At 37.6% G+C, this 72,089-nt stretch overlaps 1 protein-coding gene across 1 annotated transcript; it reads left to right on the top strand.

Moving 5' to 3' along the window:
- The first annotated feature begins 19,241 nt into the window (after positions 1 to 19,241).
- hs3st3b1a (heparan sulfate (glucosamine) 3-O-sulfotransferase 3B1a) lies at positions 19,242 to 64,460 on the top strand. Its single transcript, XM_062037149.1, has 2 exons — positions 19,242 to 19,943; positions 57,550 to 64,460. Exons 1-2 carry the CDS (start codon positions 19,465 to 19,467, stop codon positions 58,163 to 58,165), a joined length of 1,095 nt encoding a protein of 364 aa, XP_061893133.1. The 5' UTR covers positions 19,242 to 19,464; the 3' UTR covers positions 58,166 to 64,460.
- Positions 64,461 to 72,089: the final 7,629 nt, after the last annotated feature.

Raw genomic sequence — 72,089 nt, 5'->3', positions numbered from 1 at the left:
CTGCTGCTTCCTCGCTTCCTGGATGTTTATTCTAGATCATAAATCATGTATCTCACCTGGAAATGTGATGTCTGAGTAGGTATTCCGTCATGTTGGTACACTTTGACCACCGTTAAGGATCCCAAACTGGCGAGAAGGACACGGAAAGACACTTGCTGCCCGCCCCCATCCCTTTTCTTTGCGAGGATTACGAGACATTTTTCATCTTAATGGGAATACATGAACATCCCAGCAGTCGGCATCCTAATGACAGCAGACTTTGTACAGTAAGTGATGTTTTATTATGTGTGTGGGCTCTCATAAAGTCTGCAGTGATGAAGACAAAGCACATCACCACATGGGCTCAGTGTCATCATTATTATTATTATTATTATTATTAAAAGGTCCAGAGAATCTGGAGAAATCACTGGCAATGATATTACGGACCTTGGATCCCTCTGGTGGTACTGCATCAAAAAGTGACATCAGTGTGTAAAGGATATCACCACATGGGCTCAGGATTACTTGAGAAAACCACTGTCAGTAACTACAGTTCGTCGCTACATCTGTAAGTGCAAGAAGTTAAAACTCTACTATGCAAAGCCAAAGCCATTTATCAACAACACCCAGAAACGCAGCCGGCTGCTTCCTCGCTTCCTTGCTACCTGGAAGTTTATTCTAGATCATAAATCATATGTCTCACCTGGACATGAGATGTCTGAGTAGGTATTCCGACAAGTTGGTACACTTTGACAACCGTTTAGGACCCCACACAGGCGAGAAGGACACGGAAAGACACATGTTGCCCCACCCCTTTTCTTTGCGAGGATTAGACATTTTTCATCTAAATGGGAATATATGAACATCCCAGCAGTCGGCATCCTAATGACAGCAGACTTTGTACAGTAAGTGATGTTTTATTATGTGTGTGGGCTCTCATAAAGTCTGCAGTGATGAAGACAAAGCACATCACCACATGGGCTCAGTGTCATCATTATTATTATTATTAAAAGGTCCAGAGAATCTGGAGAAATCACTGGCAATGATATTACGGACCTTAGATCCCCCTGCATCAAAAAGCGACATCAGTGTGTAAAGGATATCACCACATGGGCTCAGGAACTCTTCAGAAAACCACTGTCAGTAACTGCAGTTCGTCGCTGCATCTGTAAGTGCAAGTTAAAACTCTACTATGCAAAGCCAAAGTCATTTATCAACAACACCCAGAACGCCGCCGGCTTCGCTGGGCCCGAGCTCATCTAAGATGTTTTACAAAGTGTAAAAGTGTTGTGTGGTCTGACGAGTCCACATTTCAAATTGTTTTTGGAAACTGTGGATGTCTTGTAACGCCTTATAATCCGGTGCGCCCTATGGTCCGGAAAATACGCTATATGAACTGCGTGTATGGTCATCTTTACAGTGCTGTTTGTGGAGTTTGTCCATCTTTGTCTGCCCTTTTCTCTGCATATGCCTTTTTTAGGGCAAACTCTAGTGGCCGTGCAAATGTAACATGACCAACTAAACAAAATTAAAGTGATTCTGTTAGAACTCTAACAATTAAATTGATTATTTAATAAGAAAATTCATCAATTTGTATGTTGTTGCTTCGATTATTGGTTTAATGGATAAAATATGCGGACATTGTATTGGTCCAGCGACCATAAGGTTAGTGTACCTACGGGGTGTCAAACTCATTTTAGATGGGGGGCCACATGGAGAAAAATCTACTCCCAAGTGGCTGGACTGGTAAAATCGCGGCACGATAACTTAAAAATAAAGACAACTTCACATTGTTTTCTTTGTTCAAAAAACAAGCACATTCTGAAAATGAACAAATCATAATGTTAGTATTCTATCTTTATTTGTTGTAATTTATACTTTCTGAATAAAGCATGTGATAATGTTCACCAGTCAACTCATTGGTGTACATTTCCAATCATTTAAGATAAAAAAATAATATAAAAATCAAATAACAGGATGTTACTTATGTAGTTAGCTCATTTTACTCGACCGCACTGCAAAAACTGAAATCTAAGTAAGATTAAATATCTCAAATAAGGGTGATATTTGCTTATTTTCTGTCTGATAAGATAATTCTTCTCACTCAGCAGATTTTATGTTAGAGTGTTTTACTTGTTTTAAGGGTTTTGGTCCTAAATGATCTCAGTAAGATATTACAGCTTGTTGCTGAGATTGTATGACCTATATTGAGTAAAACATGCTTGAAACTAGAATATCAACTGTTGCAAAGCTGTGTCATCAACACTCACAAGTATAAAACTAATTTTTTAAAGTAATAATTTCTTATTTCAAGCATGTAAAAAAAAAAAAAATCATGACTTTGACACAATTGTGTCTCACAATTAAAACAGATTACAGCCAAATGGACTTTGCTGTTTTATTTTCAATAAAACAATAGAAAATACGTACTCATATAGTAGTACAGTTGTTATTAGTGAGAATATACTTATCTTAAGGTATTTTTGGGTTCATTGAGGTTAGCTAATTTTACTTGTTTTGGAAAGTCTTGACAAGCCAAATTTGCCTGTTCTATTGGCAGATAATTTTGCTTAGTACAAATAAAATACCCCTAATTTTGTATTTTTTTTCTTGATTTTTGAACACTGACTTTTTGCAGTGTGGTGCATGGGATTTTTTTTTCTTTTTTTTTCTTTTTTTACATATGTAGCATCATCTACAAAGATACAAAGAATTGCTATTGCGACATCTAGTGGACACATTTAGAACAGCAGTTTCTTTCACTCTAAAATTTCGGCTCATTTTTATACTTAGCGAACTCATCCCGCGGGCCGAATAAAAACCTGTTCGCAGGCCTGATCCGGCCCACGGGCCGTACGTTTGACACCCCTGGTGTACCTATTGGTGATGCAGCTTTAACTATTAGTGCGTGCATGGGGCAGGAACAGTGGAGTGCCAATAAAGGGCTATGGCACACTGCAAAAAGTCAGTGTTCAAAAACAAGGAAAAAAAATACAAAAATTAAGGGTATTTTATTTGAACTAAGCAAAATGATCTGCCAATAGAACAAGAAAATTTGACTTTCCAAAACAAGGAAAATTACCTAACCTCAATTAACCCAAAAATACCTTAAAATAAGTATATTCTCACTAATAACAAGTGAACTTTTCTTGGTAGAAAAAAAAAAGAGACCTTTTTGCTCAATATGTTGAAAAATATTCTTAAATTAAGTAAATGCTAGTGCCATTATCTTGACATAATGATATGCGCTCGGCATTACATTTGTTGAAACCAGCAAACTTACACTAAAAACTCATTTATTGTTCTTAATGGAAAGGCGACAAGGCAAGCGCTTGTTACTCTCGGGGTCTCCTAGCCGCTCAGGCAAATCGTATTGTCTAAAAATGCATTTTCCCAACCATAACATGACATCATCGCGCCAGGTGCGTGCTCTTTCAGTCAATTAGTGCGCATATATACAGCCCGGCCCCCAGCCAAAATGTTTTTAATTGTAATTTTGAGGAAATAAGTAATAAGTAATAAGAAATTATTACTTTAAAAAAGTAGTTTTATACTTGTGAGTGTTGATGACACAGCTTTGCCACAGTTGATATTCTAGTTTCAAGCATGTTTTACTCAATATAGGTCATCAAATCTCAGCAACAAGCTGTAATATCTTACTGAGATCATTTAGGACCAAAACACTTAAAACAAGTAAAACACTCTAACATGAAATCTGCTTAGTGAGAAGAATTATCTTATCAGACATAAAATAAGCAAATATCACCCTTATTTGAGATATTTAATCTTACTTAGATTTCAGTTTTTGCAGTGCAGAAAAACAAAGACAAAGTGAAAATAGAGCAAAGGGCCCAGTGAAGACGAGAGAAGAGGTCAAAGGTTTCGTGTTCATTTAAAAGTGAAAAAGACAGAGATTGTGGTGAAATGTTTGCACTGTCAAATAACGGAGCTGGCATTTCACAAAAGTACTACCGGCACATTACCATAATCCATCCTGCATATTTATGAGCCGCAAACAGGCAGAAACAAGGTAAAAGTCTATCTTAAAATGTTTTACATAACAAATGATTTATTCAAAACACAGGTGTCAAACTCAAGGCCTGGGGTCCAGATCTGGCCTGCAAACACTTGGAAATGATATGTGTCAATAAAGTACTTAATATTTTCTCACTAAATGTAATAGATTTGTTTTTCCAATTTGACAGAAAAAATATATGTACTGCTTGAAATTGCATACCTTCTAAACTTTAATAGTATCCACACTGCAAAAACTGAAATCTAAATAAATAATAAGGGTGATATTTGCTTATTTTCTGTCTGATAAGATCATTCTTCTCACTAAGCAGATTTTATGTTAGAGTGTTTTACTTGTTTTAAGGGTTTTGGTCCTAAATGATCTCAGTAAGATATTACAGCTTGTAGCTGAGATTTGATGACCTATATTGAGTAAAACATGCTTGAAACTAGAATATCAACTGTTGCAAAGCTGTGTCATCAACACTCACAAGTATAAAACTACTTTTTTAAAGTAATCATTTCTTACTTCAAGCATGAAAAAAAAATCATGATGCCGAGCGCATATCATTATGTCAAGATAATGGCACTAGCATTTACTTAATTTAAGAATATTTTTCAACATATTGAGCAAAAAGGTCTCTTTTTTTTCTACCAAGAAAAGTGCACCTGTTATTAGTGAGAATATACTTATTTTAAGGTATTTTTGGGTTCATTGAGGTTTTACTTGTTTTGGAAAGTCTTGACAAGCCAAATTTTCTTGTTGTATTGGCAGATAATTTTGCTTAGTTGAAATAAAATACCCTAATTTTTGTATTTTTTTTTCTTGTTTTTGAACACTGACTTTTTGCAATGCAATATTGCAACAAATATTACAGTATATTATCATACTTTCCAAACATGTTTTTGTCTAAATAAAAATGAATAAAAATACTTAACAGCAAACTACCCATCAAATTAATAAAAATGACAATACATTTTACATTGTTCTTTTTAGCATATTACTACTCTTTTTTTGTGTTAAAATTCTGTTGACTGAGCTGTTTTTGACTGTAAAATGTACGATTGTTGTTTTTAACGGTGTATTATTGTGAATGGAAAGACTGTACATTTATTTTTATGGTAGAAAAACTGGCAGCTAAGTTGCCAGAATAAAAAAAGAACATGTACTGTTTTTCCATTAACAATATAATGTTGTATAAACCAATGTCAATTTAACACAAAAATTCTGGCAACTAAGCTGCCAGATTTTTTTGTAACCCCCCCTCCCAAAAAAAAACGAGAAAAAAAACCCAATGGTACTGTTTTTCCATTTACCCTAAAATGTTGTAAAAACAAACAAAAAAACCCCACTATATTTTACAATAAAATTTTGTAAATGTAAAGTTTTTCATGTAAAATCTACTTAAAACAATTTATATAATTAATAATGAAATCCAGAGGCAAATTCATACATTATTCGCTCTTACAAGCCGCCCTAACTGCGACATGGCCCTCAATGAAAACGAGTTTGACATCCCTGATTCAAACACATGTGAGAAGATGTTAGCATCTGCAGTTTGTATGTGTGGAGGGGGGCGTGGTCGGTGCGACTCCTGTGGGAAGGGAGTGTGTATGGCCCGGCTTCGAAGCCCAGCTGACAGGTGAGTAGATTGCCCAGCTGGGGCTGGTTATCTAATCACCTGTCTCCTTTATCAGCAGCGTCCGAGGCCATGAGGGGAGCGCTGAGGAGAGAAGGGGGAAAAAAAACCACACGAGCGAGAAGGAGGCCGCTGGCGACATTGCTCATTGTAAACATAAAAATAAAAGACTTGTTTGAACCTGGACTCCGGGCTCCAGCAGATTCTGTCGGTCCCAGGAGAACCCACACACAGAGACTTTCACAGTATGCTAATGCTAACTAGTTGTATGTCCAAATATTAAACATTCAATCAATACTTTTTCAACGATGGTTAATATACATTGTCCCTCAATGTATCATACTTTACTATTCTTTATGTTTAGTTTGGCTCTTTATTTTGGCTCATGTTCATCTGGCTACGTAGTTTTTTAACTTTATAACTTGGATTTTTTAATGTAATTAATAAGTAGTAATGCTACTGTTGCAAAAGTTAAATTCCAATGTTACGTGCATTTATAAGAAGAAAGAATAAATGTATTTTGAACAATTTTTGATTATTTCTACTATTTTCCCTGAAAGTTGGGGCTAGAAAGTGTGATTAATTGAACACATTAATGAAAAGATTACTCTGTTACGAGATCTGTGTAATAAGTGTCTATATTAGCCTACTATCAAAATGACTTTAAAAGTCTCATATAAGTGTTATAATGAAGGCAACACATGATGTAAGTGTCTATATTAGCTATATTAGCCTACTATCAAAATGACTTTAAAAGTCTCATAAATATTATAATGAAGGCAACATATTATATAAGTGTCTATTTTAGCTGTATTAGCCTACTATCAAAATTACTTTAAAAGTCTCATATAAGTGTTATAATGAAGGCAACACATGATGCAAGTGTCTATATGTTATATTAGCCTACTATCAAAAGGCCTTTAAAAGTCTTATATAAGTGTTATAATGAAGGCAACACATGATGTAAGTGTCTATATGTTGTATTAGCCTATTATCAAAATGACTTTAAAAGTCTTATATACGTGTTATAATGAAGGCAACACGTGATGTAAGTGTCTATAGTAGCAATATTAGCCTACTATCAAAATGACTTTAAAAGTCTTATATAGGTGTTATAATGAAGGCAACACATGATGTAAGTGTCTAAATTAGCTATAATAGCCTACTATCAAAATTACTTTAAAAGTCTTATGTAAGTGTTATAATGAAGGTATTAGCCTACTATCAAAATTACTTTAAAAGTCTTATATAAATGTTATAATGAAGGCAACACATGATGTAAGTGTCTATATTAGCTATATTAGCCTACTATCAAAATTACTTTAAAAGTCTTATATAAATGTTATAATGAAGGCAACACATGATGTAAGTGTCTATATTAGCCTACTATCAAAATTACTTTAAATGTCTTATATAAGTGTTATAATGAAGGCAACACATGATGTAGGTGTCTATATTAGCCTACTATCAAAATTACTTTAAAAGTCTTATATAAATGTTATAATGAAGGCAACACATGATGTAAGTGTCTATATTAGCCTACTATCAAAATGACTTTAAAAGTCTTATGTAAGTGTTATAATGAAGGCAACACATGATGTAAGTGTCTATATTAGCTATATTAGCCTACTATCAAAATTACTTTAAAAGTCTTATATAAATGTTATAATGAAGGCAACACATGATGTAAGTGTCTATATTAGCTATATTAGCCTACTATCAAAATTACTTTAAAAGTCTTATATAAATGTTATAATGAAGGCAACACATGATGTAAGTGTCTATATTAGCTATATTAGCCTACTATCAAAATTACTTTAAAAGTCTTATATAAATGTTATAATGAAGGCAACACATGATGTAAGTGTCTATATTAGCCTACTATCAAAATGACTTTAAAAGTCTTATGTAAGTGTTATAATGAAGGCAACACATGATGTAAGTGTCTATGTTAGCTATATTAGCCTACTATCAAAATCACTTTAAAAGTCTTATGTAAGTGTTATAATGAAGGCAACACATGATGTAAGTGTCTATGTTAGCTATATTAGCCTACTATCAAAATTACTTTAAAAGTCTTATATAAATGTTATAATGAAGGCAACACATGATGTAGGTGTCTATATTAGCCCACTATCAAAATTACTTTAAAAGTCTTATATAAGTGTTATAATGAAGGCAACACATGATGTAAGTGTCTATATTAGCCTACTATCAAAATGACTTTAAAAGTCTTATGTAAGTGTTATAATGAAGGCAACACATGATGTAAGTGTCTATATTAGCTATATTAGCCTACTATCAAAATTACTTTAAAAGTCTTATATAAATGTTATAATGAAGGCAACACATGATGTAAGTGTCTATATTAGCTATATTAGCCTACTATCAAAATTACTTTAAAAGTCTTATATAAATGTTATAATGAAGGCAACACATGATGTAAGTGTCTACATTAGCCTACTATCAAAATCACTTTAAAAGTCTTATGTAAGTGTTATAATGAAGGCAACACATGATGTAAGTGTCTATGTTAGCTATATTAGCCTACTATCAAAATTACTTTAAAAGTCTTATATAAATGTTATAATGAAGGCAACACATGATGTAGGTGTCTATATTAGCCCACTATCAAAATTACTTTAAACGTCTTATATAAGTGTTATAATGAAGGCAACACATGATGTAAGTGTCTATATTAGCCTACTATCAAAATGACTTTAAAATTCTCATATAAATGTTATAATGAAGGCAACACATGATGTAAGTGTCTATATTAGCCTACTATCAAAATTACTTTAAAAGTCTTATATAAATGTTATAATGAAGGCAACACATGATGTGTCTAAATTAGCCTACTATCAAATTTACTTTAAAAGTCTTATATAAGTGTTATAAATCAATCAATCAATCAATGTTTATTTATATAGTAAATCACAAGAAGGCAACACATGATGCAAGTGTCTTTATTAGCCTACTATCAAAATTACTTTAAAAGTCTTATGTAAGTGTTGTAATGAAGGCAACACATGATGTAAGTGTCTATATTAACTATATTAGCCTACTATCAAAATGACTTTAAAAGTCTTATATAAATGTTATAATGAAGGCAACACATGATGTGTCTAAATTAGCCTACTATCAAAATGACTTTAAAAGTCTTATATAAGTGTTATAATGAAGGCAACACATGATGTAAGTGTCTATATTAGCCTACTATCAAAATGACTTTAAAAGTCTTATATAAGTGTTATAATGAAGGCAACACATGATGTAAGTGTCTATATTAGCTATATTAGCCTACTATCAATCATTGTGCCACTGCAACATGTGTTGTCACATTTCCATGTAATTGAAGTGTTATCCGCGTGCTGAGACCTTTTTTTCCTGGGCCGCCGCCGAGTCGACAAAACAAGGCGAGGAGCAGGTACACCACGTTATTAGCAGCACAGCCACCTGCCACGCGTGTCGTGCATACCCTTATTAGCATGAGTCCACATTCATTATTCACGTCTGTTTTTGAACTGCAGTAAGGGAATATCTGGACGGTGTCTCATTTTGATCCAGGTTGTGTACCTAATGTATTGACCCATGAGCGTACATATCTCATATGGCAGTCTGAGGGAGGAGATAAGGGGCTTAGATGGGGGTGAGTGGTGGGGGGGGGGGGGGGGGGGGTTGTCTCTGGTGAAACGCTGACTGACATGGCTGCTCAGGGGGTAATCCCGCTAATCCTCTGCTAGCACAGGGGTGCACTGGAGTGGGAGGCCTTTGACCCCACCCCAAGACGATGTGCCTGCACACACACACACACACACACACACACACACACACACACACACACACACACACTGACACTACTGATATCAACGTCACAACTCAAAGTCACACGTCCTCGCCGTGACTTCCAGTGGCTGAAACCACACCCTGACACGAGTCAACCATTAACGGTTATAACTGGCTGAGATGCCATAACACACCATATTTGCTCACATCAACGTTGTTCGGTCGGGTAATTAAGAGGGATTACGATGCTAGTTAACTTTCACACAATTCCAGGAAACAAGTCACATTGAAAATTTACGATTCATGACGTACAGTTTCAACATTCTATTGTTCTATTTAGAACAGTGTTTTTCAACCACTGTGCCGCGGCACACTAGTGTGCCGTGAGATACAGTCTGGTGTGCCGTGGGAGATTATCTAAATTCACCTATTTGGGTTAAAAATATTTTTGCTAACCAGTAATTATAGTCTGCAAATGATGTGTTGTTGTTGCGTGTCGGTGCTGTCTAGAGCTCGGCAGAGTAACCGTGTAATACTCTTCCATATCAGTAGGTGGCAGCCGGTAGCTAATTGCTTTGTAGATGTCAGAAACAGCGGTAGGCAGTGTGCAGGTAAAAAGGTGTCTTATGCTTAAACCAAAAATAAACAATTGGTGAGTGCCCCTAAGAAAAGGCATTGAAGCTTAGGGAAGGCTATGCAGAACGAAACTAAAACTGAACTGGCTACAAAGTAAACAAAAACAGAATGCTGGACGACAGCAAAGACTTACTGTAGTGCAAAGACAATGTACATCCGAACATGACATGACAAACAACAATGTGCCCACAAAGAAGGACAAAAACCACTGAAATATTCTTGATTGCTAAAACAAAGTAGATGCGGGAAATATCGCTCAAAGGAAGACATGAAACTGCTACAGGGAAATACCAAAATAAAGAGGAAAAGCCACCAAAATAGGAGCGCAAACAAGAAGTAAAACATTACACACAGGAAAACAGCAAAAATGTCCAAATAAGTCAGGGCGTGATGTGACAGGTGGTGACAGTACACCTACTTTGAGACAAGAGCTATAGTGATGCATGCTTGGTTATGCTTTAAAGTCATATCCAACAATTGCGACAACTTTTTACTGTCAACTGAGTTTCTTCGTTTTTTAATGATTTCTGCTGCTGGTGTGCCTCCGCATTTTTTTCAATGCAAAAAATGTGCCTTGGCTCAAAAAAGGTTGAAAAACACTGATTTAGAAAACAGATTACATTTAATTTAGCTTGTATGTTTCTTATTTAGACTGACATTTTGGAAATCATATCTACACTATATTGCCAAAAGTATTTGGCCACCTGCCTTGACTCACATATGAACTTGAAGTGCCATCCCATTCCTAACCCATAGGGTTCAGTATGATGTCGGTCCACCTTTTGCAGCTATTACAGCTTCAACTCTTCTGGGAAGGCTGTCCACAAGGTTGCGGAGTGTGTTTATAGGAATTTTCCACCGTTCTGCCAAAATGCGCAATGGTGACGTCAGTCTGGCTCTCAGTCTCTGTTCTAATTCATCCCAAAAGTGTGCTGTCGGGTCCAGGTCAGGACTCTGCACAGGCCAGTCAAGTTAATCCACACCAGACTCTGTCATCCATGTCTTTGTGGACGTTGCTTTGTGCACTGCTGCACAGTCATGTTGGAAGAGAAAGGGGCCCGCTCCAAACTGTTCCCACAAGGTTGGGAGCATGGAATTGTCCAAAATAGTTTTGGTATCCTGGAGCATTCAAAGTTCCTTTCACTGGAACTAAGGGGCCAAGCCCAACTCCTGAAAAACAACCCCCACACCATAATTCCTCCTCCACCAAATGTCACAGTCGGCACAATGCAGTCCAAAATGTAGCATTCTCCTGGCAACCTCCAAACCCAGACTCATCCATCAGGTTGCCAGATGGAAAAGCGTGATTCATCACTCCGGAGAAAGCGTCTCCACTGCTCTAGAGTCCAGTGGCTTGACTCACATATGAACTTGAAGTGCCATCCCATTCCTAACCCATAGGGTTAAATATGACGTCGGTCCACCTTTTGCAGCTATTACAGCTTCAACTCTTCTGGGAAGGCTGTCCACAAGGTTGTGGAGTGTGTTTATAGGAATTTTGGGGAGGTCACACACTGATGTTGGTCGAGAAAGGCCTGGCTCTCGGTCTCCGTTCTAATTCATCCCAAAAGTGTGCTATCGGGTTCAGGTCAGGACTCTGTGCAGGCCAGTCAAGTTAATCCACACCAGACTCTGTCATCCATGTCTTTAAGAAGCTTGTTTTGTGCACTCTGCAATGAGGTGGCGACCTGTCCAGGGTGTACCCCGCCTTCCGCCTGGATGCAGCTGAGAGAGGCTCCAACAACCCCCCGCAACCCCAAAAGGGACAAGCGGTAGAAAATGGATGGATGGATCGGTTTTGTGCACCGGTGCACAGTCATGTTGGAAGAGGAAGGGGCGCGGGCCAAACTGTTCCCACAAGGTTGGGAGCATGGAATTGTCCAAAATGTCCTGAAAAACAACCCCACACCATAATTCCTCCCCCACCAAATGTCCCACTCCGCAAAATGCAGTCCGAAATGTACCGTTCTCCTGGCAACCTCCAAACCCAGACTGGTCCATCAGATTGCCAGATGGAAAAGCGTGATTCATCACTCCAGAGTCCAGTGGCGACGTGCTTCACACCACTGCATCCCACGCTTTGCATTGGACTTGGTGATGTATGGCTTAGATGCAGCTGCTCGGCCATGGAAACCTATTCCATGAAGCTCTCTGCCTACTGTATGTGGGCTAATTGGAAGGTCACATGAAGTTTGGAGCTCTGTAGCAACTGACTGTGCAGAAAGTCTTTGCACTATGCGCTTCAGCATCCGCTGACCCCTCTCTGTCAGTTTACGTGGCCTACCTCTTGGTGGCTGAGTTGCTGTTGTTCCTAAACTCTTCCATTTTCTTATAATAAAGCCGACAGTTGACTTTGGGATATTTAGGAGCGAGGAAATTTCACGACTGGATTTGTTGCACAGGTGGCATCCTATGACAGTTCCACGCTGGAAATCACTGAGAGCGGCCCATTCTTTCACAAATGTTTGTAGAAACAACTGCCAAGTGATTAGGACACCTGATTCTTATCATTTGGATGGGTGGCCAAATACTTTTGGCAATATATCGTATCAATGTATCAGTTTTCTATACAACTGCTAATTAGGGTCTGTGGTGAGCTGGAACCTATCCCAGCTGACTTTGGGGGAAAGGCGGTCTACACCCTGGACTGGTCAATAGTCAACCACAGGACACATATAAACAACTCATACTCACATCAATTGACAGTTTAGTGTTCAACTCACATTTCCAACTGAAACATGAACCCGGATATCCTGACTCTGTGAATGCAACAGACAGACCAACCACTATTCCACTATGCTGCAAAAATTACAAATATCAATTAAAACAAAATATATGATCTTTTTAGGGCTGTGAATCTTTGGGTAACACACAATTCGATTTGATTTGATTCTTGGGGGTAACGAAACAATTCAGAATTGACTCTCAATTCAAAATCAATAGTTTTTAAATAACATTGGGTGCCAGTTGTATGCTTAACTACATCCTTCCATGAAATGGATAAATGTTTTAATGACATTCAGACTTTACTTCAATCAATAACGGAGCAGCATCTCCTCATCCGGAAACGACCACACAGGAAATGTGTCCCGTGAAAAACCGTCCGACCGAAACTCTAATAACTAAAGTTCCTTGGGTGAATAATGTAAACTCACTACACCGGTATGTTTTAGCGCTTTCATGGCGAGTTTACTGACAGATATAAGTAAGAACTAGAGATGTCCAATAATGGCTTTTTTGACGATATCCGATATTTCGATATTGTCCTACTCTTAATTACCGATTCCGATATCAACCGATACCGATATATACAGTCGTGGAATTAACACATTATTATGCCTAATTTTGTTGTGATGCCCCGCTGGATGCATTAAACCACTACCTTTTTGTAGCTGGGTACCGGTCAACGCTTGAAAATTTGTCCCACGGACCCGGGGGGGGGGGGGGGGATTTTTTTTTCATAAATAAATACAATCATGTGTGCTTACGGACTGTATCCCTGCAGACTGTATTGATCTATATTGATATATAATGTATATATTGTGTTTTTCATGTTGATTTAATTAAAAAGAAAAAAAGAAAAAAGTAATTTCTTGCGTGGTCCGGTACCAATCGGCCTGGTGGTTGGGGACTACTGCATTAAACAATGTAACAAGGTTTTCCAAAATAAATCAACTCAAGTTATACAAAAAAGTGCCAACGTGCCATATTTATTATTGAAGTCACAAAATGCAGTATTTTTTTAAACATGCCTCAAAACAGCAGCTTGGAATTTGGGACATGCTCTCCCTGAGAGAGCATGTGGAGGTTGAGGTGGGCGGGGTTGAGGGAGTAGCGGGGGGTGTATATTGTAGCGTCCCGGAAGAGTTAGTGCTGCAAGGGGTTCTGGGTATTTGTTCTGTTGTGTTTATGTTGTGTTACGGTGCGGATGTTCTCCCGAAATGTGTTTTGTCATTCTTGTTTGGTGTGGGTTCACAGTGTGGCGCATATTTGTAACAGTGTTAAAGTTGTTTATACGGCTACCGTCAGTGTGACCTTTATGGCTGTTGACCAAGTATGCTGGCATTCACTTGTGTGTGTGAAAAGCCGTAGATATTATGTGATTGGGCTGGCACGCAAAGGCAGTGCCTTCAAGGTTTATTGGCGCTCTGTACTTCTCCCTACGTCCGTGCACCACTCCGTACAGTTGTGTTTTAAAAAGTCATACATTTTACTTTTTGAAACAGATACCGATAATTTTGAAACCGATACCGATAATTTCCGATATCACATTTTAAATCATTTATCGGCCAAATCGGCAGTCTGATAATATCGGACATCTCTAGTAAGAACTTTACACTACTTTACATTAGAAATGGCAACAGTGGAGGATGAATGTCCCATAACAAGAAGTTAGAGAAAAAGAAGAAGCTTATCAGCTACGGGGTCGGCACAGACTACAAAGGAAGACGCACGCAATTTTTCAAGATTCATGCAGATCCCAAATACAGATCAGCAGGTACCAGAAAGTAAGAAAAGTTCCTTTTGCATAATATTGCGAAACAAAACGCCAGATGGTATGTCTTACCTTATACACACACCATAATAATACTCCTATGTTGAAGCACATCAAGTGGTGCGGCTTCATAGCTTACCAAAGTTGTACTAAAACATTTTGATAGATTTTTATGCGCCGTGTGTAAAGTTCTATATTTTCAATGGAACATATAAAATGTTGGTGTTGTTTACTTGAGTCATATTGCCATCAGAGTGCAGCCTACACTTATCTCTTATGTTTGACTGCCATCTACTGGTCACACTTATCATTACACCATGTACCCAATAAAATAGCTATGAGGTCGGTAAGCTTAACCAAACGTATTCCTTACATTAGGCGCACCGGGTTATAAGGCGCGCTGTCGAGTTTTGAGGGGAAAAAAAGATTTTAAATGCGCCTTATAGTCCGGAAAATACAGTAATGAAGCCAAATACAAAAAAGGGAACAAGTGAAAAGCACACTTCTCTTTTTTAAGTAAACATGTACAGCACATATGGGCGTTTACAGTAACAATATGATTTGCCCGAGTGTCTGGACAGGACAGGTTAAAAATGTAATCGATTTTTTTGTTTTAATCGATTAAGAATCGTTACAGGTAAGAATCAGTTTGTTTGACAGGCCAATTATATTTCAATATTTTCTTCATTTAAAAGGCACTGTAAAATGTTAATATGAAAAATGTGGACTATTTTTGGTACACACATGGTGTTCGGGGTTAAAACATACTTGCCAACCCTCCCGGTTTTACCGGGAGACTCCCGGAATTCAGCGCCTCTCCCGATAACCTCCCGGAAGAAAATTTCTCCCGATAAACTCCCGGAATTCAGCCGGAGCTGGAGGCCACGCCCCCTCCAGCTCAATGCGGACCTGAGTGGGGACAGCGGCGACAGTCTGTTTTCACGTCCGCTTTCCCACGATATAAACAGCGTGCCTGCCCAATCACGTTATAACTGTAGAATGATCGAGGGCGAGTTCTTGGTTCCTTATGTGGGTTTATTGTTAGGCAGTTTCATTAACGTCCTCCCAGCACGGTAACAACACACAACAACAACAGTCACGTTTTCGTCTACCGTAAAGCAGTTCGTCTGCCGTAAACAGCAATGTTGTGACACTCTTAAACAGGACAATACTGCCATCTGAACACATCGGAACACTGAAATTCAAGTATTTCTTTTATTTATACGTATAATAATAATATATATATATATATATATATATATATATATATATATATATATATATATATATATATATATATATATATATATATATATAGCTAGAATTCACTGAAAGTCAAGTATTTCATATATATATATATATATATATATATATATATATATATATATATATATATATATATATATATATATGAAATATATATGAAATACTCGAGTTGGTGAATTCTAGCTGTAAATATACTCCTCCCCTCTTAACCACGCCCCCAACCACAGCCACCGCCCCGCCCCACCCCACCCCCCAACCCCCACCTCCCGGAATCGGAGGTCTCAAGGTTGACAATAATGTGTTAAAGACAAAACAGGAAGTGTGCAAAGTAATTAAATCTGTAATGTAAAAAAAAATAATTTTACAATTAACTCTCTGGAGAGAATTTTTTAAATTTATTCAAAGCCAAAAAGGACATAAAAGGAAAACATCCACCATGTAATGTTTTTTTTAATTTTTTCATTTTGAGCCTTTTGATCAGATAATGTCAGAGGTTTAAATTAGTAGAGAAAATGTTATGCAAATCTAAATTGATAACTGTGACATGATTTGATTAAATTACCTTCAAATGGTTTAAACAAAAAGATTACATATATGCATTTTTATGGATGAAGTTGATTGTGAGATTTTAATAAGGGAAGTAAAAAACAAAAAAGAACATACAAGGAAAATATCAAACTATCCATTCCATCCATCCATTTTCTACCGCTTGTCCCTTTCCACCATGTAATATTTTTTATATTTTTAGCCTTTCGATCAGATAATGTCACAGGTTTAAATGAGTAAAGAAAATGTTATGCAAATCTAAATGAATAACTGTGACATGATGATAAAATGCCTTCAAATGGTTTAAATAAAAACATTACATGTATGTAGTTTTAAGGTTGAAGTTGATTGTGAGATTTAAATAAAGGAAGTAATAAAAAAATAAAAAAATAAATATATCCAACATATTTTCATGCCGTTTGAAAAATGAAGGATTTTTATATCCTGTAAGCAAAAATGACTGAGAACAAGGGGTTTTAATACCAGTAGTTATGTTCAGTTGTTATTTCATTCTACCATTGGATTGCCTTACAGTCGGTTTCCACTGTAAACGGCAAAGCAATATTGCTTTCAAAATAAAAGCCTCCCACATTTAGACACTTTGATAAAACATTTAAAAACTCGATATATCCAACATATTGTTATACCGTTTGAAAAATGAAGGACTTATATATGCTGTTAGGCTTTGGGGCATCGTCCAATAACTAGCAGTGTATCATACACCTGAGAAAGAATTGGACACAAATGAAAAAAACCCTTTGATAAAAATGATGTATAATGGAGTAACAACAATAATTATGGCCAAAATTCTGCAAAAATGACTGAGAACAAAGGGTTTTAATACTTGTAGTTATGTTCACTTGTTATTTAATTCTACCATTGGCTTGCCTTACAGTCGGTTTCCACTGTAAACGGCAAAGCAATATTGCTTTCAAAATAAAAGCCTCCCACATTGAGACACTTTGATAAAAAATTAAAAACTCAATATATCCAACATATTGTTATGCCGTTTTAAAAATTAAGGACTTTTATATGCTGTTAGGTTTTGGGGCATCGTCCAATAACTAGCAGTGTATCATAAACCTGGGAAAGAATTGGACACAATTGAAAAAACTTCTGATAAAAAATATGTATAATGGAGTAACACAACAATAATTATGGCCAAAATTCAGCAAAAAAAAAGGGTTTTAATACTAGTAGTTAGGTTCACTTGTTATTTCATTCTACCATTGGCTTGCCTTACAGTCGGTTCCCACTGTAAACGGCAAAGCAATATTGCTTTCAAAATAAAAGCCTCCCACATTGAGACACTTTGATAAAAAATTAAAAACTCGATCTATCCAACATATTGCTATGCCGTTTGAAAAATGAAGGACTTTTATATGCTGTTAGGTTTTGGGGCATCGTCCAATAACTAGCAGTGTATCATAAACCTGGGAAAGAATTGGACACAATTGAAAAAAACTTCTGATAAAAAATATGTATAAGGGAGTAACACAACAATAATTATGGCCAAAATTCAGCAAAAAAAAAAGGGTTTTAATACTAGTAGTTAGGTTCACTTGTTATTTCATTCTACCATTGTCTTGCCTTACAGTCGGTTTCCACTGTAAACGGCAAAGCAATATTGCTTTCAAAATAAAAGTCTCCCACATTGAGACACTTTGATTAAAAAATTAAAAACTCGATATATCCAACATATTGTTATGCCGTTTGAAAAATGAAGGACTTTTATATGCTGTTAGGTTTTGGGGCATCGTTCAATAACTAGCAGTGTATCATAAACCTGGGAAAGAATTGGACAAAATTGAAAAAAACTTCTGATAAAAAATATGTATAATGGAGTAACACAACAATAATTATGGCCAAAATTCAGCAAAAAAAAAAAAAGGGTTTTAATACTAGTAGTTAGGTTCACTTGTTATTTCATTCTACCATTGTCTTGCCTTACAGTCGGTTTCCACTGTAAACGGCAAAGCAATATTGCTTTCAAAATAAAAGTCTCCCACATTGAGACACTTTGCTAAAAAAATAAAAAAACTCGATATATCCAACATATTGTTATACCGTTTGAAAAATGACAGACTTTTATATCCTGTTAGGCTTTGGGGCATCATCCAATAACTAGCAGTGTAGCATACACCTGAGAAAGAATTGGACTAAAATGAGAAAACCCTCTGATAAAAAATATGTACAGTGGAGTAACACAACAATAATCATGGCCAACATTCAGCAAAAAAAGGGTTTTAATACTAGTAGTTAGGTTCACTTGTTATTTCATTCTACCATTGTCTTGCCTTACAGTCGGTTTACATTGTAAACGGCAAAGCAATATTGCTTTCAAAATAAAAGCCTCCCACATTGAGACACTTTGCTAAAAAACTAAAAAAAACTCGATATATCCAACATATTGTTATACCGTTTGAAAAATGACAGACTTTTATATCCTGTTAGGCTTTGGGGCATCATCCAATAACTAGCAGTGTAGCATACACCTGAGAAAGAATTGGACTAAAATGAAAAAACCCTCTGATAAAAATGATGTATAATGGAGTAACAACAATAATTATGGCCAAAATTCAGCATAAAAAGGGGTTTAATACTAGTAGTTAGGTTCACTTGTTATTTCATTCTACCATTGTCTTGCCTTACAGTCAGTTTCCACTGTAAACAGCGAAGCAATATAGCTTTCAAAATAAAAGCCTACACCATTGAGACAATTTGATATTTGGCTGACCTCGCGTTAAAGAGACGTTACATACGCACCTGCTGCCCTAAAAAGTCTCCCTGCGAATATGCTGGTTAATTCTACTTGTGTTTCGCTGGACGTGAACCATCCGTGTGCCGGCGCTTCTTTTACTTTGAAGGGCTACCTACTGACGGTGCAGATAACTTGACGCGCTTGTGCGTGTTTTCGCTCACACGCTGCACGGCGAGTGATGGGAGCGCACCTTCTTTTTTTTTTTTTTTTTTAACAACCTGTACACAAGTTCATCCACGCTAGGCTTCCGTGGATGTTTCTGAGGGACTTTTTAAAGTGTAAAAAGTAAAGGTGCGCTTTTGCCAGGATGCCCACCACCTGGAATGCATTAACCTGCGTCTATGGAATATAGCCCGGTGTTCCACGCTCTCCATGTCGTGCCATCATCCCACTTGAAGAACAAAGTGTTTATTTTCTGCATTATGCTCACCCTGTGGGTGTACATGATCTACTGTTGCGTGGGCTACAGCTCCACCGTGCCCGACCTGCAGGCGTATTACAGCCGCGCGGATCAGCCCCAAGTGGACCCCCGGGGCTCCTCCGTGGGGCCGTTGCGGGATTTGCTGAATAACGACAACGACTTGGACAGCAGAGGGGACGACTGGGAGGACGCCGGGAGGACGGAGGATCATTTAGAGAATAATCATCTCCTCAACGTGTCGGAGGCTAATAAACTACCGCAGGCGATCATCATCGGGGTGAAGAAGGGAGGGACGCGCGCCCTGCTGGAGTTCCTGCGCCTGCACCCTGACGTGCGCGCCGCCGGAGCGGAGCCGCACTTCTTTGACAGGAACTACGACAAGGGACTGGAGTGGTACAGGTGACGCGCATTTTCACTTCCTAACAACAATGTTTGTGCAAAAGCTATCTGTGAAAGTCAATCCTTTAAGGCAGGGGTTTGGCAACCAGAAATGCTGAAAGAGCCACATTGGACCAAGAATACAAAAAAATAAATAAATAAAAAAATAAATAAAAAAAATCTGAAAAGCTTTGTTATAAGTGTTATAATGAAGGCAACACATGATGTAACTGTCTATATTAGCTATATTAGCCTACTATCAAAATGACTTTAAGTCTAATATAAGTGTTATAATGAAGACAACACATGATGTGTCTATATTAGCCTACTATCAAAATGACTTTAAAAGTCTTATATAAGTGTTATAATGAAGGCAACACATGGCGTAAGTGTCTATATTAGCTATAATAGCATACTACTATCAAAATGACTTTAAAAGTTGTATATAAGTGTTATAATGAAGGCAACACATGATGTAAGTGTCTATATGAGCCTACTATCAAAATGACTTTAAAAGTCTTATATAAGTGTTATAATGAAGGCAACACATGATGTAAGTGTCTATATTAGCCTACTATCAAAATGACTTTAAAAGTCTTATATAAGTGTTATAATGAAGGCAACACATGATGTAAGTGTCTAAATGAGCTATAATAGCCTACTATCAAAATGACTTTAAAAGTCTTATATGTGTTTAACTTTAACTTTTTTTTTTAACTTTAACAACACACGATGTAAGTTTCTATATTAGTTGTATTAGCCTACTATGAAAATTACTTTAAAAGTATTATATAAGTGTTATAATGAAGGCAACACAGGATGTAAGTGTCTATATTAGCTATAATAGCCTACTATCAAAATGACTTTAAAAAGTCTTATATAAGTGTTATAATGATGGCAACACATGACGTAAGGGTTTATATTAGCCTACTATCAAAATGACTTTGAAATGTGTATATACGTGTTATAATGAAGGCAACACATGATGTAAGTGTCTATTGTAGCTATAATAGCCTACGACTATCAATATGACTTTAAAAGTCTTATATAAGTATTATAATGAAGGCAACACATGATGCAAGTGTCTATATTACCCTACTATCAAAATGACTTTAAAAGTCTTATATAAGTGTTATAATGAAAGCAACACATGATGTAAGTGTCTATATTAGCTACAATAGCCTACTATCAAAATGACTTTAAAAGTCTTATATAAGTGTTATAATGAAGGCAACACATGACGTAAGTGTCTATATTATCTATAATAGCCTACTACTATCAAAATGACTTTAAAAGTTGTATATAAGTGTTATAATGAAGACAACACATGATGTAAGTGTCTATATGAGCTATAATAGCCTACTATCAAAATGACTTTAAAAGTCTTATAAGTGTTTAACTTTAACTTTAACTTTTTTTTTTTTAACTTTAACAACACACAATGTAAGTGTCTATATTAGTTATATTAGCCTACTATTAAAATTACTTTAAAAGTATTATATAAGTGTTATAATGAAGGCAACACAGGATGTAAGTGTCTATATTAGCTATAATAGCCTACCATCAAAATGACTTTAAAAAGTCTTATATACGTGTTATAATGATGGCAACACATGACGTAAGGGTTTATATTAGCCTACTATCAAAATGACTTTGAAATGTGTATATACGTGTTATAATGAAGGCAACACATGATGTAAGTGTCTATTGTAGCTATAATAGCCTACTACTATCAAAATGACTTTAAAAGTCTTATATAAGTATTATAATGAAGGCAACACATGATGCAAGTGTCTATATTAGCCTACTATCAAAATGACTTTAAAAGTCTTATATAAGTGTTATAATGAAGGCAACACATGATGTAAGTGTCTATATGAGCTATAATAGCCTACTATCAAAATCACTTTAAAAGTCTTATAAGTGTTTAACTTTAACTTTAACTTTTTTTTTAACTTTAACAACACACGATGTAAGTGTCTATATTAGTTATATTAGCCTACTATTAAAATTACTTTAAAAGTATTATATAAGTGTTATAATGAAGGCAACACAGGATGTAAGTGTCTATATTAGCTATAATAGCCTACCATCAAAATGACTTTAAAAAGTCTTATATACGTGTTATAATGATGGCAACACATGACGTAAGGGTTTATATTAGCCTACTATCAAAATGACTTTGAAATGTGTATATACGTGTTATAATGAAGGCAACACATGATGTAAGTGTCTATTGTAGCTATAATAGCCTACTACTATCAAAATGACTTTAAAAGTCTTATATAAGTATTATAATGAAGGCAACACATGATGCAAATGTCTATATTAGACTACTATCAAAATGACTTTGAAAGTCTTATATAAGTGTTATAATGAAGGCAACACATGACTTAAGTGTCTATATTAGCTACAATAGCCTACTATCAAAATGACTTTAAAAGTCTTATATAAGTGTTATAATGAAGGCAACACATGACGTAAGTGTCTATATTAGCTATAATAGCCTACTACTATCAAAATGACTTTAAAAGTTGTATATAAGTGTTATAATGAAGACAACACATGATGTAAGTGTCTATATTAGTCTACTATCAAAATGACTTTAAAAGTCTTATATAAGTGTTATAATGAAGGCAACACATGACGTAAGTGTCTATATTAGCTATAATAGCCTACTACTATCAAAATGACTTTAAAAGTTGTATATAAGTGTTATAATGAAGACAACACATGATGTGAGTGTCTATATGAGCCTACTATCAAAATGACTTTAAAAGTCTTATATAAGTGTTATAATGAAGACAACACATGATGTAAGTGTCTATATTAGCTATATTAGCCTACTATCAAAATGACCTTAAAAGTCTCATATAAGTGTTATAATGAAGTAGTGTTGTCCCAATACCAATATTTTGGTACCGGTACCAACATTATTTAGATACTTTTCGGTACTTCTGTAAATAAAGGGAACCACAAAAATGGCATTATTGGCTTTATTTTAACAAAAAATCTTAGGGTACATTAAAATATGTTTTTTATTTGCAAGTTTTTCCTTAAATAAAATAGTGAACATACAAGACAACTTGTCTTTTAGTAGTAAGTAAACAAACAAAGGCTCCTAATTTAGCTGCTGACATATGCAGTAACATATTGTGTCTTTTATCATTCTATTATTTTGTCAAAATTATTAAGGACAAGTGGTAGAAAATGAATTATTAATCTACTTGTTCATTTACTGTTAATATCTGCTTACTTTCTCTTTTAACATGTTCTATCTACACTTCTGTTAAAATGTAATAATCACTTATTCTTCTGTTGTTTGGATACTTTACATTAGTTTTGGATAATACCACAAATTTGGGTATCAATTCGATACCAAGTATTTACAGGATCAGACATTGGTCATATTCAAAGTCCTCATGTGTCCACGGACATATTTCCTGACTTTATAAACATAATATACATTTAAAAAAAACGAAAGAAGATTTTGTGATGCTAAAAAATTGATGTAGTATCGACTAGATACGCTCCTGTACTTGGTATCATTACAGTGGATGTTAGGTGTAGATCCATCAATGGCGTTTGCTTATATTGAAGCATCCCGGAAGAGTTGGTGCTGCAGGGAATTCTGGGAATTTGTTCTGTAGTGTTTATGTTGTGTTGCGGTACAAATATTCTCCCAAAATGTGTTTGTCATTGTTGTTTAGTGTGGTTTCACTATATGGCACATGTTTATGACAGTGTTAGCATTGTTCATACAGCCACCCTTAGTGTGACCTGTATGGCTGTTGACTAATTTATGGCTGTTGACTTCATTCACTTGTGTGTAGTGTGTTCTAAGTGTAATGATCATCTTAATGGTTAATGATCAGACATAATGAATTCATGTCTTGACTTTGTCAACTATAGACAAGTTTTAACACATACTGTATCATGACTCCGGTGTGAAGTGAAGCATTAATAGCTATCACTCATCCTACAGGGATGATACTTGAAATAAACTTACTTGATTTATCTCCATGGAGACAAGGATTAGAGATTTTGAAGTAATTACAACACTGCTGACTGCGGACAGACATTAGCCGCTAGTTAGGTAGCCATGTCTTAAAGCACCTCTTCCTGAGGGCGTTTCAGTGTTATAAATTCACCTTTATTGATAGTTTTTAAGCCAAAATGCGTCCGTTCTCCCTTTTCTGTCTACACACTGTGTCTGCTTGTAAGTACTCTGTGATTGTGCGCTGCCGAACATGCTCGTCTGCATGTGACGACGACGGGTGGGGGACCGGTACTTTTTAGAGGCGGTATTAATATAACTCATTAGTATCGCGGTACTATACTAACACCGGTATACCGTACAACCCTAGTAACACCTCATGATTACAATGTTATGAAGTCAGATATTTGCAGAGTGTGTCTATCTATCCATCTATTGCACTTAACAACCTTACAGTGCACGTGTCTGATTTCTCTGTATTATTTACAAAATGACAGTGTGCTTGTTTGCATGACCTGGAACAGTTTTTCCGGAACATTTGTTTAGTTACACAATCAAATCAGATACCCAGGCTTGAAAGGTGTAATGTATCAAGTTTGCCTGTGGCTGGTGATCTGAGAAAACATCTGTTTATGGTTCTGATCCAGCCAACTGCATCATGCTATCAACCTCTCAGCAGGCAGGGGGGGATGATTGAAGAAGATAAACTCTCACTTATATTGATCCGTTGCCAGCCATTTGTTTTTCTTCTTTAAGCAAAACGGTGCCAGAACTCAGGGATCAGCTGGTTTTCAGTATGCTTGCTTGCTTTCCTAGAAATGTGTCAGAAACATGTCACTATATTGATCTTTTTTATGTGTGTTTTTTTTTAAACAGTGCTAGGTACAAGTTTGTTGTGTTGTGCAAAATGTACAGGAAACAAGATGTGGTGTTAAAAAAAAAGAAAAAAAAAGATCGTTTCAAAGTGGGCTATAACAGAGGAAGTGGACCACGGTTCAAAGGACTTTAGTGGTCTTTTAAGCTGTTTTTGACATAATTTACAGACAAGTTTAGTGTTTAGTTTGTCTTTTTGCCCATCTTTTTCTGGGCTGAGCAATACGTACCGACTGAAATATTTGCATATTTAATTGAGTTTATTAATTTGTGTGGCTTTTTATGATGTTTTTTTAAAAATTGAATTTAGTGTGTTCCCAAACAAGGACATTTAATGAAGGAAGAAGGTTTTCAAAGTTTGGCTTCTCCTTGGGGCAGCACAGTGGCATAAGGGTTAGTATATGTCCATTCTTATTTTACTGTTATATTTGTATTCTCATTGCGGCTTTTTATTTTTATTCATATTGTAATATTTTTCTATTTTGTTTCCATTTATACTACCATTATTTACTTTTTAAATTTGATCTCAATTCTGTACACTGCTGCTGGAATTTTAATTTTCCTGAGGGAACTCTCCTGAAGGAATCAATGAAGTACTATCTATCTATCTATCTATCTATCTATCTATCTATCTATCTATCTATCCATCTATCCATCTATCTATCTATCTATCTATCTATCTATATACAGTATATCTGCATCTGACATCACATGGACAAAGATAAGACCTTCTGAGGAAAGTTCTGTGGTCAGATGAAACAAAAATTGAGCTGTTTGGCCACAATACCCAGCAATATATTTGGAGGAGAACATCCCAGGAACACCATCCCTACCGTCAAGCATGGTGGTGGTAGTATTATGCTCTGGGCCTGTTTTGCTGCCAATGGAACTGGTGCTTTACAGAGAGTAAACAGGACAATGAAAAAAGGAGGATTACCTCCAAATTCTTCAGGACAACCTAAAATCATTCGCTCGGAGGTTGGGTCTTGGGCGCAGTTGGGTGTTCCAACAGGACCCTTTTAAGAGTTAGCGGAAACAAACCAGCTACTTCCTGTCAAAAGATAATCTCAAATAAGCTGAGAGAACGTGTGTTTCACTTCACCTTCCACGGACAAAACGGGTCTAGCTTGAGAGGAGGTAGCGGTCCACTGGGTGGGCCCGTCGGGCCCCTGTGGTGGCATTGAGGTTCTATTTTACGGCTTGTGATCGGTATGCCTGCGCCACTGGGGGTCCGCCCAACTGGACGCCGGCCACAGTGCGGCGGGTTTTCGCGGAGACCGACGATAGTTGCACTCTTCCAGCGGCGGGACTCGGAAGACGTGGGAAATCGGCTCCTTTTCTTTTAAGTTAACTACTTCTCCCCCGGAAAATAAAGCTCTGCTCTGGAGATTTGACTTAACAGAATAGAATAGAACAGAATAGAAAGTACTTTATTGATCCCTGGGGGAAATTCAGCACCACAGTTCGCTCACAATAGACAATAAAGACATTGGTATTTTTTACATGTGAATAATATAAATACAGTCTATTATACAGCATTATTCACATGTGAATAACATAAATACAGTCTATTATACAGCATTATTCACATGTGAATAACATAAATACAGTCTATTATACAGCATTATTCACATGTGAATAATATAAATACAGTCTATTATACAGCATTATTCACATGTGAATAATATAAATAAAGTCTGTTATACAGCATTATTCACATGTGAATAACATAAATACAGTCTATTATACAGCATTATTCACATGTGAATGATATAAATACAGTCTATTATACAGAATTATTCACATGTGAATAATATAAATACAGTCTATTATACAGCATTATTCAAATGTGGATAACATAAATACAGTCTATTATACAGAATTATTCACATGTGAAAAATATAAATAGTCTATTATACAGCATTATTCACATGTGAATAATATAAATACAGTCTATTATACAGCATTATTCACATGTGAATAATATATATGCAGTCTATTATACAGCATTATTCACATGTGAATAACATAAATACAGTCTATTATACAGCATTATTCACATGTGAATAACATAAATACCGTCTATTATACTGCATTATTCACATATGAATAACATAAATACAGTCTATTATACAGCATTATTCACATGTGAATAACATAAATACAGTCTATTATACAGCATTATTCACATGTGAATAATATAAATACAGTCTATTATACAGCATTATTCACATGTGAATAATATAAATACAGTCTATTATACAGCATTATTATTGACATGTGAATAACATACATACAGTCTATTATACAGCATTATTCACATGTGAATAATATAAATACAGTCTATTATACAGCATTATTCACATGTGAACAACATAAATACAGTCTATTATACAGCATTATTCACATGTGAATAATATACATACAGTCTATTATACAGCATTATTCAAATGTGGATAACATAAATACAGTCTATTATACAGAATTATTCACATGTGAAAAATATAAATAGTCTATTATACAGCATTATTATTGGCATGTGAATAACATACATAAAGTCTATTATACAGCATTATTCACATGTGAATAATATAAATACAGTCTATTATACAGCATTATTCACATGTGAACAACATAAATACAGTCTATTATACAGCATTATTCACATGTGAATAATATAAATACAATCTATTATACAGCATTATTTACATGTTAATAACATAAATGCAGTCCATTATACAGCATTATTAACATGTGAATTATATAAATACAGTCTATTATACAGCATTATTCACATGTGAATAACATAAATGCAGTCTATTATACAGAATTATTCACATGTGAATAATATAAATTCAGTCTATTATACAGCATTACTCACATGTGAATAACATACATGCAGTCTATTATACAGCATTATTCACATGTGAATAACATAAGTACAGTCTATTATACAGCATTATTCACATGTGAATAATATAAATACAGTCTATTATACAGCATTATTCACATGTGAATAATATAAATACATTATACATTTGCAGTACATGTACAGTCAAAAGGAACATATACATTATACAGTCTGATGGCTGTCGGTAATTGCTCAAATCATGTTTTACCCCCCTTTAAGATCCGTATATGGAACAGTGAGCCGGCCTTCGTGCTTACTCACCGAGGACGGGCTAATCCTCCGAGTCCGTGGGGGGGGGGGGGGGAAGCTGACTGGCACCCAGTGGCAGATAGAGGGCAGTAAATTCAGAGAGAGTCTTTAGAAAAGCGCAACAGTATCATGGAGCTCGATGAAAAGGGACTCCTGGATCCCCTAAGGTCTGCATTAACCCCGACAATAAAGGAGAAGACAATTAGTGTGAAACATGTTTTCTCTGCCTTCACTTTGTATGCAAATGGCCGCAGGAGGGGTGAAAGTGGCCTTTGACGGCGCTCGGCAGGGGGTCCGCCACAATGGGCACATTCACTGGAGTCAGTCCAGGAAGAGAAGCTTCAAACGTCACCATCTATGTTTTTTCGCTTGGAAAAAACTTTGGGATAGCTCTGTGATGCAAAGTTTCCCCCAAGAGCGGGGTTCAACATTACTTTACTTTACCGGTGGTTGTTTTTGCTCGCTAGGCATTTTTTTTTCTCGCCGTGGTGAAATGGTGGAAGTCGGTGCGAGCTCTCAACATGAAGAACATAAAACGAACCTGTCAGCACTTCTGACACCAGCCGCAAAGAATCAGAAAATAATCTCATTTTACCACTTTTCCTTACCTCTGACGACATGACATCCAGCAAAATGCCTCCTATTGTGCACATTAGACTTTTGAATAATGTTCAAATCATGAGCCTGTTTATGAGCACCACATATTCCGTTTCGGTTTATTTCGAACGTGCTTACGACGCAATGTGACGCATCACACATTCCCAGTTGTTTCATTACAGCACGTCCGAAAAGGAGTAGGAAGAAGCAGAGCTTATTTAATCCTACCCCTTTTCAGACGATAGCAATTGTATCCAGTTTCCTTGTTCTCTGTAACAGAACAGTGAACAAATAAATAATAAACAAATAATATACCATAGTGAGCAAACACATATTAATAAATACATGAATAATCTTTGTCTCAATAAAAAAAAAAGGATTTCAAGATGTTCATCATAATTCTTGTTCTGTGTACTTTGTGAACACTTGTAGTTTGAACAGTCTCTTAAAGGCCTACTGAAAGCCACTACTACCGACCACGCAGTCTGATAGTTTATATATCAATGATGGAATCTTAACATTGCAACACATGCCAATACAGCCGGGTTAACTTATAAAGTGCAATTTTAAATTACCCGGGGAACTTCCGGTTGAAAACGTCTAGATATGATGACGTTTGCGCGTGACGTCAATGGTTGAAACGGAAGTATTCGGACACATTGAATCCAATACAAAAAGCTCTGTTTTCATCGCAAAGTTCCACAGTATTCTGGACATCTGTGTTGGTGAATCTTTTGCAATTTGTTTAATTAACAATGAAGACTGCAAAGAAGAAAGCTGTAGGTGGGATCGGTGTATTAGCGGCTGGCTGCAGCAACACAAGCAGGAGGACTTTGATTTGGATAGCAGACGCGCTATCCGACGCTAGCCGCCGACCGCATCGGTGATCGGGTGAAGTCCTTCGTCGCACCGTCGATCGCTGGAACGCAGGTGAGCACGGGTGTTGATGAGCAGATGAGGGCTGGCGTAGGTGGATAGCTAATGGATAGCTCCGTGAGGTCCCGTAGCTAAGTTAGCTTCAATGGCGTCGTTAGCAACAGCATTGTTAAGCTTCGCCAGGCTGGAAAGCATTAACCGTGTTGTTACAGGTCCAGGGTTTAATAGTATTGTTGATTTTCTGTCTATCCTTCCAGTCAGGGGCTTATTTCTTTTGTTTCTATATGCAGTTAAGCCCGATGCTATCGCGTTAGCTCCGTAGCTAAAGTGTTTCGCCGATGTATTGTCGTGGAGATAAAAGTCACTGTGAATGTCCATTTCGCGTTCTCGACTCTCATTTTAAAGAGGATATAGTATCCGAGGTGGTTTAAAATACAAATCCGTGATCCACAATAGAAAAAGGAGAGAGTGTGGAATCCAATGAGCCAGCTAGTACCTAAGTTACGGTCAGAGCGAAAAAAGATACGTCCTGCACTGCACTCTAGTCCTTCACTCTCACGTTCCTCATCCACAAATCTTTCATCCTGGCTCAAATTAATGGGGTAATTGTCGCTTTCTCAGTCCAAATCGCTCTCGCTGCATTGAAAACAATGGGGAAATGTGAGGAGCCTTTCAACCTGTGACGTCACGCTACTTCCGGTACAGGCAAGGCTTTTTTTATCAGCGACCAAAAGTTGCGAACTTTATCGTCGATGTTCTCTACTAAATCCTTTCAGCAAAAATATGGCAATATCGCGAAATGATCAAGTATGACACATAGAATGGATCTGCTATCCCCGTTTAAATAAAAAAAAAAATCATTTCAGTAGGCCTTTAAACTGAATCATATTGGTGCTTTGTTGGATTTCTTTGGTTAATCCATTCCATAATTTAATTCCACATACTGATATGTTAAATGTTTTAAGTGTTGTACATGCATACAAATGCTTTAAATGAGATTTTCCTCTAAGGTTATATTTCTCCTCTTTTGTTGAGAATAATTTTTGGGTAGCAGGTTATAGTTTGCTTTGTTCATCATTTTAGCTGTGTGCAAATGCACCAAATCGTTGACTTTCAATCATTGTGATTGAATAAATAAAGGGTTTGTATGTTCTCTATATCCAACATTATGTATTATTCTAATTGATATTTTTTGTAACACCGTTAGTGAATTTGTAGTTGTTTCCCCATATTTCTACACAATAACTCAGATATGGTAACACTAGCGAGCAGTAGAGAATATGAAGTGCTTTTTGGTCCAGAACATGTTTTGCTTTATTCATTATTGATGTGTTTCTTGCTACTTTATGTTGTATTTAGTGTTGTTTTGATATGTCATCTTAGTGACATCATGCACAAAAGTGCACTCATAGCTTGTTTTAAAATGTCTCTGACAATCTTGCACTTTCTGTTTTGGAAATGACATGAATGTTTGTGCCACTGCTTAATAACTGTTTAATAAATACAGTTTTGGTAAATTGACTTAGTTGTGATTTGCCTCTCTGCATGAAACTTTCAAATTAGCATATATTAATGCAGTATGAACAAGAATGTTTTAATGTAGACACATATAATCATCATACTGCTGTGATTATATGCATCAAGTGTTCATTCAAGGCTAAGGCAAAATATCGAGATATTAATAAAAGGCCAGCCCTAGTTTCAATACACTATTGTGGGACCGCTCAGACACAAAAATAGTTCAACAATACTATAATAAGAGACCTTTAATAACAGACCCATCATAGTTAATTCCAGCTTTCCCAGAACCAAGTGCACCAGATCAACAACACAGATAACATAGACTAGCTCTGTTTTCTTCCTAAGAACTCGCTGCAGCAACCCTCTGGGCTTTTGCCTGAAGCAATTTGTCAAACTGCACCACTTATTCCGGCTTTCTGAAAACGCTCAAATTCAGTCTTTTCTTGCATCTTCAGAGAGAATGTGCTTCTTTCTGCAAAACGTGTCTGTTACCGTCTCTCTGCACTGCAGACTGCAACGTGACGGCAAGTCGGAACAACTATGGAAAAGCGACAATCTGCCACAGCCATCTTTTGTTTGCCTTCTTTGATGCCGTGTTGTTTGCTTCCTTGCTCGCCCTCCCTGGACCAGTACAACACATTAGAGCTAGAATGGATTTTTTAGTGCCGTGAAATGGATGTTGTAACATCATGGTCGTAGTCTCGGACTATACTCAATGCTGTGCATCAGTTTTCTGTGAAGCACTTTGAATTGCCTTGTGTACGAATTGTGCTCTTTAAGTAAACGTTCCTTGCCAAAAGCTCCAAGCTGTGTTTAACCTCTGACATTAAAGTTTCTTGATGCAGCCGATCAACCAAAACACAAATAAACATGTTTTGAAAATGTACACATTAGTGTTGTCCCGATACCAATATTTTAGTACCGGTGCCAAAATGTATTTCGATACTTTTCGGTACTTTTTCTAAATTAAGGATGACCGCAAAAAATTGCATTATTGGCTTTATTTGAACAAAACATCTTAGGGTACATTAACATATGTTTCTTATTGCAAGTTTGTCCTTAAATAAAATAGTGAACATACAAGACAACTTGTCTTTTAGTAGTAAGTAAACAAACAAAGGCTCCTAATTAGTCTGCTGACATATGCAGTAACATATTGTGTCATTTATCATTCTATTTTGTCAAAATTATTAAGGACAAGCTGTAAAAATGGATTATTAATCCACTTGTTTATTTACTGTTAATATCTGCTTACTTTCTCTTTTAACATGTTCTATCTACACTTCTGTTAAAATGTAATAATCACTTATTCTTCTGTTGTTTGATACTTTACATTAGTTTTGGATGATACCACAAATGTAGGTATGATCCAATACCAAGTCGTTACAGGATCATACATTGGTCATATTCAAAGTCCTCATGTGTCCAGGGACATATTTCCTGAGTTTATAAACATAATATACATTTTGTGACGATAAAAAATATTGAAATCATAGTAGTATCGACTAGATACGCTATTGTACTTAGTATCATTACAGTTGTTTACATTCAGGGTGTTAGCTTGTTGTTAGCGGTTAGCTTTTGTATCCTCCTCGTGTGTACTGAAACATGTTTAGCTATTCCTCGTCCTGCAGGGATGATACTTGGAAGAAATTTACTTAATTTGTCGCCATGGAGGCGAGGATTAGTGATTTAGAAGTAGCTAAAACACTGCCGACTGCGAATGGATGTTCGCCGCTAGCTAGCTAACTTCACCTTTATCTTTAGTTTTTAGGCCAAAATACGTCCGTTCTCCCTTTTCTGTCTACACACCTTGTCTGCTTGTAAGTACTCTGTGATTGTGCGCTGCCGAACATGCTCCGCTGCTCGTAAAACCGACGACGCGCTGTCATGCCCGGGCAGGGCCGAAAAGGGGGGGTAAAGGAGACGGATTCTAGGGGCCCATGATGGAGGGGGGCCCAAAGAGGCCCCTAATGATGATGAAATTATAATGTTGCCGCTGTGTTGGGGGCCCTGTAAAGATTCTTTTCATGGGGCCCAAAATCCCTAGCGGCGCCCCTGTGCCCGGGAACCGGTACTTTTCAAACAGAGTATAGTACCATTAGTACCGCGATACTATACCAGTACCGGTATACCAGTACAACCCTAGTACACATACTCTCCTACTAATAGTAAGATCTGCTTTTTCCAGCTCCCATTCAAATACACTGTCACTACGTTTCCATGCACTAAATTAGTCTGATTTCTAGTTATACAGATAAATATTTTTTTTGTATTTTCACACTTATGTGTGAAGTCCAAGTATCCATGCACACACTCTAATACGACTATTGGTCATACGCCATGTGCCTCCCGTACACTAGGGGCGCTTATTTCAATTTAGCGCGGATAACTAAATTATTTTTCCGGTTGACCTATGACGTCACACTAGGATTTGCTGATCCTTACAACTTGTTTTAACTGATGTCAGCTCTAATATTGGCACAGATTACAAATATTACGTCTATAATGGCCACGCTGATGTTAAATAGCAGACAGCATCAATAAATAATCGTGGTTTGCGCTACGGACATGACGCTACTACCAAGAATGTATCGGGTCGGATGCAAAGAAAGGCGGTGGAAAAGTTTGTTCGAAGGAATTTTCGGATGAAAATCATGGAAACAAAACTTCTAAATGTCTCAGTGTTCATTCAAAAGGCTATGTTGATTGATGGAAGAAGTTTAAATCCTTAAATAAATAAAAAAATACCTTTCATGCCCTGAAAGGTATTTCTGGACTATCTTGCCCGTTGTCCGGAAAGTTAATTAGTTGGGCTCAGGAACACTTCAGAAAACCATTTCAGTAACTACATTCGTAAGTGTAAGTTAAAACTCTACTATGCAAAGCGAAAACCATTTTTATCAACAACACCCAGAAACGTCGGCGGCTTTGCTGGGTCCGAGCTCATCTAAAATGGACTGATGCAAAGCGTAAAAGTGTTCTGTGGTCTGACGAGTCCAAATTTCAAATTGTTTTTGGAAACTATGGACGCCGTGTCCTCTGGACCAAAGACGAAAAGAACCATCCGGATTGTTCTAGGCGCAAAGTTGAAAAGCCAGCATCTGTGATGGTATGGGGGTGTATTAGTACCCAAGACATGGGTAACTTACACATCTGTGAAGGCACCATTAATGCTGAAAGGTACATACAGGTTTTGAAGCAACATATGTTGCCATTCAAGCAATGTTATCATGGACGCCCCTGCTTATTGCAGCAAGACAATGCCAAACCACGTGTTGCAACAGCATGGCTTCATAGTAAGAGTGCGGGTACTAGACTGGCCTGCCTGTAGTCCAGACCTGTCTCCCATTGAAAATGTGTGGCGCATTATGAAGCCTAAAATACCACAACGGAGACCCCCGGACTGTTGAACAACTTAAGCTGTACATCAAGCAAGAATGGGAAAGAATTCCACCTGAAAAGCTTCAAAAATTGGTCTCCTCAGTTCCCAAACGTTTACTGAGTGTTGTTAAAAGGAAAGGCCATGTAACAGTGGTAAAAATGCCCCTGTGCCAACTTTTTTGCAATGTGTTGCTCATTGGCGTTGTTAGGCCTATTTTAGGGGGGGCTCAAGCCCCCCTAAAATGTTCTTAAGCCCCCCTAAATAATTTAGTGTTAAAAAAAAAAAAAAAAAAAAAAAAAAAATTTTTTTTTTTTTACAAATACATGCCGACATATTCATTATAAAGTGGCCCGAATAGGAGTTTAAATACATAATCATATAACCTGTCATTATTCACTCAGTTTCCCCTCACTTCATAGCGTAAGGTAGAGAGCCCCTTTAGTGCGTCGATATCCAATCCATTCCACTTGTTCATATAGAAAATGCCCACATCACTCAAAATCCAGTCCGCATTTTCTGTGCGACCTTTCTTGCGGTCCTTGGACTTGTTCATATAGAAAATGCCCACATCACTCAAAATCCAGTCCCGATTTTCTCTGCAACCTTGCTTGCAGTCCTGCAGGTGTACGAAACACATTAGCACACAGCACTGCAGAACAAGAACCTTCTGTCTGCCATTGTAAATAATTTAGTTTTTAAGTTTTGTGTTTCTTGTAGAATCTATATACAGTAATATACATTAGCCTATTGTTAAAATAATGAAAAAAACATCATTAAATATATTTGTTTTATTGTATTGTTACATTAATAGCTGTTGTATTATTATAGGATAGCTTGTTAAACATTTCATAGGATTTTCAGAGGGTGGAAAAACCAAGACATTTAATATAAAATGTAAAATGAATAAATACATAAAAAGAAAAAGAAGAAAAAATGGTTAAAAGCCATCGTTTGCATTATTTGTTTCAGCATTGCACTTTGAAGATGGTCCCTCAGCTCTTTGACAGCTTTGGCTCTTTTTCAGATCAGCAGACTAAGTCTTTCTTATTTACAGTATATATAAAAGTTTCTCATTTCTATTCAGACTTCCATATTTATTTAATTTCCTTAACGGCTTGCCATAAAATATATATATAAATATATTATATACAAGCCAAATTATCCCGATCCAGATATTACTTTAATTCAAGTAATCAAGTAATATTTCCAGGGCTTGAATTTACAACCATTTTAGTCACATATGTGCCCAAAATTTAATCTGTGCAACTTCAAAATATTTGGGAACAAACAATTATTGTATTGTGAGCAAAAGTGGTGGCATTAGCCTCTATGTTGTGAATGAATAACATAGAGGCTAATGACATGACTTTCATTGTGTTTCAGTGTATCTTGAAGGATCATGCAAGTAATTGTTTCTTGTTGATGCTGTAAACAAAATGTCACTGTGCAAACCCATGTTTGTTGTTGTACTGAACACACATTGAAAATAAACCGACTGAAATAATATCAATAACAATGAATTATTTACAAGTCTTTGTTAGCCATTTGTGAAGTTTTGTGCTCGTGCGCTACGTTCGCTCGCATCCTGTGCATCTCCTGGGGGCTAAGCCCCCCCTGTCCTTAAAAGCTAGTGACGCCCCTGGTGTTGCTGCCATTAAATTCTAAGTTAATGATTATTTGCAAAAAAAAAAAATAGTTTCTCAGTTCGAACATTAAATATCTTGTCTTTGCAGTCTATCCAATTGAATATAAGTTGAAAAGGATTGTGTTAATTCGACTTTTCAAAAACCGAATTAAGGTGTTTCCATGGGTTATAGGACGCTTACTTAGAACCAAACTATTTAAGAAATCGGACTATTTTAGTGCATGAACATGTCGGGCATTTTCAAAGAAAATAACCTACAGTAAACTACAATATGCTGAGTAAAGTGCAAACAAGGCACCTGCTTATATTTTACTGAGAGCCAGCGTCCTCTACAGTGGACATTTGTCTTGTGTAGAACAGGGCTATTTGTAACACTGATACAAGAAATAGAGTAAAAACAGATGAGGCTGTTGGTTCTCAGGAGCATACGGATATGTTAAACCAGGGGTCGGCAACCCAAAACGTTGAAAGAGCCATATTGGACCAAGAATACAAAAAACAAATCTATCTGGAGCCGCAAAAAATGAAAAGCCGTATATAAGTCTTATAATGAAGACAACTTATGACGTAAGTGTCTATATTAGCTATAATAGCCTACTATCACAATGACTAAACCATTAGTAAATCAGAGGCAACTCAGAAGGTGAGATAACTCTTGGAAATGACTGGCTTTTAATGGCCAAAAGTATACATGTGTGTGTTCAAGTTAAAGGAAACGGCAGGCTGTCTTCTTTTAATAGATTTATAACAATCTTTGGCAAGTTAGGTAATGTTTGCTGTGGTCTGGAACAACATGGCACAGAAACAACTATCTGAAATGCAGCCAATATTACATAACTAAGTAGCATGTTAGCATTGATTAGCTTGCAGTCATGCACTGACCAAAATATGCCTGATTAGCACTCCAACAAGTCAATAACATCAACAAAGCGCACCTTTGTGCATTCACGCACAGCATACAACTTTTGGTGGACAAAAATGAGACAAAGAAGGAGTGGAAGATTTTACATGTAAACAAACTGCTGCGCCACAGTCCACACTATGGTGGACAAAACGATGTTCATGTGAAGCACACACACAAACATATTAAACAGTGGGCTTTCTAACAATTGGGAAGGTTTGTGTCATGTTTGTCCTCAAACAAAAAACGTACTAAAACAAAAAAAAACATTTTTCTCCCATCTTTTTTTTTTAATGCTGCAAGGAGCCACTAGGGCGGCACTAAAGAGCGGGTTGCTGACCCTCGTGTTAAACATGTGGCGACATATCCGTGATAGGTGTTGGAAGAGCAGTGTTTTATTTTGGCGAGCAGGCAGGGATTCTATGTTGTTGTTTTATTTTGCCACTGCAACAGGACATCTTGCCTTTGACACAAAACTAACAAGTTCTTTATTCCTAATCGGTTAATGTTCAAGTGCCAAATTTGCACTGAAGATTAGACATCAGTTGGACACGTCAAAATAAAAGGTCAATGCTGTGATCTTCCAGTGTTGCTTGTCTTTCAAACAACTCAGCTTTAATCTCCTCATGGAAAAAATTTCGAAATCATTAGTGCTTCAGCTGTGAAAACCTAAAAACACAACTCACTCGCTGTTTTGGTTTGATTAATTTACTTGAAAAACGATCCTATCGCACGCCACTTATGCTTGTGAACTTCTGTTTTGACCCCTATTTAAGCATATTTTGAGCGTACATTTAGTGTTTTTTGCTGACAGATTGCACATTGGCACCCCAGTCCAAACAAATCATGCCAAAAGGACGCACTACAATACTCTCTAACACTAAACTATGTTAGCCGGTAGTTGTTCTAGCACGGGGGTCAGCAACCTGCGGCTCTAAGTGGCTCTTTAGCGTCGCCCTAGTGGCTCCCTGGAGGTTTTTCAAAAATGTATAAAAATAGAAAAAGATGGGGGAAAAATATATTTTTGTTTTAATATGGTTTCTGTAGGAGGACAACATGACACAAACCTCCCTAATTGTTAGAAATCCCACTGTTTATATTAAACATGATTCTCTAATGAGCGCATTTGGCGAGCGGCGTTTTGTCCTACTAATTTTGCCGGTCCTTGAACTCACCATAGTTTGTTTACATCAGGGGTGTCCAAACTTTTCCCAATGAGGGCCAAACACGGAAAAATTAAAGCATGCGTGGGCCATTTTGATATTTTTCATTTTCAAACCATAACAAAATATACGTACTTTTTTTTTTTTTTTACCTTTAGGGCTCCCGGGGACCATACAGGGTCTAAGTCAGTGGTCCCCAACCACCGGTCCGTGAACCGATTGGTACCGGGCCGCGGCCGCACAAGAAATTAAAAAAAAAATTAAAAAAATGTTTTTTAAATTTTTTTTAATTAAATCAACATAAAAAACACAATATATACATTATATATCAATATAAATCAATACAGTCTGCAGGGATGCAGTCCGTAAGCACACATGATTGTATTTCTTTATGACAAAAAAAAATAAAAATAATAATAATAATAATAATAATTATTATTATTATTATAAGAGCCAATACGTTCCGTGGGACAAATTTTCAAGCATTGACCGGTCCGCAAGTACAAAAAGGTTGGGGACCACTGGTCTAAGTCATTAAAATGTTAAAAACAAGTCAAATTAGTATTTATTTATTTTTATTTAACGCTTACAGTAAATCTCTACAGTATATCAACTTCACGTTGGTATAAAGTTAAAAAAAAAAAAAAAAAAAGCCTTTTCTGTCAAAGACAACTTAGTTTTTTTTATAATAAAACTGAAATATGCAGTATTTCCCCCACAGCCCAAAACATTCAGAAAGCAATGTTTGATGTGAAGTACTTAGAGCCTTAAAAAGATCAATAATGCAGGACACCATTGATTTTAATTCATTATTATTTTTGAGTAATAACAGTGAAAAGATCAATAAAATCCCATTAAATATAGTTGGGATCCAAAAGGTGCCCCACTCATAAAGTGATACATTTTTATGTTATTTTTTTTTACTTTCAACACTTAAGTTACGAGATCAACTTCAGATGTATCTGTCGATTTTAGGTTTGAACTATTATTTTGTTTGTTTTATGCTCTTTTGTCAAAGAAAATGTTGATGTTTTTGTATGGCAACCACACAATATTTTGTGCAATATTTTCCACATAAAACATATTAAAGTGAAATATTTGAAATAATTGGAGCCTTGAATAGGTCAATAATTCATCATAACATTGATTATCCTTTTTTTTTTGAGCAATGGCAAAAAAAGAAAAATAAAGATAGACAAAAGAAAAAAAAACAGCCTGCCTGGCAGCTTTGTGTCAACATTGCAACTTTTCTAGTTAGATTTCACCTCATTACACTTTTTTTTAATGTTTTTTTTATTTATGCAATATCATTTCCAGAATGTGTGGGGGCCGGTAAACAATTAGCTGCGGGCTGCCAATGGCCCCCGGGCCGCACTTTGGACACCCCTGGTTTACATGTAATAACTTTCTTCAAAGATGCCAGAGAAAGACGTGTTTTATGTCACTCATTCTTTGTCTCATTTTGTCCACCAAACTTTTCATGCTGTGTGTCAATGCACAAAGTCGTTGAGGTTATTGACTTTTGGTCACTGCGTGACTGCAAGTTAAACGATGCCAGCTTTATGTACGTATTGCATCATTATGCCTCATTTGTAGGTATATTTGAGCTCATTTAATTTCCCATGTCCTCTGTGTGTTTAATTTAGATTTGCATGTCTCATGACATACTAACTGTATGTAATATTGGCTGATTTTCAGATATAATTACAGAAATACGTGTTTCATGCCACTCCATCGTTGTCTCATTTTGTCCACCAAACGTTTTATGCTGTGCGTGAATGCACAAAAGATGAGCTTTGTTGATTTTATTGATTTGCTGGAGTGCTTATCAGGCATATTTGGTCAATCCATGACTGCAAGCTAATCGATGCTAACATGCTATTTAGGCTAGCTGTATGTACATATTGCATCATTATGCCTCGTTTGTAGGTATATTTGAGCTCATTTAATTTCCTTTACTTATGTCCTCTGTTTATTTAATTTATATTTGCATGTCTCATGACATATTAACTGTATGTAATATTGGCTGCATTTCTCATAGTTGTTTGTGTGCCATGTTGTTCCAGACCACAGCAAACGTAACCCAGCTTGCATAGATTGTAATAAATCCATTAGAAGAAGACAGCCCGCCATGTCCTTAACTTGGTCACACACATCTATACCTTTGGCCATTATAAGACAGTCATTTAAAAGAGTTAAATTACTGAGAAGCCTGCGTTTTACTAATGTTTTCCAATGTTGTAAAAATGTGTAGAATAAATATTACATTTCAACATTTCTGTCAACGAAGATTTGTGTCAGCCTGTGACACAGTCTTTTTGATAGTAGGCTAAATATAGCTAATATAGACACTTGTATCATATGCTGACTACCATGACTACCATGAATTGATTAACGTGGACCCCGACTTAAACAAGTTGAAAAACTTATTCGGGTGTTACCATTTAGTGGTCAACTGTACGGAATATGTACTGTACTGTACAATCTACTGATAAAAGTTTAAATCAATCAATCAATCAGACTTTATTATATCACTTATAGAAGGCTTTTAATTTTTTGCAGCTTGTTGTATTTTCGGTCCAATATGGCTCTTTCAACGTTTTGGGTAACCTTTTGTAAACAAAGAGCCATTTGAACCCATTTCCCACCAAATAATAATACCTGGGATTTATATAGCGCTTTTCTAAGTACCCAAAGTCGCTTTACATGTAGAACCCATCATTCATTCACACCTGGTGGTGGTAAGCTACTTTCATAGCCACAGCTGCCCTGTAATAAAACCCACTTAGAGCCACTTAGAACTCTGTTTGATCTCTAAAACGACAATAACACCACTTAAAGTTGCATTACACTTATGCTATATCATTAATAAAATCAAACACTGAACAGAAAACGACTCACCAAATATTTTTGCTCTGATTATTAGCTATCGGCAGCAGTTCCGAAACTGCTCTTTTTCTGACATCTCCAGCTGGGTATTTTTTTCCGCAAATATTGTGTGTTTGTTCTGAAAAGTTCTTTCAACATTAGATTTTTTGTTGTTTGCTACATTCTCCACATTCTCAGCAAGTGAACCAACCTCGTCAATAGTGAAAGCAAATTAATTTGCGTTAACTTTCATCAGTAATGTTTCTTCTTTTATGATCTGTGCATTAGGTTGACCGCTAAAAATCAATACAATTGCTTGGCAGCACAAGATGACATATAGTTGTACATTTTCGATCGACAAAATATCAACATATGTTTTATTTTTATATTACAAGATCACTGAATTTTCCAAAACAACTGTTACATTAAAATCAAATAAATTTAAACTAAACACCGTATTTCCTTGAATTAGCGCCGGGGCGGTAATTAATTTAAAACCTCTTCTCACTCCGGCGCTTACCAAAGGCATGCGGTAAATGTAAGCATGCGCTAAATATTTTAAAACCTTTTCTCACTCCGGCGCTTACCAAAGGCATGTGGTAAATTTAGGCCTGCTCTTATAAATTTGAGTGTGATGTAAGGATACCATCATGAAAAGCACATTTAATTCAAAAAACGTTATTATGGTCTTACCTTTACTTATAAATGAAGTCCATGCGCAGCTCCTTCTGAACAAAAGCATCGATAACTTTTAACGTTTATAGAAGTCTTCCTTATCTTTCTTCAGTTTTAAAAGTCTCTCTGTCTCGATGGAGATCTTCCTTTAATTATTACCTCCTGCTTTGATTGAAAGTCCAGTTTAGAAAACTGTTTTATTTTAGATATGTAATCCTCCATGTGAAAAGTGCAAGCGAGAGGAAAAAATAAACGATCGCTGCTAACTGTTGCTGCTTGTTGTCACTTCTTCTGCAGCCGAGTAGTCGCAAGAAGGATCACTAGCGCCCTCTACCACCAGGAGGCGGGAGTCATTTAATGACTCATATTTGATACACACAGCTACGGTATATTAATAAAACATAGCTGCTTACTGTTCTTTTTAGCATATTCAATAGCTTGGACCTTAAATCCTACTGAACAGCTCTTTATCTTCTTCCCTTTATGCGATTTTAAATGATTGAAATCAGCCTCCTCCGTTTTGAAAATGATGACAGGTGAAGTGTCACTCGTGACTTGACGAGTTTGACTCGGCAGAAATTCTAGGCATATGCTAATTATTTTGCGAAACGAGTTTGACCCGGCGGTAATTCTAGACATGCGCTAATAAAAATAATATTTTGCGAAACGAGTTTGACCCGGCGGTAATTCTGACCCGGCGGTAATGCTAAGCATGCGCTAATTATTTTGCGAAACGAGTTTGACCCGGCGGTAATTCTAGGCAGGCGCATACTATATACCCGGCGGCAATTCAAGGAAATACGGTAGCCATTATTTATTGGCATTTTGTTTCAAAGCCAAAGGGAGCCAGGGTGCAGACATGAAGGAGCTGCATGCAGCTCTAGAGCCGCGGGTTACAGAACCCTGTTCTAGCAATATACACTATATTGCCAAAAGTATTTGGCCACCCAGCCAAATGATCAGAATCAGGTGTCCTAATCACTTGGCCCGGCCACAGGTGTATACAATCAAGCACTTAGGCATGGAGACTGTTTCTACACACATTTGTGAAAGAATGGGCCGCTCTCAGTGATTTCCAGCGTGGAACTGTCATAGGATGCCACCTGTGCAACAAATCCAGTCGTGAAATGTCCTCGCTCCTAAATAATCCAAAGTAAACTGTCTGCTTTACTATAAGAAAATGGAAGAGTTTGGGAACAACAGCAACTCAGCCACCAAGAGGCAGGCCACGTAAACTGACAGAGAGGGGTCAGCGGATGCTGAAGCGCATAGTGCAAAGCCTTTCTGCACAGTCAGTTGCTACAGAGCTCCAAACTTCACGCGACCTTCCAATTAGCCCACGTACAGTACGCAGGGAGCTTTATGGAATGGGTTTCCATGGCCGAAAAAGCTGCATCTAAGCCATACATCACCAAGTCCAATGCAAAGCGTGGGATGCAGTGGTGTAAAGCAGTGGTCCCCAACCCGGTACCGGTCCGTGAACCGATTGGTACCGGGCCGCGGCCGCACAAGAAATAAAAAAATATTTTTTTAAATTTATTTTTTATTTTTTTAAATTAAATCAACATAAAAAACACAATATATACATTATATATCACTATAAATCAATACAGTCTGCAGGGATGCAGTCCGTAAGCACACATGATTGTATTTCTTTATGACAAAAAAAAAAAAAAAAAAAAAATAATTTTTTTTTTTTTTACTATTCTCCCCCCCCCCCGGTCCGTGGGACAAATTTTCAAGCATTGACCGGTCCGCAAGTACAAAAAGGTTGGGGACCACTGGTGTAAAGCACATCGCCACTGGACTCTAGAGCAGTGGAGACGCCTTCTCTGGAGTGATGAATCACGCTTTTCCAGCTGGCAATCTGATGGACGAGCCTGGGTTTGGAGGTTGCCAGGAGAACGGTACTTTTCGGACTGCATTGTGCCGAGTGTGACATTTGGTGGAGGAGGAATTATGGTGCGGGGGTTGTTTTTCAGGAGTTGTGCTTGGCCCCTTAGTTCCAGTGAAAGGACTGGAACTTTGAATGCTCCAGGATACCAAAACATTTTGGTTCATTCCATGCTCCCAACCTTGTGGGAACAGTTTGGAGCGGGCCCCTTCCTCTTCCAACATGACTGTGCACCAGTGCACAAAGCAAGGTCCATAAAGACATGGATGACAGAGTCTGGTGTGGATGAACTTGACTGGCCTGCACAGAGTCCTGACCTGAACCCGATAGAACACCTTTGGGATAAATTAGAACGGAGACTGAGAGCCAGGCCTTCTCCACCAACATCAGCGTGTGACCTCACCAAAGCGCCTTTGGAAGAATGGTGGAAAATTCCTAAAAACACACTCCGCAACCTTGTGGACAGCCTTCCCAGAAGAGTTGAAGCTGTAATAGCTGCAAAAGGTGGACCGACATCTTATTGAACCCTATGGGTTAGGAATGGGATGGCACTTCAAGTTCATATGTGAGTCAAGGCAGGTGGCCAAATACTTTTGGCAATATGGTGTATATGTAATAGTGACACTGCTGGTTCTGCCATAATGTTTTCATGCAAGACTGTCTGTGTTCAGGAACCCATTATGACACACGCTACTTAAGTTGTGCATAAAAATAATGGAGCTCTCTTCAGGCTGCTGTTCAGCGTCACATAAGATGATTGTAACGTGTGATGATGGGTTCGCTGCGATATGATGGATCGCCTCCCCTACTTTTTTTGATTTGAGTCTGGAACGTGTCTCACTCTAAATTTGCTCTGACTATTCCAAGTGGCCACATACCACCACCTCCCATCCTTTCCTTGCAAGCCATTCCCACAGCAAGTCAACCGCTCTCAGCGCTGCAACGTGTCAGATTAGAACTCATCAAGACGTAAGATAGCGCGCAGGTTGGTTTTTTTGGGTTTTTTTTGGAGAGCTGGGTTGTCAAGCTGGAGATGTGAACACACTTCAGTCATTACTCGGGCTGCATCACAAAGCCATGTTGTAAATTCCTACCTTTGAACCTATAGCAGATAGCAGTCCAAAGCAAACAAGGCAGTGGGGGCTGCCGTAATGGACACACCTGACTGGGTGCTAGACTAAACATCCACGTTGCCAACACAACAAAGACACTTCTAGAATGGTTTGAAGTGACTACCTAGTATTGCTTTATCTCGTCCTCGGTACTGTCTTCTTCTTTTTCCTGTCTCGTTATCTCCTAGTTCTTGTAGGGCCATCAGGACGGTAAGGGGGTGTTTACACTTGTCATCCATGGTTCGGATGGTAAAATAGTGGTATCGGTAACGGTACTAATTGTGTCATTTTCCATTCTGATATTTTGTCAAAATTATTAAGGACAAGGGGTAGCAAATGAATTATTGATCTACTTGTTCATTTACTGTTAATATCTGATTTATTTCTCTTTTAACCTGGTATCGGTACAGGTACTAAGATTATTTTGATACTTTTCGATACTTTTCTAAATAAAGGGAACCACAAAAAATAGCATTATTGGCTTTATTTTAACAAAAAATCTTAGGGTACATTAAACATATGTTTCTTATTGCAAGTTTGTCCTTAAATAAAATAGTGAACTTACTAGACAACTTGTCTTTTAGTAGTAAGTAAACAAACAAAGGCTCCTAATTTAGTCTGCTGACATATGCAGTAACATATTGTGTCATTTTCCATTCTATTATTTTGTCTAAATTTTTAAGGACAAGTGGTAGAAAATGAATTATTAATCTACTTGTTCATTTACTGTTAATATCTGCTTTCTTTCTCTTTTAACCTGGTATCGGTACAGGTACTAAGATTATTTCGATACTTTTCGATACTTTTCTAAATAAAGGGAACCACAAAAAATAGCATTATTGGCTTTATTTTAACAAAAAATCTTAGGGTACATTAAACATATGTTTCTTATTGCAAGTTTGTCCTTAGATAAAATAGTGAACATACAAGACAACTTGTCTTTTAGTAGTAAGTAAACAAACAAAGGCTCCTAATTTAGCTGCTGACATATGCAGTAACATATTGTGTCATTTTCCATTCTATTATTTTGTCTAAATTATTAAGGACAAGTGGTAGAAAATGAATTATTAATCTACTTGTTCATTTACTGTTAATATCTGCTTTCTTTCTCTTTTAACCTGGTATCGGTACAGGTACTAAGATTATTTTGATACTTTTCGATACTTTTCTAAATAAAGGGGACCACAAAAAATAGCATTATTGGCTTTATTTTAACCGAAAATCTTAGGGTACATTAAACATATGTTTCTTATTGCAAGTTTGTCCTTAAATAAAATAGTGAACATACAAGACAACTTGTCTTTTATTAGTAAGTAAACAAACAAAGGCTCCTAATTTAGCTGCTGACATATGCAGTAACATATTGTGTCATTTTCCATTCTGATATTTTGTCAACATTATTTACGACAAGTGGTAGAAAATTAATTATTAATCTACTTGTTCATATAGTGTTAATATATGATTTCTTTCTCTTTTAACCTGGTATCGGTAACGGTACTAAGATTATTTCGATACTTTTCGGTACTTTTCGATACTTTTCTAAATAAAGGGAGCCACAAAAATGGCATTATTGGCTTTTATTTTAACCAAAAATCTTAGGGTACATTAAACATATGTTTCTTATTGCAAGTTTGTCCTTAAATAAAATAGTGAACATACAAGACAACTTGTCTTTTAGTAGTAAGTAAACAAACAAAGGCTCCTAATTTAGCTGCTGACATATGCAGTAACATATTGTGTCATTTTCCATTCTATTATTTTGTCAACATTATTAAGGAAAAGTGGTAGAAAATGAATTACTAATCTACTTGTTCATTTACTGTTAATATCTGCTTTCTTTCTCTTTTAACCTGGTATCGGTAACGGTACTAAGATTATTTCGATACTTTTCGGTACTTTTCGATACTTTTCTAAATAAAGGGAGCCACAAAAATGGCATTATTGGCTTTTATTTTAACCAAAAATCTTAGGGTACATTAAACATATGTTTCTTATTGCAAGTTTGTCCTTAAATAAAATAGTGAACATACAAGACAACTTGTCTTTTAGTAGTAAGTAAACAAACAAAGGCTCCTAATTTAGTCTGCTGACATATGCAGTAACATATTGTGTCATTTTCCATTCTATTATTTTGTCAACATTATTAAGGAAAAGTGGTAGAAAATGAATTACTAATCTACTTGTTCATTTACTGTTAATATCTGCTTTCTTTCTCTTTTAACCTGGTATCGGTACAGGTACTAAGATTATTTCGATACTTTTCGATACTTTTCTAAATAAAGGGGACCACAAAAAATAGCATTATTGGCTTTATTTTAACCGAAAATCTTAGGGTACATTAAACATATGTTTCTTATTGCAAGTTTGTCCTTAAATAAAATAGTGAACATACTAGACATCTTGTCTTTTAGTAGTAAGTAAACAAACAAAGGCTCCTAATTTAGTCTGCTGACTTATGCAGTAACATATTGTGTCATTTTCCATTCTGATATTTTGTCAACATTATTTACGACAAGTGGTAGAAAATTAATTATTAATCTACTTGTTCATTTACTGTTAATATCTGATTTATTTCTCTTTTAACCTGGTATCGGTACAGGTACTAAGATTATTTTGATACTTTTCGATACTTTTCTAAATAAAGGGAACCACAAAAAATTGCATTGTTGGCTTTATTTTAACAACAAATCTTAGGGTACATTAAACATATGTTTATTATTGCAAGTTTGTCCTTAGATAAAATAGTGAACATACAAGACAACTTGTCTTTTAGTAGTAAGTAAACAAACAAAGGCTCCTAATTTAGTCTGCTGACATATGCAGTAACATATTGTGTCATTTTCCATTCTGATACTTTCTCAACATTATTTACGACAAGTGGTAGAAAATGAATTATTAATCTACTTTTTCATTTACTGTTAATATCTGATTTCTTTCTCTTTTAACCTGGTATCGGTAACGGTACTAAGATTATTTCGATACTTTTCGGTACTTTTCGATACTTTTCTAAATAAAGGGAACCACAAAAAATTGCATTGTTGGCTTTATTTTAACAACAAATCTTAGGGTACATTAAACATATGTTTATTATTGCAAGTTTGTCCTTAGATAAAATAGTGAACATACAAGACAACTTGTCTTTTAGTAGTAAGTAAACAAACAAAGGCTCCTAATTTAGCTACTGACATATGCAGTAACATATTGTGTCATTTTCCATTCTATTATTTTGTCTAAATTATTAAGGACAAGTGGTAGAAAATGAATTATTAATCTACTTGTTCATTTACTGTTAATATCTGCTTTCTTTCTCTTTTAACCTGGTATCGGTACAGGTACTAAGATTATTTCGATACTTTTCGATACTTTTCTAAATAAAGGGGACCACAAAAAATAGCATTATTGGCTTTATTTTAACCAAAAATCTTAGGGTACATTAAACATATGTTTCTTATTGCAAGTTTGTCCTTAAATAAAATAGTGAACATACTAGACATCTTGTCTTTTAGTAGTAAGTAAACAAACAAAGGCTCCTAATTTAGTCTGCTGACATATGCAGTAACATATTGTGTCATTTTCCATTCTGATATTTTGTCAACATTATTTACGACAAGTGGTAGAAAATGAATTATTAATCTACTTGTTCATTTACTGTTAATATCTGATTTCTTTCTCTTTTAACCTGGTATCGGTAACGGTACTAAGATTATTTCGATACTTTTCGGTACTTTTCGATACTTTTCTAAATAAAGGGAACCACAAAAAATTGCATTGTTGGCTTTATTTTAACAACAAATCTTAGGGTACATTAAACATATGTTTATTATTGCAAGTTTGTCCTTAAATAAAATAGTGAACATACAAGACAACTTGTCTTTTAGTAGTAAGTAAACAAACAAAGGCTCCTAATTTAGCTGTTGACATATGCAGTAACATATTGTGTCATTTATCATTGTATTATTTTGTCAACATTATTAAGGACAAGTGGTAGAAAATGAATTATTAATCTACTTGTTCATATAGTGTTAATATCTGCTTACTTTCTATTTTAACCTGTTCTATCTACACTTCTGTTAAAATGTAATAATCACAAATTCTTCTCTTGTTTGGATGCTTTACATGAGTTTTTGGACGATACCATAAATTTGGGTATCAATCCGATACCAAGTCGTTACAGGATCATACATTGGTCATATTCAAAGTCCTCATGTGTCCAGGGACATATTTCCTGAGTTTATAAACATAATATACATTTTAAAAAGAACAAAAGATGATGTGGTGATGCCAAAAAATATTGACGTAATCATAGTGGTATCGACTAGATACTCTCTTGTACTTGGTGTCATTACAGTGGATGTTAGGTGTAGATGCTTATAGTGTAGCGTCCCGGAAGAGTTGGTGCTGCAGGAAATTCTGGGAATTTGTTCTGTAGTGTTTATGTTGTGTTGCGGTGCAAATATTCTCCCAAAATGTGTTTGTCATTGTTATTTATGTGGTTTCACTATATGACACATGTTTATGACAGTGTTAGCATTGCTCATACGGCCACCCTTAGCGTGACATGTATGGCTGTTGACTAAGTATGTTTACATTTTGACGCCGGTGAGCTACGGTGTGTAGTGAAACATGTTTGTCTGTTTGTCAGTACTTCGTGACTGTGCGCTGCCGAACATGCTCCTCTGCTCGTAAACCTGCAATGACACGACGTGACGACGACTGGGCGCGGGGGACAGGTACTTTTCAGAGGCGGTATAGTACCGAATATGATTCATTAGTATCGCGGTACTATACTAAAACCGGTATACCGTACAACCCTAGTTCGGCTGAAAGGAACTTTGGTGCGTTTGCTCTGCTAGTACCGTCCATTTAGTCGAGTGGTCTAGACCGCTTGAGGTAAGGGTGTCCATTAGGGCTGTGAATCTTTGGGCACCACACGATTTGATTCGATCCTTGGTGGTAACGATTCATTAGCCGTTTCACGTGTTAATAACATAAAATGTGGATTCTAACGACCGTGCTTTGATTGTCAAAGCATGAATTTCTACATGAATTTGAAATGTTTCTGATATTCTGTATTTTACATGTTGGACAAGTTAGTAGTAGCAGTTTATTTTGGACATGTTAAAAACAAAGCAAAAGAAAAAAAATGCGAAAAAAGGAAATAATCCTGATAACATTACTGTAAGGTACATAAATAGAAACAAATATTTCACAATGAAAACACATAAAATGAAAACAATACATAATGTTTAGGGTTTTTTTTCATATACAAAAAGGAGTGAGAAGAAGTGAAACATATGTATTCCCACCCCTTATTCATAAATCAAATAACTAGCTTTCTTATCATTATTATTGTATACAATGATAAATTTACCGGTAATTACATATATTATCAATAATCTTTTACCCACTTGACTTACTTTACACTTTATTTTGCCTTATATGTCATTTGTACTGTTTATAGTTCCACGAGATGTTTACATTTCAATAGTTTTGAATGTAAGAAAAATGTATTTGTGTGATCCCTATATCCTGCCTTATGAATGAACCTTATTGCTTTCTTCTGCATGGTGATGAATGGATATAGTGTGCTTATGGAATTATTGCCCCAAACTTCTGCACAGTAGTGCAGTTAATGGCATTCATATCTCTGCATGACAATGTTTTAACCTTCTCTACCTACCTATTAATAAAATGTAATATTCAGCCTGTTAAACATTCTGCAATTGCGGACTATCTATCAGAACAGGTTATAAAAGAATATTCCATAGCGATGGTAATATCGTGTAGTCAACTGTAATTGCATGAAGTGGGCTGCAGAGGGCAGTGACAGGCATGCCTGCAGTATTAAACCTTGTCTCGGTGGTAGCGAAGAAGACGGCATTACACATGTCCCCAAACTACGGAACTCGCTGAGGGTAAAAAACGTTAATCGCGCGCTAAAAAAATGATCGCCGTTAAAGGAACTTATAGTTAACGAGTTATTATCGCGTTAACTTTGACAGCCTTAGTTTACACCTAAATATGGTATGTATAAAATATATGAAATACATTAATTTGCATTATTATTTTGGGGGAAATTACTTAAAGTATGTTGTAAATATTTTAACATTTATATTAAAAGGGGAATAGCACTTTTTTAAATTTTATTTTGCCTATCGTTCACAATCATTATGAAAGACAACATGTCCCTTGGCAAGTTTCACTGCAATAAGGCGCTTTTGGTAGCCATCCACAAGCTTCTGGTTGAATTGTTGACCACTCCTCTTGACAAAATTGGTGCAGTTCAGCTAAATGTGTTGGTTTTCTGACATGGATTTGTTTCTTCAGCATTGTCCACATGTTTAAGTCAGGACTTTGGGAAGGCCACTCTAAAACCTTAATTCTAGCCTGATTTAGCCATTCCTTTACCACTTTTGACATGTGTTTGGGGTCATTGTCCTGTTGGAACACCCAACTGCGCCCAAGACCCAAACCTTTGGGCTGATGATTTTAGGTTGTCTTGAAGAATTTGGAGGTAATCCTCCTTTTTCATTGTCCCATTTACTCTCTGTAAAGCAGCAGTTCCATTGGCAGCAAAACAGGCCCAGAGCATAATACTACCACCACCATGCTTGACGGTAGACATGGTGTTCCTGGGATTAAAGGCCTCACCTTTTCGCCTCCAAACATATTGCTGGGTATTGTTTGAGTTTGAGTTTATTTCGAACATGCAAGCACACAACATGATACATCACAAATTCCAGTTTCTCTTTTCAACATGTTCGAAAAGGAGTAGGAAGAAGCAGAGCTTATTTAATCCTACCCTTTTTATTTTACATAACAGTTGCTAAAACTTTTGTTCACTTCCTGTTCTCAATTTATTCACAATATACTCCATAAGTAATCGCAATAAAAATAAATAAATAAATAATAATTGTTGAAGTACCATATTTTTTGGAGTATAAATCGCTCCGGAGTATAAGTCGCCCTGGCCGAAAATGCATAATAAAGAAGGAAAAAAAACATATATACAGTAAGTCGCACCGGAGTATAAGTCGCATTTTTGGGGGAAATGTATTTGATAAAACCCAATACCAAGAATAGACATTATAAGGCAATTTAAAATAAATAAAGAATAGTGAACAACAGGCTGAATAAGTGTACGTTATATGAGGCATAAATAACCAAATGAGAACGTGCTTGGTATGTTAACGTAACATATTATGGTAAGAGTCATTCAAATAACTATAACATATAGAACATGCTATACGTTTACCAAACAATCTGTCACTCCTAATCGCTAAATCCCACGAAATCTTATACGTCTAGTCTCTTACGTGAATGAGCTAAATAATATTATTTGATATTTTACGGTAATGTGTTAATAGTTTCACACATAAGTCGCTCCTGAGTATAAGTCGCACCGCACCCCCGGCCAAACTAGGAAAAAAACTGCGACTATTAGTCCGAAAAATACGGTAAGTTATATTTCATATGATGAGATGAGTAAGATTATTTTGAGAATTGTGTCCAAACTAGGGATGTCCCGATCCGATATTTGGATCGGATCGGCCGCCGATATTTGCCAAAAGATGCGTATCGGCAAGGCATGGGAAAATGCCAATCCAGTTCCAGTTTTTAAAAAGATTCCGGTCCGTGTTTTCCAACGCACCGATTTAAATAATACATTCCACTTTTCTGCTGCTCCCTAATTTCCGTTCCCCATTTTCCAGCACACCTTCAACACAATCGAGTATACGTCCTCACGCAGTTGCTTTTAGCTGCTGGCATTACACGAAAGGCTCTTCCCACTCCTTCTTGTGTCTGCTTCTCACAGACAGCAAGCGCACCTTCTTACACACGTCACATACTGTCACGTCATACGTCACATACGTATACGCACTCTCCCAGCAGAGAGGTAGCAGCATGGCTAACGTTAGCTGTGATGCTAGCGGTAATAATGAAGGAAGAATTAATTAATTCCCAAGAAAAACAGCAGGGTCTGGCGGTGGTTTGGCTTCAAGTGGGAATATGTCGAACAGACAACCGTAATTTGTCAAGTGTGGGGCAAAAGCGTTGCTATAAAAAGTAGCATTACTGCTAATATGTAGCATCATTTGAAAAGTCCCCTGCTAGAAAATGAAAAGTGTTTGAAACTCCGCACGTCAACATCTCCATTGTGTATTATTCAAACTCACCTAATTCAGCTGGCTAGTTGTTATCAAGAGTACTAAGGGAGGTCGTCATCTCCGTGGAGCTTTTCGGCAGATGGAAGCATGTAGTGCTCTAAAATCTCTAGAAGCTTCTGACTAGGCCTATGGGATAGAAGCACTGGACAGTTGCAGAGTGGTCCAGAGTCCTGTTTTCAGACGAAAGCAAGTTTTGTATTTCATTTGGAAGTCAAGGCGCTAGAGTCTGGAGGAAAGCTGGAGAGGAGAAAACCCTTTTCAACATGAATCTGACAACTAAGTAGGCTAAATAACTTTAAACTTTAATACATGCTCGGATAAGGCCAGTATCGGTATCGGATCGAAAGTGCAAAAACAACATTGGTATCGGATCGGAAGTTCAAAAACCTGGATCGGGACATCCCTAGTCCAAACAGCTTACATTTTTGTTTCATCTGACCACAGAACTTTCCTCCAGAAGGTCATGTCTTTTTCCATGTTATGTCGGATCAAACAAAAAGGAGGATTACCTCCAAATTCTTCAGGACAACCTAAAATCATCAGCCCGGAGGTTGGGTCTTGGGTGCAAATTGGGTGTTCCAACAAGAAAATGACCCCAAACACACATCAAAAGTGGTAAAGGAATGGCTAAATCAGGCTAGAATTAAGGTTTTAGAGTGGCCTTCCCAAAGTCCTGACTTAAACGTGTGGACAATGCTGAAGAAACAAGTCCATGTCAGAAAAACCAACAAATTTAGCTGAACTGCACCAATTTTGTCTAGAGGAGTGGTCAAAAATTCAACCAGAAGCTTGTGGATGGCTACCAAAAGCACCTTATTGCAGGGAACCAAATATTAACATTGCTGTAATGTATACTTTTGACCCAGCAGATTTGCTCACATTTTCAGTAGACCCATAATAAATTCATAAAAGAACCAAACTTCATGAATGTTTTTTGTGACCATCAAGTATGTGCTCCAATCACTCTATCACAAAAAAATAAGAGTTGTAGAAATTACTGGAAACTCAAGACAGCCATGACATTATGTTCATTTCAAGTCTTGATCGCGACTGTACATATTCGTGACAAATCAAGGAGTCTGGGTTTTGCAGGGAGGGATGCTGAAGCGTGTAGCAACACATTGTTATAAATGACGGTAATCACGTTTAATGACACGCTCTTCTGTTGAGCAAATGCTGACTCTGAAAACATTTAAGTTTCAACGATTAAAGTAATTACAATATTATGCTGTCAAATAGTTGGCAGGGTGGATTCTTGCAAACACGTTCTACTCTGATCGGCATGCAAAACCTTCAAAAAACGCTAGAAACGCAAGGGAATAAAGGTTGCCCGTGGTTTGTCAATGCTTTTAACTTCTGGTGTTAATTCAAGTTCTTTTGTACATTTTTGGTCTCCAGTTAGCGGAGTCGCCATATATCTCTTTTACCACGGACAAGCCAGCCACCCAGTCTGGCTCTAATGCTCCAGCGTGTTTGGCTTAAACCTAATCCCCTTGTCTCACTTTAGCCATTACCCAGCCGGGACTGCAGTTAACAGGCTACATTATGCTCAACCAGAGACATCCAGGGTCAAGAAGAAGACACTGTTAAGGCATTAGACCGATCCGAAGGTATGCATCCTCACAAAAAAAGAGCAATCTTCCGCAAATCTCAACAATCTTTGCACACAATTACACAAATATAAGATGAAAAGGCAGCGTTATCGTGCCGCGGCGTGACATTAAGGAGAGTAATGCCACCTATTCAGGGCTAAACCGCCCTTTGTGTACGCTAATGAAGGTGTGGGATATTTCAATGTGAGGCCTGGAAGATGATTGAGGCTTCATGGTAGATTAAATACAGCGGCGGGAGATGAATGTCTTTCTTTAGGCTGGCTGTTCAGGACTCACACGCGATTGCAAATGGCTGAATGGGAGTCCTCGTCACATACGCTCGTTTTATGTTTTGATGACGGCTGCCTTGTTAGAACCTGACACTTCTGAATTTGAATACATTATATCTTTTAGAGGTAATGGTTGTCACTGGGGTTATACCCTTCAAATTTTTCTCAATGTGTACTAGTGTTGTCCCGATAACAAAATGATTTCGATACTTTTCGGTACTTTTCTAAATAAAGGGGACCACAAAAAATTGCATTATTGGCTTTATTTTAACACAAAATCTTAGGGTACACTAAACATATGTTTCTTATTGGAAGTTTGTCCTTAAATAAAATAGTGAACATACAAGACAACTTGTCTTTTATTAGTAAGTAAGCAAACAAAGGCTCCTAATTTACAAACCCCGTTTCCATATGAGTTGGGAAATTGTGTTAGATGTACACTACCGTTCAAAAGTTTGGGGTCACCCAAACAATTTTGTGGAATAGCCTTCATTTCTAAGAACAAGAATAGACTGTCGAGTTTCAGATGAAAGTTCTCTTTTTCTGGCCGTTTTGAGCGTTTAATTGACCCCACAAATGTGATGCTCCAGAAACTCAATCTGCTCAAAGGAAGGTCAGTTTTGTAGCTTCTGTAACGAGCTAAACTGTTTTCAGATGTTTGAACATGATTGCACAAGGGTTTTCTAATCATCAATTAGCCTTCTGAGCCAATGAGCAAACACATTGTACCATTAGAACACTGGAGTGATAGTTGCTGGAAATGGGCCTCTATACACCTATGTAGATATTGCACCAAAAAACAGACATTTGCAGCTAGAATAGTCATTTACCACATTAGCAATGAATAGAGTGTATTTCTTTAAAGTTAAGACTAGTTTAAAGTTATCTTCATTGAAAAGTACAGTGCTTTTCCTTCAAAAACAAGGACATTTCAATGTGACCCCAAACTTTTGAACGGTAGTGTAAATATAAACGGAATACAATGATTTGCAAATCATTTTCAACCCATATTCAGTTGAATATGCTACAAAGACAACATATTAGATGTTCAAACTGATAAACATTTTTTTTTTTTGCAAATAATCATCAACTTTAGAATTTGATGCCAGCAACACGTGACAACGAAGTTGGGAAAGGTGGCAATAAATACTGATAAAGTTGAGGAATGCTCATCAAACACTTATTTGGAACATCCCACAGGTGTGCAGGCTAATTGGGAACAGGTGGGCGCCATGATTGGGTAAAAAAACAGCTTCCCAAAAAATGCTCAGTCTTTCACAAGAAAGGATGGGGCGAGGTACACCCCTTTGTCCACAACTGCGTGAGCAAATAGTCAAACAGTTTCAGAACAACGTTTCTCAAAGTGCAATTGCAAGAAATTTAGGGGATTTCAACATCTACGGTCCATAATATCATTAAAAGGTTCATAGAATCTGGAGAAATCACTCCACGTAAGCGGCATGGCCAGAAACCAACATTGAATGACCGTGACCTTCGATCCCTCAGACGGCACTGTATCAAAAACCGACATCAATCTCTAAAGGATATCACCACATGGGCTCAGGAACACTTCAGAAAACCACTGTCACTAAATACAGTTGGTCGCTACATCTGTAAGTGCAAGTTAAAGCTCTACTATGCAAAGCGAAAGCCATTTATCAACAACATCCAGAAACGCCGCCAGCTTCTCTGGGCCCGAGATCATCTAAGATGGACTGATGCAAAGTGGAAAAGTGTTCTGTGGTCTGACGAGTCCACATTTCAAATTGTTTTTGGAAATATTCGACATCGTGTCCTCCGGACCAAAGGGGAAGCGAACCATCCAGACTGTTATCGACGCAAAGTTGAAAAGCCAGCATCTGTGATGGTATGGGGGTGTATTAGTGCCCAAGATATGGGTAACTTACACATCTGTGAAGGCACCATTAATGCTGAAAGGTACATACAGGTTTTGGAACAACATATGCTGCCATCTAAGCGCCGTCTTTTTCAGCAAGACAATGCCAAGCCACATTCAGCACGTGTTACAACAGCGTGGCTTCGTAAAAAAAAGAGTGCGGGTACTTTCCTGGCCCGCCTGCAGTCCAGACCTGTCTCCCATCGAAAATGTGTGGCGCATTATGAAGCGTAAAATACGACAGCGGACTGTTGAACGACTGAAGCTCTACATAAAACAAGAATGGGAAAGAATTCCACTTTCAAAACTTTCAAAGCTTCAACAATTAGTTTCCTCAGTTCCCAATCGTTTATTGAGTGTTGTTAAAAGAAAAGGTGATGTAACACACTGGTGAACATGCCCTTTCCAAACTTCTTTGTCACGTGTTGCTGGCATCAAATTCTAAAGTTAATGATTACTTGCAAAAAAAAAAAAGTTTATCAGTTTGAACATCAAATATGTTGTCTTTGTAGCATATTCAACTGAATATGGGTTGAAAATGATTTGCAAATCATTGTATTCCGTTTATATTTACATCTAACACAATTTCCCAACTCATATGGACACGGGGTTTGTAGTCTGCTGACATATGCAGTAACATATTGTGTCATTTTCCATTCTATTATTTTGTCAACATTATTAAGGACAAGTGGTAGAAAATGAATTATTAATATACTTGTTTATTTACTGTTAATATCTGCTTACTCTCTATTTTAACATGTTCTATCTACACTTCTGTTAAAATGTAATAATCACTTATTCTTGATACTTTACATTAGTTTTGGATGATACCACAAATGTGTGTATCAATCCGATACCAAGTCGTTACCGAACCCATTATTCATATTTACCTTGTTTATGATGGAGAAATTTGCGTCACTATACAAACTTTTCGATTTATGAACCATGTTCAAGATCTGATTAAGTTCGTAAATCGAGGTTCCACTGGATAATCATATCTATGTCCTTTGCAGGGAGCTAATGCCCAAGTCCTCCCAGGACCAGCTGACCATGGAGAAGACCCCCAGCTACTACATCACCAAGGAAGTCCCAGCCCGTATTCATGCCATGTCTAAAGACACAAAGCTGATAGTGGTTGTCCGGGACCCCGTCACACGAGCCATCTCGGACTACACCCAGACCCGCTCCAAGAAACCGGACATCCCGTCCTTTGAGAGCCTGACCTTTAAGAACACATCGGGTGTGATCGACGCGGCGTGGAGCGCCGTCCAAATCGGAATGTACGCCAAGCACCTGGAACGTTGGCTCCAGTACTTCCCTATGGAGCAGCTGCTGTTTGTGAGCGGCGAGAGACTTATCAGCGACCCCGCCGGCGAGGTGGCCCGGGTTCAAGACTTTCTCAGGCTCCGGAGGGTGGTCACGGAGAAGCATTTCCACTTTAACCCAACAAAGGGCTTTCCTTGCTTAAAGCGGCCAGAGGGGAACAGTAAGCCCCACTGTCTGGGCAAAACAAAAGGCAGAACCCATCCTAATATTGACCCCGAGGTGGTGCAGAGACTACGGGAGTTCTACAAGCCCTTTAACCGGAAGTTTTACCAGATGATTGGCCATGACTTTGGCTGGGACTGAAAGGAAGAGCAGCAGGCTCATGCTAGTTCCTTATTTGTGTGTGTGTTTTTTTTTTTTTATATAACTATCATGCAGAAGACGTAGAGAGTATATTTGCCAGATATGTAAAAAGTCCAAAAGTCTATTTTATAATAATTTATTGCTATGATTACTAAGCTGTGTAACTTTAGAGTAGACTCATACTTTAAGGCAGTGGTTCTTAACCTTGTTGGAGGTACCGAACCCCACCAGTTTCATGTGCGCATTCACCGAACCCTTCTTTAGTGAAAAATAAAATGTGGTAACACTTTAGTATGGGGAACATATTCACCATTAATTAGTTGCTTATTAACATGCAAATTAGTAACGTATTGGCTCTTTTAATCAGTCATTATTAAATACTTATTAATGCATTATTCTGCATGGCCTTATTATACAACCAGTAAGCCATTAACTAAGGCTTATCCAGGGTAAATCAAACCTAACCTTATCCGTGTCCACACACACTAATGCCACCGTTTAAGACCCCCTACCCCCTCCGTCCGCCAGCGCAACGCGACCTAATAAGCATGCGCGAAAAATGTGCACGTCATAGTCACCTCCAGTGTTGCTTTGTGTGCAAGTTCTTATATGTAACTTATCTGAACAATATCCAGTGTTGTGGTATTGCAATTACCTGGAATCCAGTGGGCTGTGGGGCCCTATTGTAGTGAATCACACCTGAACCATAATAAATTAATCTAATCTTTATTAGACACTTAAACAATGTGATAAAGAACATTTTACAACAATCAAACTAGGGATCTAAATATCTGGTCAGGACACTCCTCACTCTTTTGCCTTCACCTTCATTGGCCATTCGTTTTTGTTGACTTCATATACTCTGGACCTAGACGTCGAGTCCGCGACATACATGGCAGACAAAAACTGATACAGTCTGCTTTGCCAGTCCAAAAGCATTCGCCGTTTTCCGTAGTTAATTTTCCCTCGACGGCCAGGTAATACAAAGCACACGCTACCTTTTTTATCACATCCACGGGAGCCCGCATTCTCGTTGTCTCTTCTTCGACAAATGGACAAAGTTTTTCGTGCATTCGAAAGTTCTCCAGCCGTCTGAGAAGTGTTGTATCCCAAATAGCTGCAATCGCTTTCTCTTAAGGTATTCATGTGTGATTTCCACAAGCGTCTGTACATGTAGAAGAAGGAGAAACACGGGCATGTCTGGTTGACTCGCCTTCATATTTCCAGCGGTTAGCTCCGAGCTACGAAACCGCTTTATTATGAAGCTGGCTAAGGCGTGTTCTTTCTGACGTCACTTCCTGTGTGGGTGTGTTCTTTCTGGCGTCACTTCCTCTCCGAACTCAGTTTGTAAACGTTCTATGAGTCCATACAAAGCTAAGAGCTGGAGATTCAAGAAATACACGGCGCACTTACCCTCAAACGATGGTTTAGTGTGGCTGAAACGGGGCTTAGGCTAAATAATTATTTGTTTAAGGGGTTAAACGACTTAGTGTAGACATGGCCTAAGAGTCTTCCCTCAATAACCTCAGAATTATTGCTTATTATTACTAAGTAAGGAAGTTGTTGTATATGATTATCCCTTTAATACCACTTATTGAATGTGGTCTGTTCTTACATAACAAAACTACAATAACCCTAACTCTTAAGTCTTTGTTACTTACAATTAGAGGTATCTGATAATATCAGACTGCCGATATTATCGGCCGATAAATGCTTTAAAATGTAATATCGGAAATTATCGGTATCGGTTTCAAAAAGTAAAATGTAGGACTTTTTAAAACGCCGCAGTGTACACGTACGTAGGGCCGCGGTGGGTGCTGGAGCCAATATAATTCATGTTTTCAGTTATTTCACCTTTTTTTGTAAAGAGTACATAACTCCACATGTGTTCTTTCATAGTTTTGATGCATTCAGTGACAATCTACAATATAAATAGTCATGAAAATAAAGAAAACGCATTGAATGAGAAGGTGTGTCCAAATGTTTGGCCTGTACTGTGTATTCCCATTTACAAAAACAATAAACCTTAAAGGCCCAGTCACGTAACATCTATGGCTTTTCACACACATCAGTGAATGCAAGGCATACTTGGTCAACAGCCATACAGGTCACACTGAGGGTAGCCATGTAAACAAATTTAACACTGTTACAAATATGCGCCACACTGTGAACCCACACCAAACAAGAATGACAAACACATTTCGGGAGAACATCCGCACTGTAACACAACATAAACACAACAGAACAAATACCCAGAAGCCCTTGCAGCACTAACTCTTCCGGGATGCTACAATATACACCCCCCGCTACCTCCTACCGCCCCCTCAACCCCCCCAACCTCCTCATGCTCTCTCAGGGAGAGCATGTCCCAAATTCCAAGCTGCTGTTTTGAGGCATGTTAAAAACAAATAATGCACTTTGTGACTTCAATAATAAATATGGCAGTGCCATGTTGGCATTTTTTTTCCATAACTTGAGTTGATTTATTTTGGAAAACCTTGTTACGTTGTTTAATGCATCCAGCGGGGCATCACAACAAAATTAGGCATAATAATGTGTTAATTCCACGACTGTATATATCGGTATCGGTTGATATCGGTATCGGTAATTAAGAGTTGGAAAATATCGGAATATCGGCAAAAAAGCCATTATCGGTAACCTCTACTTACAATATGTTCCCCTAGTGTCCAAATAACAAATTAAGTCTTTTTTACTTAGAATATGTTCCCCATACTAAAGTGTTACCTAAAAGTTAGATGTTTTTTTTTACTGGTGCACAAAATGAACCATGCATGAACATCACCTTCTTAACAGAACAAAACCAACACAGTGCATGAACTCACAACAAATTACACACCCGCAAATCGGTGTGACTTCTGCTGTTGCCGTGTGCATAATACGTCGATAGGGAGAAGTTTGGTAACACTTTAGTATGGGGAACATATTCTAAGTAACAAAGACTTAATTTAGAGTTATTTGGACACTAGGGGGACATATAAGGGTTAGGGTTACTAATAAGCAATAATTCTGAGGTTATTGAGGGAAGACTCTTAGTTAATGGCTTACTGGTTGTATAATAAGGCCATGCAGAATAAGGCATTAATAAGTACTTAATCATGACTAATTAAGAGCCAATATGTTACTAATTTGTTAATAAGCAACTAATTAATGGTGAATATGTTCCCCATACTAAAGTGTTACCAGAAGTTTTTATTTACACGATGAGTCGGGGTGTGTCTTGACTTCCACGCCGGAGGCTCCACCGAACCCCTAGGGTTCGATCGAACCCAGGTTAAGAACCACTGCTTTAAGGTTATAAAGATTCTCCTCAAAGCACAATGTAATACGGGTATTTTAAGCTAGCTCTTTTAATTTAGTTTTTGTTTTCCTTTTCCTTTCTTAAAAGCTGCTTCGGCGTCCCTCACCTCAACCTGACTACGAGATCCAACGAGTAATATCCCCTTAACATTTGCTTGACCCTCCGCGGTCTTTGGACTCACTTAGTAAGGTCGATGCGGGCCTCCGATGATCCGGTGTCACTCGGCCAGGTTGATCGATGCGGCAATAGCTCCTCATCACGTCAATTAGGCCCGACGGATGGGCGCAGCCAGGATCGCTGAAGCGCTGCAATAAAACACGGATCCATTAATGCTCGCGAGGTTATCGCTGACCTTTAAGTCCAATTCAGTTCAATGTAATTTAAAATGTCCTCTGCAAATTTTGTCGGAGAACATTTCGACAACTGGTGTCCGGGAGAATTTTAAGGGGTTGGATTCCACCTGTTTTCCAAAGATGCATGTTTGAAGCTCTTTCTGTTTGAAGAGATGCTGTTTTTTTTCATGAATAGTTCTGTATAAGTGACACCCGATGTGACCACGATATCCTATGATAATTCAACTGATAATGAAAAGATATGGAAAAAAAACCCACACGTTTTAATTTCTTCTAGTCAGACCATAGAATTTTGGTTAGATGGATGGATTATTTTACTTTGACATGTTTCAACTGTCAACATGGAAACAAATCTACTCCCAAGTGGGCTGTACTGGTAAAATCACGGCACGATAACTTAAAAATAAAGACAACTTCAGATTGTTTTCTTTGTTTGAAAATAGGATTAAGCAAATTCGGAAATTGTGCAAAAATAATGTTGTTGTTTTTTTTGTTTTTCTTTACAACTACCTGTTGCGGTTAAAAGTATATGTACTTTATTTGTCGTTATTTATATTTTCTGAATAAATTATGTGATAATGCTCATCAGTCAACTCATTGGTGTCAATTTTCAATCTATGAAGATAAAAAAATAATATCAAAATCAAATTACAGGATGTTATGTAGTTTGATAATTGTCCTCGACTGATGCACTAATAACATCATGTGGTTTATTTTTTACATATGTAGCATCATCTACAAAGATACAAAGAATTGTGACGCGTCGCCTGTATCAGCCGTATTCATAGGCGCTTGATGGAGATCGGAGGAGGGTATGAGAGCGCATTGATGCTACCTCGTCGCAATTGATGATGTCCTTAGGGGCCTTTCTTATTTCCCTGTAACAGGGGTCGGCAACCCAAAACGTTGAAAGAGCCATATTGGACCACAAATACAAAAAACTAATCTGTCTGGAGATGCAAACAATTAAAAGCCCTATATAAGTCTTATTATGAAGGCAACACATGACGTAAGTGTCTATATTAGCTATAATAGCCTACTATCAAAATGACTATGTGTCGCAGACTGAAGCAAATCTTCGTTGACAGAAATGTTGACATTTCATATTTATTCTACACATTTTTACAACATTAGAAACCATTAGTAAATCAGAGGCTGCTTAGAAGGTGAGATAACTCCTGGAAATGACTGGCTTTTAATGGCCAAATGTATAGATGTGTGTGTCCAAGGTAAAGGAAACGGCAGGCTGTCTTCTTCTAATAGATTTATTACAATATTTGGCAAGCTAGGTAATGTTTGCTGTGGTCTGGAACAGCATGGCACACAAATAACTGAAACATCTGAAATGCAGCCAATATTACATACAGATAATGTGTCATGAGACACGCAAAACTAAATTATATACAAAGAGGATACAAGTAAGGGGTATTAGATGAGCTCAAATATACCTACAAATGAGGCATAATGATGCAATATGTACATACAGCTAGCCTAAATAGCATGTTAGCATTGATTAACTTCCAGTCATGCACTGACCAAATATGACTGATTAGCACTCCAACAAGTCAATTACATCAACAAAGCTCACCTTTGTGCATTCACGCACAGCATAAAAAGTTTGGTTGACAAAATGAGACAAAGAAGGAGTGGAAGATTTTACATGTAAACAAACTGTCTATGGGGAGTTCAAGAACCGCCAAAATTAGTAGGACAAAACGATGTTCACCAAACACTCATCAGTGAAGCTTGTGCAGCCCTTTGAGACACTTGTGATTTAGGGCTATATAAATAAACATTGATTGATTGATTGACATATTAAACAGTGGGCTTTCTAACAATTGAGAAGGTTTGTGTCATGTTAGTCCTCAAACAAAAAACATACTAAAACAAATATTTCCCCCCCATCTTTTTCCATTTTCAATCCTTTTTTAAAAATGCTCCAGGGAGCCACTAGGGCGGCACTAAAGAGCCGCGGGTTGCTGACCCCCGCCGTTCAAGAACAGCTGATCAGTGACAGTGGCCGGACGACCCTTCTGATCTGCGGATAATGGTCGAAACATGTCAGGGTAAAATATTCCATTTATTGTACCAACATGGTAAATAAATGGTAAATGGGTTATACTTGTATAGTTTTCTACCTTTAAGGTACTCAAAGCGCTTTGACACTATTTCCACATTCACCCATTCATGCAAGGCCCTAACCACGACCCATCAGGAGCAAGGGTGAAGTGTCTCGCTCAAGGACACAACGGACGTGACGAGGTTGGTAAAAGGTGGGGATCGAACCAGGAACCCTCAGGTTTGCTGGCACGGCCACTCTCCCAACCGCGCCACGCCGTCCCCAAATCTTGTCTGACTACAAGAAACTAAACGGTATATTGACAAGAAGAAAACAAAAAAGACACACTTTACAGTGGGAGATTTCGGTGTCATGTATGGTTCAGTTTTATTCAACATTGTAACAATAAATGCCATTCCCTGTTATAGAAACACTATGTTGCTGTTTGCATCCTTGAAATATTAAAATGAAGCAGGTTGGACTGAGGTATTCCATTAAATGGTGTGATTATTTTTTTTATTGAAGTAATAAATATGTTTTACAAGTAGTACCTCTGTGTGAAACTTGAAATTAGTCTTGATGAACCTCATCCCCCCCACATGCTGTTTTACCTGCAGATCCCTGCAATGCGAATGTGTACCGCTGCGTGTAATTGGCCGTCTTGAAGGTATCTGAGCTAACGAGCTAATTAGCGCAGCGCTCTTAGCTGTTTATGGCAGGCGCCGGCTGCCATCGGTTGCCACGGCCCTGGCAAATAGAAAAGTACAGTAATAGGTTCCTCATCAGGGCGTGATATACAGTCGTGGTCCAAAGTTTACATACACTTGTAAAGAACATAATGTCATGGCTGTCTTGAGTTTCCAATAATTTCTACAACTCTTCTTTTTTTGTGATAGAGTGATTGGAGCACATACTTGTTGGTCACGAAAAAACATTCATGAAGTTTGGTTCTTTGATGAATTTATTATGGGTCTACTGAAAATGTGAGCAAATCTGCTGGGTCAAAAGTATACATACAGCAATGTTAATATTTGCTTACATGTCCCTTGGCAAGTTTCACTGCAATAAGGCTGGCAAGCTTCTGGTTGAACTTTCCTCCAGAAGGTTTTATCTTTGTCCATGTGATGTGATGATGATTAACTGTTTTGCCACAATACCCAGCAATATGTTTGGAGGACAAAAGGTGAGGCCTCTAATCCCAGTAACACCATTCCTACCGTCAAGCATGGTGGTGGTAGTATTATGCGCTGGGCCTGTTTTGCTGCCAATGGAACTGGTGCTTTACAGAGAGTAAATGGGACAATGAAAAAGGAGGATTACCTCCAAATTCTTCAGGACAACCTAAAATCATCAGCCCGGAGGTTGGGTCTTGGGCGCAGTTGGGTGTTCCAACAGGACAATGACCCCAAACACACGTCAAAAGTGGTAAAGGAATGGCTAAATCAGGCTAGAATTAAGGTTTTAGAATGGCCTTCTCAAAGTCCTGACTTAAACATGTGGACAATACTGAAGAAACAAGTCCATGTCAGAAAACCAACCAATTTAGTTTAGTTTAATTTACCAAATATTAACATTGCTGTATGTATACTTTTGACCCAGCAGATTTGCTCACATTTTCAGTAGACCCATAATAAATTCATAAAAGAACCAAACTTCATGAATGTTTTTTTTTGTGACCAACAAGTATGTGCTCCAATCACTCTATCACAAAAAAATAAGAGTTGTGGAAATTATTCATGAAGTTTGGTTCATTTATGAATTTATTATGGGTCTACTGAAAACGTGACCAAATCTGCTGGGTCAAATGTATACATACAGCAATGTTAATGTTTGGTTACATGTCCCTTGGCAAGTTTCACTGCAATAAGGCGCTTTTGGTAGCCATCCACAAGCTTCTGGTTGAATTGTTGACCACTCCTCTTGACACAATTGGTGCAGTTCAGCTAAATGTGTTGGTTTTCTGACATGGACTTGTTTCTTCAGCATTGTCCACAAGTCAGGACTTTGAGAAGGCCATTCTAAAACCTTAATTCTAGCCTGATTTAGCCATTCCTTTACCACTTTTGACGTGTGTTTGGGGTCATTGTCCTGTTGGAAAACCCAACTGCGCCCAAACCCAACCTCCGGGCTGATGATTTTAGGTTGTCCTGAAGAATTTGTAGGTAATCCTCCTTTTTCATTGTCCCATTTACTCTCAAGCACCAGTTCCATTGGCAGCAAAACAGCCCGAGAGCATAATACTACCACCACCATGCTTGACGGTAGGCTTGGTGTTCCTGGGATTAAAGGCCTCACCTTTTCTCCTCCAAACATATTGCTGGGTATTGTGGCCAAACAGCTCCATTTTTGTTTCATTTGACATCACATGGACAAAGATAAGACCTTCTGGAGGAAAGTTCAACCAGAAGCTTGTGGATGGCTACCAAAAGTGCCTTATTGCAGTGAAACTTGCCAAGGGACATGTAACCAAATATTAACATTGCTGTATGTATACTTTTGACCCAGCAGATTTGCTCACATTTTCAGTAGACCCATAATAAATTCATAAAAGAACCAAACTTCATGAATGTTTTTTGTGACCAACAAGTATGTGCTCCAATCACTCTATCACAAAAAAACAAGAGTTGTAGAAATGATTGGAAACTCAAGACATGCCATGACATTATGTTCTTTACAAGTGTATGTCAACTTTTGACTGTATACTGTAAAAGTCGTGTCTTTGTCGTGACAGATCGCACGATGTAAAAGTTACGTGAGACCAAGGTCACGTTGAAAGTGAGTTATTAACCACCCCACTTTATTCATGTGCAACATTTATTTCACAACCCTTATTTAACACCTCAGCCAAAACGCCCTCATTTACCCGAGGCTGCCAGAGTTGATGAAGCCGGTCTCCCAGGTGGCAAGGAAAGCAGTCTACTCTGTCAGGAAGAGGCTCCCGCTGCAGCTACAGCCCTTAGAGGAGGCCCGTGTAATTGCCAGGCTCTCGACAGGGGAATTGTTGTACGTACATCCCTCCGGGCGCTTGTAAGTGAGGCTTGCATTTGTTTGAAGGTTGGGAGAGGAGTACACACGAAAAATAGACACCTGGCAGTCAGCCAGAGATTGCACACTGCACAGCCATCCACAGAAAACCGGAATCAAGAGCAGCTTAATAATAAAGTGACAATAAAAAATCCACAGAGTGGTTTTAGGGAGCAGACGTGGATTATGTCCCGTCGCATGTCTGTCATAAAGACAATTTAGCAATTAAAGTGACTTATTTGGGATTGCAAGCATCTAGAGTTAAGTTAAAGTACTGATGATTGTCACACACACTAGGTGTGGTGAAATGTGTCCTCTGCATTTGACCCATCCCCTTGTTCACCCCCTGGTAGGGGTGGGGAGCAGTGAGCAGCAGCGGTGGCCGCGCCCGGGAATCATTTTCGGTGATTTAACCCCCAATTCCAACCCTTGATGCTGAGTGCCAAGCAGGGAGGTAATGGGTCCCATTTTTATAGTCTTTGGTATGACTCGGCCGGGGTTTGAACTCACAACCTACCGATCCCAGGGCGGACACTCTAACCACTAGGCCACTGAGTAATAAATGAAGTGAATTATGTTTATATAGCGCTGATCTCTAGTGACTCAAAGCGCTTTACATAGTGAAACACAATATCTAAGTTACATTTAAACCAGTGTGGGTGGCACCGGGAGCAGGTGGGTAAAGCGTCTTGCCCAAGGACACAACGGCAGTGACTAGGATGGCAGAACCTGGAACCCTCAAGTTGCTGACACGGCCGCTCTACCAACCGAGCTATACCGCCCCAATGCTTGCATTACATTTAATTAATACATAAAAAAATAGTTAGAGCAAATTAACACACAACATTGAATAATAAGATTTTCATTGTTGTTCTTGGTAACTTTTAAAAACATGTTTTTCATCTGACGTCACATGGACAAAGATAAGACCTTCTGGAGGAAAGTTATGTGGTCATATGAAACAAAAATGTAACTGTTTGGCCACAATACCCAGCAATATGTTTGGAGGAGGAAATGTGAGGCCTTTAATCCCAGGAACACCATTCCTACCGTCAAACATGGTGGTGGTAGTATTATGCTCAGGGCCTGTTTTGCTGCCAATAGAACTGGTGCTTTACAGAGAGTAAATGGGACAATGAAAAAGGAGGATTACCTTGATTACCTGATATCACACAGGTGAGTACATTTATTCATTTTCTTCTGGCGAGAACAGGGTTGTCAAGCTCATTATATCTCGCCACCCATGCGCTCGTTTTCAAATTTACAGAATGCATAGTCTTCTTTGGAGTATGACAGTGAAACTTGAGGTAAGAGGACTTTTTGTTTTTCATGTAAATATTTTTTTATATTCAGTTCGTCAGTACAGTAATGGTCTTCTAGACTTTCACACCATAATAATTTCATAACAAAACAATTGTTACTCTTAAAAGGGGAAACATTTTCCAATGTTAACCCAAAACTAGGGATGTCCGTTTCGGCCGATAAATGCTTTAAAATGTAATATCGGAAATTATCGGTATCGGTTTCAAAATTATCGGTATCGGTTTCAAAAAGTAAAATTCATGACTTTTTAAAACGCCGCTGTACGGAGTGGTACACGGACGTAGGGAGAAGTACAGAGCGCCAATAAACCTTAAAGGCACTGCCTTTGCGTGCCGGCCCAGTCACATAATATCTACGGCTTTTCACGCACACAAGTGAATGCAAGGCCTACTTGGTCAACAGCCATACAGGTCACACTGAGGGTGGCCGTATAAACAACTTTAACACTGTTAAAAATATGCGCCACACTGTGAACCCATGCCAAACAAGAATGACAAACACATTTCGGGAGAACATCCGCACCGTAACACAACATAAACACAACAGAACAAATACCCAGAACCCCTTGCAGCACTAACTCTTCCGGGACGCTACAATATACGAGTTGGACAACATCGGAATATCGGATATCGGCAAAAAAGCCATTATCGGACATCTCTACCCAAAACACCTCCAAGACGACAAGTGCCTTTCCGAGGAAGGAGAAGGTGACGGAGTGGCCAAGTATGTTTCTCCCAGAACTATACCCCCAATTTAGTACCTAGCAGAAGGAAGGTTAACGAGTGTAAAGTGTCTTCCATCTACCAGTTGTGAAGTGAAGTCAATTATATTTATATAGCGCTTTTCTCTAGTGACTCAAAGCGCTTTTCCATAGTGAAACCCAACATCTATGTTACATTTAAACCAGTGTGGGTGGCACTGGGAGCAGGTGGGTAAAGTGTCTTGCCCAAGGACACAACGGCAGTGACTAGGATGGCGGAAGCGGGGATCGAACCTTGAACCCTCAAGTTGCTGGCACGGCCACTCTACCAACCGAGCTATACCGCCCCATTCCACCAGTGATGGTCATCATTGTGAATTCCATGCCCAAGAGGTTTAAGGCAGTGGTATATAACCAGTGTTGGGTTAGTTACTGAAAACCAGTAACTAGTTACAGATACTAGTTACTTCATTTCAAAAGTAACTCAGTTACTAACTCAGTTACTTACACCAAAAAGTAATGCGTTACCGTGAAAAGTAACTGTTTAGTTACTCATATATATATATATATATATATATATATATATATATATATATATATATATATATATATATATATATATTTTTTTTTTTAAAGGCCCCCTTTAATGCGCTTTTAGCCTTCATTCCAGTACTATTATTGCACTGGAGAATAATACAATCTGTTGATCAACTTGACATGCATTTGCATCACTGAACTCTGCTAAGCAATGTGGTCTACATACAACACACAAAGACAAAGATATGTTTCAAAGGGCCAATTTGTTTCAGGCCAGAACAAATTGACAACGCTATTTTAAATAGCTGCAACATAACATACATAAGTAACAAACAGCATAATAACAACATAGCTGTAAACCAAGGAAGGCACACACTACATACGCAAAGCCTAACCAGGCGTTTTTTTCTCTCTCAAGGAATTCTGAAATAACATCATGTCTGAAGCCCAGAACACTCTACACATTTCCCCAGTTTTAGTTTAGAGATAAGGAAAGATTGGCCTGGCCCACTAGGATCCCTCTTTATGTTGGTGAACTTTATAGTCTATACATTTAGAGTGATGTGATTATCAAACACTCAAAGTCTAGAATGAAAGAGTTTATAAGAGAATTGACAGAGTGTGTGTACCTTCAGTGCTGCAATGGCTCTATCAATGTTGTCCTGGCTAGCAGTGCCTTTTTACTAGCTTCGTCGAAGCATGTTGCTTTTGTAGCTGTTTCAGCAGATTTTAATTGCTAGGATAGAATCTTTGATCCAAGACACAACTTACATTTAACCAAAATGTTCTTTTCTTTGTGGTCGACAAAAGAAAAGTAGTGAGAATATCTCCATGTTAAGAAACTCGGCTTCGGGCTTCGCCATGACGTCTTGTTAGTAAACACAGATACGCCCCCTCCCACACACACACACATGCCTCTTCTCCGTCGCCTCTTCTGCAGCGCTCCAATAAAACACACTCAGATCTTCTCAGTTTCTAGCCGATACTAGTTAAAAAATAACGTAAAATAACGCAGTAACGCATCATGTAGTAACGGTAACTGAGTTACTGAATAAAAAAAATTACGCGTTAGATTACTATTTACTGCCGAAAGTAACGGCGTTACAGTAACACGTTACTTTTTTACGCGTTAGTCCCAACACTGTATATACCACTAAATATTCACACCTTGGACATGCCAGCTCGTGAGGTACAGTATTTTGGAACAATTCAGAGGGTGTATCTGCTTCATCATCCCTGCACATTTTCCCAGGTCAAACATTTTTATATATTGTACCTTTTCTGTAGGCATCTTTACACACGCTCCCGTGTAAACAGAGTGGCAGATGCATCCTTAAATGATGACGGAACACTCCATCACCTACAAGAAAAGAAGAAAAAAAGAGAAAGAACATTTCTTAGGTAAACTTTGTCTCACTGGTTAATAAAACAATTGTCTTCTCCCTTAATCTTTTTTTCTGCTTTGTCCCGGTGCTTAATCCTAATCCGATAGGGAAGGGCAAGTATTAATCTGAGTTGACATATATGTGCTGACAGAGCCATCGCAAATCCTCTTCCTAAAAAGGGGGCTACTTAGCACTGTGTGAAACCAATTTAATTTTAGCTCACTTCAAATAAAACGTGGCAGAGAATTTAGAGCTCGAAGATGAAGACGATGACGGTTGTCTTTTTAAAAAAAAATCGCTTATTTGTTTAGTAACGCTGACACACCTCCGGACTTGTCGGATCAAATCTACAATTTCTCAAAATAAACCAATGCAAAATGTCGTCCTCCAAAAAAATAAAAATAAATCATGTAGGCCCTTTTAAAGGCCTACTGAAATGAATTTTTTTTATTTAAACAGGGATAGCAGATCCATTCTATGTGTCATACTTGATCATTTCGCGATATTGCCATATTTTTGCTGAAAGGATTTAGTAGAGAACATCGACGATAAAGTTCGCAACTTTTGGTCGCTGATAAAAAAAGCCTTGCCTGTACCGGAAGTAGCGTGATAACGCAGGTTGAAGAACTCCTCACAATACCCCATTGTTTACACCAGCAGCGAGAGCGATTCGGACCGAGAAAGCGACGATTACCCCATTAATTTGAGCGAGGATGAAAGATTCGTGGATGAGGAACGTGAGACTGAAGGACTAGAGTGCAGTGCAGGACGGATCTTTTTTCGCTCTGACCGTAACTTAGGTACTAGGGCTCATTGGATTCCACACTTTCTCCTTTTTCTATTGTGGATCACGGATTTGTATTTTAAACTACCTCGGATACTATATCCTCTTGAAAATGAGAGTCAAGAACGCGAAATGGACATTCACAGTGACCTTTATCTCTACGACAATACATCGGTGAAGCACATTAGCTACGGAGCTAACGTGATAGCATCGGGCTTAACTGCAGATAGAAACAAAATAAATAAGCCCCTGACTGGAAGGATAGACAGAAGATCAACAATACTATTAAACCATGGACATGTAACCACACGGTTAATGCTTTCCAGCCTGGCGAAGCTTAACAATGCTGTTGCTAACGACGCCATTGAAGCTAACTTAACTACGGGACCTCACAGAGCTATGCTAAAAACATTACCTATCCACCTACGCCAGCCCTCATC

Source organism: Entelurus aequoreus, linkage group LG25, assembly GCF_033978785.1.
Source record: "Entelurus aequoreus isolate RoL-2023_Sb linkage group LG25, RoL_Eaeq_v1.1, whole genome shotgun sequence".
NCBI lineage: Eukaryota > Metazoa > Chordata > Actinopteri > Syngnathiformes > Syngnathidae > Entelurus > Entelurus aequoreus.
This window is presented reverse-complemented; position numbering and strand designations above follow the sequence as displayed.

Excerpts from the sequence above, each read along its gene's own strand:
- hs3st3b1a (XM_062037149.1), top strand. The coding sequence starts at position 19,465 with ATGGAATATAGCCCGGTGTTCCACGCTCTCCATGTCGTGCCATCATCC. Across the intron at positions 19,944-57,549 it reads AAGGGACTGGAGTGGTACAG|GGAGCTAATGCCCAAGTCCT; the intron begins GTGACGCGCATT and ends TGTCCTTTGCAG.